The sequence below is a fragment of the Tachysurus fulvidraco genome, chromosome 24 (assembly GCF_022655615.1).
Source record: "Tachysurus fulvidraco isolate hzauxx_2018 chromosome 24, HZAU_PFXX_2.0, whole genome shotgun sequence".
Lineage (NCBI taxonomy): Eukaryota > Metazoa > Chordata > Actinopteri > Siluriformes > Bagridae > Tachysurus > Tachysurus fulvidraco.
The window spans coordinates 18,053,831-18,125,919 of NC_062541.1; the positions used below are offsets into that span (position 1 = coordinate 18,053,831).

The following is a 72,089-nucleotide window of genomic DNA, read 5'->3' on the forward strand; positions in this document are numbered from 1 at the left end:
TCGTCTGTGGAGCGGTTTGGACGATACGCGAACTGTAGGGGGTCAAGTGAGGGTGGTAGCTGGGTCTTGATGTGCCTCATGACGAGCTTCTCGAAGCACTTCATAACTATGGGTGTGAGTGCAACGGGACGATAGTCATTGAGGCAAGACACTGTAGACTTCTTTGGGACAGGAACGACGGTGGTAGTTTTGAGGCACGTAGGAACAACGGCGCTGCTCAGGGAAATGTTGAAGATGTCCGTAAAGACATCCCCTAGCTGTTCCGCACATTCTCTGAGCACCCTGCCAGGAATGTTGTCTGGTCCAGCAGCCTTCCGTGGGTTAACTCTGCATAGAGATCTCCTCACGTCGGCCGTGGATAGACAGAGTACCTGGTCGTCGGGACGAAGGATGGTCTTCCTTGGCATAACGTTGTTCTGTACCTCGAACCGAGCGTAGAACTCGTTCAACGCGTCTGGGAGGGAGGCGTCGCTATCACAAGCAGGTGAAGCTGTCTTGTAGTTTGTGATCGCCTGTATGCCCTGCCACATGCGCCGGGTGTCTCCGCTGTCCTGGAAGTGGCTGTGGATTGTCTGGGCATGTGCACGCTTTGCCTCTCTGATGGCTCGGGACAGTTTGGCCCTTGCTGTTCTTAGGGCCACCCTGTCCCCTGTTCTGAAGTCTAGGTCCCTAGACCTCAGCAGAGCACGCACATTAGCAGTCATCCACGGCTTCTGGTTGGGGCGTGTAGTGATAGTCTTGGAGACGGTCACGTCATCAATGCACTTGCCGATGTAACTGGTCACTGCTGACGTGTACTCCTCCAAGTTGACGGAGTCGCCGTTGGTTGCAGCCTCCCTGAAGATATTCCAGTCAGTGCACTCAAAGCAGTCCTGAAGAGCAGAAGTAGCTCCTGCTGGCCAGGTTTTCACCTGCTTCAGAACCGGTTTTGAGCGTCTGACGAGTGGTCTGTATGCAGGAATTAGCATAACAGTGATGTGGTCTGAGTAGCCGAGGTGGGGGCGGGGCTCCGCACGGTACGCGCCGGGAATGTTTGTGTAAACAAGATCCAGCGTGTTTTCACCTCTCGTAGCAAAGTCCACATGCTGATGGAATTTAGGGAGCACTGACTTAAGATTTGCATGGTTGAAATCTCCGGCGATGATAAAAAGTCCGTCGGGGTGAACATTCTGTAGGTCGCTAATAGCTCCATATAGCTCACTAAGCGCCTCTTTAGCATTAGCGCTAGGAGGAATGTAAACTCCGACAATGTAAACAGTAGTAAATTCCCGTGGTAAATAAAATGGTCTGCATCTAACAGTCACAAACTCTACTGACGATGAGCAGTAAGTAGAAACAAGCACAGAGTTCTTGCACCATTCCGTGTTGATATAAACACACACACCACCACCGCGAGTCTTACCGCAATGAGCTGCATTTCTGTCGGCTCTAAATGAAGTTAGCCCGTCCAGCTGAATGGCGGCGTCCGGAACTCTGTCGCTGAGCCACGTCTCCGTGAAAACAAACACACAGCAGTTTCTAACCTCTCTCTGTGTAGAGCGTTCAAGTCGGATGTAGTCCAGTTTATTGTCCAGGGAGCAAACGTTGGATAGTAGAATGGATGGGAGAGCCGGCCGGCTAGGGTTTGTTTTTAGCCTAGCACAGACGCCCGCTCGCTTACCGCGCTTCCGCTTCCTCGCGAACCGCTTTCGGCGTCCCCTCCCCTGGTCTCTGGTATCAGGCGACACCGGGGACTGGAGGCCTGGTCTCCGCAGCAAGCCGAGGTCACGAAGCCTAACCAGTACATCATCGTGCAGGTTGGTTGTTACACGATTTCTGTACTTTATTAGGTCCTGGTGTTTGTATACATGTTTGTATACATGAACACCGCTGTCTCTGGCATCCATGTAGAAGCAATGGTCGGGCTCAAAACCGTAAATAAAAACTTAAAAACGTAATTAGCACCGTATTGAATCCGGAGAGGCCGCTGCGTGCTACTGCCGCGCCGCCATCTTGGATGTCTGCATAATGACTGCAGTATTGACATGAAATGCCCAAACCCTCAGTAGCCACTTTTTGCCAAAAGTATTGGCACCCCACCGGGTATTCTGGTGACGTCACTCGACACCACGTGACGTCACGTGTAGCTCCGCCCCCAAAACCAGCAAAATTAAAAATTTGCACAACATGGACATGTAACATATCAAAACACTCAGCACAATGAGCGGAACTGCCCCACGGGTATTCTGGTCATGTCACGTGACATTACGTGATGTCACGTGAAAATTAAAAATTTGCACAACATGGACATGTGACATATCAAAACACTCAGCACAATGAGGGGAACTGCCTCACGGGTATCCTGGTCACGTCATGTAGGGCAGTTCATGTGGGGTTACATCATGTGGGGCAGTCACGTGACATCACATGAAAATTAAAAATTATTTAACTATTATTAACTATTATTATTCTTAGCCAAAAATTTATTTTAAAAATGCGGCCTAGGGATTTTGAGAAACATGCACCAAATTCGGATATGTCATAGACCCTGGTCTTAAGTTTTATGCTATTACTTTTCTAAGCGATCGGAATTCCGGCATTCCCGGTACGGAAGCTCAAACTCGCCTTTTTTCCCCATAGACTTCCATTATAAACTTTGGAGGTTTATAACTCGGCAAGTTTTCGAGCGATTTGCACCAAACTCGGACAGGTTCTTAAGGACCTTACTCCGGATGAAGGGTTCTGATGGAACTTTCGGTTTTCCCGTAGTCGTTGATTGAACATCCCTTAGACTTGAATAGGGAATTCCGAAAATTCCTCTAAGCTCTCACACACGCAGCATGTGCAGAGCTCAGGCCGGCTTCTCTCTCTGTGTTCTATGCCGTATAATCATAAGTAGAATCCAATAATGACTGCAGTATTGACATGAAATGTCCAAAACCTCAGTAGCCACTTTTTGCCAAAAATATTGGCACCCCAACAGGTATTCTGGTGACATCACCTGACGTCACGTGTAGCCCCGCCCCCAAAATAAGCTAAATCAAAAATTAGCACAACATGTCATATATCAAAACACTCAGCACAATGAGGGGAACTGCTTCACGTTTATTCTGATCACGTCACGTGCAGAGCGTGACGTCACGTGAAATTCAAAAATTAGCACAACATAGACATGTGACATATCAAAACACTCAGCACAATGAGGGGAACACATGCTCATGTCCGCTCACCTCCAAAAGTATTGGAACCCTAGCAGTCCAGTAGCTTTCACAATCTTTCTCTCCTTTGGCTCCTCCCACTATGTGCTACCGGGTCATCTGAATGCTTCCTTCCATCTGCACTTGTTTACCAACCGGACCGAAAGGAGTTTTAAAAGCAGAGCAGAATGCTCAGTTGGTGAGAACCTTCTCCAAGAGCATGATCCATGTCCTGCCCTGTGCGGCGTATTGAATATCCTGTTGTGCTCACAATCAAATGTTATAATAATGAGTAAAATTGATTTTGTGTAACTTCGGGAACGGTAGGGGGGTTGGTGCAATTTTTATTTTGTAAATCTTTGTTTTCTCCTGTTTTGTATTAGCTAGGGACTGAGTTCTGATAATCTGTTATTTCTTTTATTTTTGTGTTGTAGTTTATCAAGATTTCAACTCCCCAGGCAGTGAACTTTTTGTTTGTTATTTAACGTTACCCCTCCTGAAGTCTTGTTTCCCTCCTATGTTGAAATCTCCTTACTTACACCTTGTTATACACTGATGTTTAAATAAACATCTAAGATTGATACGGAATGCTGTTATTGTGGTGCTGTGACAGGGTCTGGGTTATGCTCTTTCCTCTTTTAATGTGTTATGTCCTAAAACCCCTAGATACGTGAGGGACGTAACAAAACTTTTGTGTGTGTATTTTTTGTTTTGTTTAAAAATTATTGATTTGAAATGACATGAAATGTCAACACTAAAAATTGCTAAATAGTACTTTATCACACCATTTAGATGTTTTGTAAAAGCAGCACCATGCAGCGAGACAGTATTAACAGTGTACTGTAGATCAGGGGTGTTAAACTCATTTTGGTCTGGGGGCCGCATACAGCTTAATCTGATCTCAAGGGGGCCAGACAGTAAACTCATAGCAAAATTACATAGAACTAACAATAAGTCCATTTTTTATATTAAATGAATTGTCCTTTTACAAAAATAATTTATGAACACCCTAAGTAGTCTGTGCAATTTCAACAACACTTTTACATAGTTTAACATTTACAGTTATTGTACAATGGTGCAAAACATTTAGTCACAGGTTTGTGGAACTTAAAAACACTGTCCTGCATGTTAACATAAATCAAACATCAAAATATAGAAACTGTCTAAAATCCAATTTCCAATTCCGGGAAGCAATTCTGAATACATGAATTGACTCCACACACTTAAAATCTTAAGTAGCAGCTGTTTTAAAAAGAAAATGTATGTTTTTTAAAGTAAACAAATTTATTTTATCAATTTGCCCCTGAAACTTGCCATCTTTTAGCCTGCACAAGTGCATCAATATCAGGCATAATATCCTGAGTAGCAGCCAATTTTAGAATCTCATTAGAGGTGGGGTCTTCGATTTTTGAGAAATGCTTCAGAAAACTGCGTTGGGATGACAGACTAAACAAAAATCAAAACAAACGTGTAGCCAATGAGCAGAAAGCGGCGTGTCTTGTCAATATGGGCAGAGAGAGTGTTCAGTGCGCATGTGTGACATTAGCAGAAAGTGGTTTTAACGTTGTCATGGTGGATAAAAACGAAGAAAGAAAGCGAAGAAAGGCTTACGATAAGGCAAGAAGTAGGATGTGGCGCTAGAGAGAACTGAAGAAGCAGGAAGCTAAATGCTGTTACTACACAAAATGCGGTTGTAGCTGTCTCTCTACATTACTACGATAGAAAAGAGGTGTTATTGTGTAGTAATTATTTGCGTTCAGCTCAGGAGTTACTGACTAAAATGCTACTCAGACCCTGAAGCTCAGTACTACCATCTGCTGGTAGTTCTGCCGAAAATGAAAATGATTTTTTTTCATAGTGCATATTTTTCCCCCAGGCCAGACTGAACTCCCTGGGGCCGTATGTTTGACACCCATGGTGTAGATATTTCTTCATAAACTTAGTGTAATCAAATTTAATTATTAGATTAGATTAGATTAGCACGGTGGCTTGGTGGGTAGCACGTTCGCCTCACACCTCCAGGGTCAGGGTTCGATTCCCGCCTCCGCCTTGTGTGTGTGGAGTTTGCATGTTCTCCCTGTGCCTCGGGGGTTTCCTCTGGGTACTCTGGTTTCCTCCACCGGTCCAAAGACATGCATGGTAGGTTGATTGGCATCTCTGGAAAATTGTCCATAGTGTGTGAGTGAATGAGAGTGTGTATGTGCCCTGCGATGGGTTGGCACTCCGTCCAGGGTATATCCTGCCTTGATGCCCGACGACGCCTGAGATAGGCACAGGCTCCCCGTAGTTCGGATAAAACGGTAGAAAATGAGTAAGTAAGTGGTAATGTGGAGTGATTTACAGTTGTGTGCATACTATGAACAATATACAGATTTACAGAAGGATATGTGCTGTAATAAAATATATGGCTATGAATTCATATATATGTTCCATGAATTATGATCATTTGAGCTCTAGTACACATGTCTGTAGATATCTATCTGTTTGTGCATGTATATCCAATCGGCTATATATGGCTGCTTCGGCTAAGTTTTGATTTCTGTTTTTTAATGCAATACATGAGTACAAGTAATGTAACAGTGTATTCATGTAACACACTGAACACTAGCGAAACACAAAAATCGTTAAATCTTTATCATCCAGTTCAATAGTTCTTTGTTCTTTGTATAGCTGAAGTGCTCTGAAACAAATTGGACTTTACGCAACAAAGTACAGAACAGGGGCCTCATTTATAAGACTTTATATATTCATCCTAAATTCATCCTAATTCATCCTAAAAGTGCACGTACGCACGAAAGCTAGATTCTGCGTAAGAAAGCTGAGTTGCCTAAATCACTGGTCCCCAACCTTTTTTGTCGTCACAATGTTTAATAATTTTACCGCGGCCCGCTGGGAGTGGGGGGTGGCGGCTATACAATTAAATTAAAATAAATAATTTTTATTTAATTGTATTTAAACATGCATTTTAACTCACTACAACGCTAAATCAATGAGAACCCTGAGTTTGTTTCTTTACAACGAGATGGTTCTATCTGGGGTAATAGGAGACAATGACACCCGAAGTGTGTTGCTTATGTCCAGTTTATTCCGTTGTTTTGTTTTGGTTCCCACTAGAGATATACCAATCCTTTAACTCTGGTAACAAATACCCTTCTCAGTGGGACTGTGATGTAATGCTGCTTTTCACAATTAGTAAAAGTCTTTGTTTCTTTCCGTTTCTTTATTGTAGATATTGAGTGAAATAACTTTAATACCAGCACAGTCATATCTAGTCACAGCAGCTGATGGAAAAACACAAAATCTATCATGGAGACAAATTGCTATATTAGGCTCTGTGTGCCATGGGAATAGATTAATGATTTGTGACTGTGTCTTTAAAGCTGGATGTGGCAGTCAAAATAAAGTTAAAGTTCTTGAACAAGTAGTGGGAGGCTCTCAGCCTCACACCTGAGCAGCATGAAGCCACAATGTAAAAAAATGGAATAATAGTATGGTCAGATTTTAAAAAAACATTAGGTTTCTCATCAATACATCTCTTATAGTGGAATGTATTGTATAATACTAAATGTAATACAATAAATGAGTAGATTGACATGAGCTCTTTTGTTTTATAAAGACAGATTGTTGGCTCTAGACCAGGTTGTTTCATCTCCTCTCTATATGCTGTCTTATCATTCTTGCTGATGAGATGTGGGATGTGGAAGCTCAGTGGTTATGGTGTTGGACTACTGATCAAATAGGTTTGAATCCCATGTCCACCATGCTGCCACTGCTGGGCCCCTGAGGCCCTTAACCCTCAATTGCTCAGTTCTATAAACTACAATACAAATGTAAGTCATTCTGGATAAGGGTGTCTGCTAAATGCCATAAATGAGATCATCAGTGTTTCAAAGTCATCAGTCAGAAAAGTGAACAGCAATAGACTGATTATACAGCCCAGAATAATGGAATCATTCTCAAGTCTGTGGCATCAGTATGATCATTTTAGTGTTTCTGATGGAGTTGTAGCCTCCCTGATCTTGAATCATAAATATCAATCATGTTTATGATTCCTGATCATCAAGACTCCATCAGAATACCCACAATAGCCAATGAGAGCAAGCAGTTTGGAACTTAAAATTCAGAGATTGTACAATTTAAGTATCATGCTTATACTGCACAATGAAAAATGTACTGATTATACATGCTTATTTAACACACCCAAAAAGAAAAAATAAATGCCAAATAACCAATGCTTTAATCTAATTCCAAAAAACTGAAAATGATAAATATTCTAATTAGCATACTAAAATCAGTTTTAATTTGCATCTAAGCTAGCCCCTCGCTCTCTCCTTCACACAAACCCCTACAAAATAATGGTATAAATAAAGTAAGGACAAGAAAGTAAACAGCGCCCTCTACTGGACCTGCTGTAACATCACTGATCAGTAAATACACAGCTCAACACTCACACACACACACACACACACACACACACACACACACACACACACACGCTCGCACGCACACACACACACACACACACACACACACACACACACACACACACACACACACACACACACTCGCACGCACGCACGCACGCACGCGCACACACACACACACACACACACACACACACACACACACACACACACACACACACACACACACACACACGCACGCACGCACACACACACACACACACACACACACACACACACACACACACACACACACACACACACACACACACACACCCCATTTATTATCACTCATTCCAGCAGAAGAAACACAGTGAAAAACTTAAAAAGAAGACCACAAAATGTTAACACGACGTACTTACACACAATATGAAATATACGAAACGTTAAAAAAAAAAAGTAGAAGCTATTGGTCTTCAAGCCGAATTTCTTAAAAGCTCTTTCATTAAAAGAATTTTCTCCCACGTAGGTGCGAGACTAAACATGGAAACCAAACCTGTCCGAATCAGAAATAAACTTTATCCCAAAGGTAAATAAAAGCAATCCAAGAGAAGAAAACACTGAGAAATTGACCATAATACCGGATAATAAAATCATATTGCTCTTTCTCATCACTAGATGTCATCCCGTCCTTTTAGATCACACATTTGCCTTTTGGTCATTTATCACGGTCGCTAAGACTGCATTAGATCAGACTTTCATACAAGTATGTGGCGTAAATGCTTCCTACTGTGAGCACGGTAAAAAAAAAATTGTTTCTCATAAAAAAAAATCACAATTCTTTTACAGTAAAGACCAGGGCTTTATTCAGAAAGATTCTAAAATTGATCTCAGAGAGCTCCTAACGTAGCTTAAAAATTCCTATATATTCCTATATCATATATATTCCTATATCATATCTCTAATATGATTGGTCACACACAAAAATAATCCCTACACGATCTAATCTGTATCAGCAACTATCATTATTAAATATTGTATCATTTCTTCTCCTTCTTCACTTCCTTACTACTCCTAAAACCTTACTCTTTTTAGGGTTAAGATGCTTTATGAAGAACTTTTATCTTTATTTAGCTAAAGAGAAAGATAAGTTCAATTATTTCTTTAATTTAAAGGAGAAACACCCACATTTCTAAGAATCTTCTTAGAATTACATCACTATTTGCGAGTATTTACACAATTAAATATAACTATAATCAATCAAGTTATTAGATATGTAATACTTTTGCTTATACTTGCTTCATTTATGATTATGCTTCAACAAATCTAATGTTGTTCACTGATATTTTTAGTTGTTTTCTGATACTTGCATAAGTCAAATGAAGTGCCTTTATTTTGGAGTGCTTTAATATACTTTACAGTTTGATCTATTTGCAGTGTGATATTTATCAACACGAGTGACACTGTATCTGCACGGATTCCCCAAAAAAGTTTGTTTCATCAAAATTATACTTGTGTGAGAATGCTTTGTTTTCCTAATTGCCATTTCTTTCTTACCATTTATTACATATATTTATGAAGTAACTTATGCCTAAGGGTTATTTCAAAGTTGATGAGGTTGACGATAGCTTGCTTAATATTTCTGCTGCCATAAGTTCAACATTATCTGATATCACTGTTGTATTATGGTCAAGTCCTTACCTAGTAATCTATTGATACTCACATAAATGTGCCAAGAACTGGCCAGTGTTCATAATAAACAATGTTAGGCCTTTTACTTGGCCTAACAGAGGCATCAGGGCTCACCTGCAGGCAATACAGTATCAGTATCTCTGTTTATTAATAAAGAATTATACTCCAGGTATTAGGGTTGCAAGCCAGTAACTTCTGTGCTTGTCCCACCCTCGGATAAATAGAGAGGGTTGCATCAGGAAGGGCATATGGAGTAAAACATTCCAAACCTAAACATGGAAATTGTCAGTGGGAATTCCATACCGAGTTAACAACGACCGCCACCGGCACTGTCAACCTACAGGGTGCTGTATTGGGCTACTGTTGGTTCAAGGAAGGGGAGGAGGGAGAAGAGTTCATAGACAGAGAGAGAAGAGGAAAGGCAGGAGTATGGGTCTCAGAATAATGTTGGTACAATGACAGGGAAACGTAGAGAGCTGGTGGACATGACGTAGAGAAGGAAGGTAGCTAAACTGTTTGTACAGGAGACCAGGTGGAAGGGGAGCAAAGTATGTTGTACTGGAGGGGGAACTGTTTTATTATGGTGTGGATAGGAAGAGAAATGGGGTAGGAGTGATCCTGAAGGATGAGTGTGTAAGGAATCTTTTAGAGTTTAAAGAGTGTCAGACAAGGTCATCAGTTAGAAATTAAAGGGGTGATATTGAATGTGGTCAGTGGTTATGATCCACAAGTAGGCTGTGAGTTAGAAGAGAAGGGAAAGATGAGGTGATGGAGAGTATTACCAGATGGGAGAGAGTAGTGATTGGAGCAGACTTCTACAGACATGTTGGTGAGGGAACAGGGGTGATGAGGAGGTGATAGACAGGTTTGGTGTTAAGGAAAGGAACCCAGAGAGACAGATGGTGGTGGACTTTGCTAAGCAGATGGAATAGCTTTAGTTAACACTTATCTCCTGAAGAGAGAGGAACATAGAGTTACATATAAGAGTGGAGGTAGGAGTACACAGGTAGACTATATAGACGAGGCAATCTGAGAGAGATTAGTGACTGCAAAGTGGTGGTCGGAGAGAGTGTAGCCAGCATCGGGTGGTGATGTGTAGGATGTCTCTGGTGGTCAAGAAGAAGAGAAGAGTAAAGATAGGAAAGAAGAACAAGGGGTGGAAGTTAAAAAAGGAAGAATGTCATGAGGGATTCAGACAGAAGCTGAGACAGGCTTTGGGTGGTCGGAAGGGCTTCCAGATGACTGGGAAACTACAGCAGAAATGATCAGGGAGACAGGTAGGATGGTGCAAGGTGTGTCATCTGGAAGGAGAAAAGAAGATAAGGGAGCATGGTGGTGGAATGAAGAAGTACAGGACAGCATTCAGAGGAAGAGGCTAACCAAAAAGAAGTGAGACGTAGAAAGGACCAAACAGAAGCCTACGATGAGTTGCATGACAGGTTAGAGACAAGGGAAAGGCGAGAAGGACTTGTACAGAGAGATGGGAACGAAGTGCAACAAACAAGGGTGATTAAAGATAGAGATGGAAAGGTGCTAACAGGTGAGGAGAGTGTGCAGAGAAGATGGAAGGAGTATTTTGAGGAGTTGATAAATGAGGAAAATGAGAGGGGGACAGGAGGAAGAGGTGGAGGATAGGAGGAAGAGGTGAATATTGTAGAGCAGGAATTAGCAAAGACTGGAAAGGATAAGTTGAGGAAGGATCTGAGGAGAATCAAGAGTGGAAGGTTGTTGGACCAGATGACATACCTGCAGAGGTATGGGAGTGTCTGGAAGAGACAGCAGTGGAGTTTCTATCTAGATCTTTCACCAGAATTTTAGAGAGTGAGAAGATGCCTGAGGAATGGAGGAGAAATGTTCCAGTGCCGACCTTTAAGAACAAGGGTGATGTGCAGAGTTGTAGCAACTAAAGAGGCATAAAGTTGATGAGCCACACAATGAAGCTATGGAGAAGTACAATGAAGGAGCTGCACTGTGTCTGTGTGGATTAGGAGCTATGGTACTGTATGAGGAGTGTCAGGAGTGGCAGAGAAGTACATCAGAGTAGTTCAGGATATGTATGAGAGGAGTATGACAGCAGCGAGATGTGCTGTAGGTCAGACAGAGGAGTTCAAGGTGGAGGTGGGTATACATCAAGGATTGGCTTTGAGTCCCTTCTTGCTTTCTATGTTGATGGACAGGTGACAGATGAAGAATCTCTGTGGATAATGATGTTTGTGGATGACATTGCGATCTGTAGTCAGAGCAGAGAGCAATTGGATGAACACCTGGAAAGGTGGAGTTCTGCTCTCTAAAGAAGAGTCTGAGAGAATACATGTATGTTTATGAAAGAGAGGGAGGGACATAGAACAGGGGGCTGAGGTCAATATGGTGCAAGAATTTAAGTATTTGGGGTGAACCATCCAGTGTGACAGGGAGTGTGGAAAAGAGTATAAGAGGAGAGTGCAGGCAGGTTGGAAAGGGTCAAGAAAAGCATCAGGAGTGTTGTGTGACAGAAGGAAGGTGTACAAGACAGTAGTGATACCAGCTTAGAGATAGATTGAACATTAATGATCCCATGTGGTATAGCCAATTATGCATAATATCCAAATATGGTGATGAACCCTGCTGAAAAATCCAGCATAAACCAGCATGAATTCCATGCTGGTCCAGGCTGGTTTTTACTGGTTCATGCTGGTATAATGCTGGTCAGTGCTGGTATAGTGCTGGTATGGTGCTGGTATAGTGCTGGTATAGTGCTGGTCAGTGCTGGTATAGTGCTGGTATAGTGCTGGTATAATGCTGGTATAATGCTGGTCAGTGCTGGTATAGTGCTGGTATAGTGCTGGTATAATGCTGGTCAGTGCTGGTATAATGCTGGTATAATGCTGGTCAGTGCTGTTATAGTGCTGGTATAGTGCTGGTATAGTGCTGGTATAGTGCTGGTATAGCTGGGTGGCCAGCATAGTCATGGTGTTATCAAGCACAACGGGGCTGGTGTAGCTGGTTAACCAGTATGATCTTTCTGGAATGAGCTTTATGGGAACAACCTTTATTTTTGCGTGTCTATGTTTCTATGTAACACATTAATATAAGATTAAAACACAATATATTGGAATATATTTAATTATAATTGTGTTATTTCTTTTGCTCCCATTTTGAATAAAGAACTGAAATAACAAAGCTCAAAAAGCTTTGAATAACAAAGAATAAAAACATTTAAAAATCGTTCGTTAGGGATTAAATTGTCTCCACAAATTAAATATATTAATACCAACAAATGTTGACTTCCCTGGCTCCATGAGGGAAGCAGCATATAAATCATACAGAATGATTGTTTTTGAAAGATTTATATATATAATCCATTTGTCTCAGTTAAGAAGTAGTTAAGTTGTTTATTTGTCTTTTTAGTAAAGTGGTAATGTGAAGAGATTTTACCCAGCATCAGTGTTGCTATGCAACCTTTAAAGCAACTATGTTCACGAAGGTAAATGTAGTTCCTACACTTTCCTAAAATAAATCTCGCAATGTTTTCGACTACATTATATACCTTACAGTGTTTATCGAAATTAGTAGTGCACGTGTTCCAGATCATCATGTTTTTGCCACCGTAATTAGGATTTTTTTTTGGGGTAAATAAAAAGCTTCCGCTTCTACACGACAAATCTGCTGATCACTGGGAATCAGAATGTTTGCATACATGAGGTACCTGGATGACGGATGCACGGCAGTTGTTTTAACTAGCGAAATTAAGGACCAGCACACCAGCATCCCAGGCTGTTTGGCCAGCACACCAGCAACCAGCACCTAATGCTGGACCAACATACCACCATCCCAGGCTGATTGGCCAGTAACCAGCACCTAATGCTGGACCAGCATACCGCCATCCCAAGCTGGTCCCAGCATGCAAAACATACCTTATGCTGGACCAGCAATGCTGTTTTTTTAGCAGGGAAAGCAGTCATCTATTCATGAAATTTCATTAAATTATGGGTGACACTCATTTGTTCAAGAACTGCAGGAACTAGATGACAGAGTTTAATCCTCAGTACTCAATATAGGCACAATACTTTAGTTTGTTAATCCTCAATCACCCTTTCCTTTAAGACAGAATGAGGATAGGCTCTGCATAATGGGACATCTAGACCATGCTAGGAGGTGGACAACTTTGGCTTTGGCTCAGTTAAATACTTCAGCCAAGTCAGGAAAGGGTTCTGGGATTTCAGGCTTTCTATCTGGGTAAAATGACAGTAAAGAGATCTACAGTACATTTTTAACAGACTGTGGGCACCACAAAGCCATGGGCAGTTAACCAGGGTGAGCCTAGAATGATGGGAGTATAGGGAGAGTTGGGTATAATGAATGACAGGGTTTCTGCATGTAAACGGCTACTTAACATTTCAATCTGGGTGTGGTACGTAACGTTTGCCCTCCTAAGTACAATTGTTACAATGAGGCCAGTGAAGGCTTGAAGTTGTTCCTTGCTTGTTGTTCCTTGCTTTAATGCTTCCTTGCTCAAATTTCCTGTTGTATTTTATTATCATCTATTCATGTATTCATGGGTTTGTGAGTGGGAGTCTGAGAGGCTTATGCTTCTAAATATAGAAAATATGTTCATTATATAAAATGATGAATTAAAGGCTTCTTAAAAGTCAAAAGCATCTCTCTCTCTCTCTCTCTCTCTCTCTCTCTCTCTCTCTCTCTCTCTCTCTCTCTCTCTCTCTCTCTCTCAAAAGTATCCTCATACCATCCTTCATGTTTTTTTTGTTGCCATTGTTGTCCCATATTGTTTTTCCACATATTGTTTTAGCAATTTTTTCATGCTTAATATTTTTTTGATTGTTATTTTTTATCTATTTTATTGTTATTTTTCAAAGTTTCGCTTCATCTTGCCTCACCTCGCTTGCTCTTTCTCTCTCTCTCTCTCTCTCTCTCTCTCTCTCTCTCTCTCTCTCTCTCTCTCTCTCTCTCTCTCCTGATTTGAGAATGTCTGAGGATCGATGAGTGGCCTTAAGTTTTATCTGATTTTTCGATAGCCCGACGGAGGCTAGGTCGATGGGATGCTTGCCCGTGTCAAGTTGACCTTTTCAGGGCATCGTCAGCCTGCTGTCCCCTGGGCTCCCAGCCTCTCCACTGTCACCGCGTGAGCGACACCGGTCTGTTCTGCACAAACACAAAGTCTGGCTGGACGTCTATATTGCACTGTCGCCTACTGACAGAGACTGGACACAGTATTTGTAAGCTGTCCTTAGGCCATGACACTTCGCCAATGAGCTGCAGCTAATTTATTCAGCAAAATCTCCTCTGTTCAAAAACAAAAGTTAATTGAGTCATTTCCCACTAATTCAGGCCACAGTGGTTTATATTTATTGGCTTAGGCCTGCTTTGTACTGCTGCATTAAAACGCTTCATTCAGTGTCTAAAATGTGCAGCTGTAAACATGCAAAATGAACATGATCTCATGCATTTTTGTGCTACTTTTTTCCAAGTCATACAATTTTAAAACCAGTTGTTATTAGGAGAATTTACACATGAAATTTGCTATTCGTGAAAATCAGATTATTAAAAAGAATAATATAATAAAAATACAGTGGTGTGAATAAGTGTTGGCCCCCTTCCTGATTTTTAATTTTTTTGCACATTTGTCACACTTCAATGTTTCAGATCATCAAACAATTGTAAATATTAGTCAGAGATAACACAAGTAAACACAACATGCAGGTTTTAAATGAAGGATTTTATTATTAAGGGAAAACAAACCCACATGGCCCTGTGTGAAAAAGTGTTTGCCCCCCTGTTAAAACATAACTGTGGTTTATCGCACCTTAGTTTAATGTCTCTAGCCACACCCAGGCCTGATTACTGCCCAACCTGTTCACTATCATTAAATCACTTAAATAAGACCTGACTGACAAAGTGAAGTAGACCAAAAGATCCTCAAAAGTTACACATCATGCTGAGATCCAAAGACATTCAGGAACAACTGAGAAAGAAAATACTTGAAATCTATCCGTCTGGAAAAGGTTATAAAGCCATTTCTAAAGCTTTGGGACTCCAGTGAACCACAGTGAGAGCCGTTATACACACATGGGGGAAACATGGAACAGTGGTGAACCTTCCCAGGAGTCACCAGCAGACCAAAATTCAAGACCGCAGCGACAACTCATCCAAGATGTCACAAAAGACCCCACAACAACATCCAAAGAACTGCAGGCTTCACTTGCTTCAGTTAAGGTCAGAGTTCATGACTCCACCATAAGAAGGAGCCTGGCATAAAGAACAATAAGGATTGTCTCTGACTTGCCAAAAAACATCTTGATGATCCCCAAAACTTTTGGGAAAATACTCTGTGGACTGACGAGACAAAAGCTGAACTTTTTGGAAGGTTTGTGTCCCATTACATCTGGTGTAAAAGTAACACTGCATTTCAGAAAAAGAACATCATACCAACAGTAAAACATGGTGGTGGTAGTGTGATGGTCTGGGGCTGTTTTACTGCTTCAGGACCTAGAAGACTTGCTGTGATAAATGGAACCATGAATTCTGCTGTCTACCAAAAAATCCTGAAGGACAAAGTCCAGCTATCTGTTTGTGACCTCAAGCTGAAGTGAACTTGGGTTCTGCAGCAGGACAATGATCCAAAACACACAGCAAGTCCACCTCTGAGTGGCTGAAGGCTTTGGAGTGGCCGAGTCAAAGTCCTGACCTGAATCCTATTGAGATGCTGTGGCAGGACCTTAAAATGCTGGTTAATTTTAATTTGTATAATAAATACAAATTCTATGAATGTTAACCAATGAAAGTCAGACATTGCTTTTCAAGCATGCTTCAACGGAATTATTTAAAAAAATAAACTCATGGAACAGGCCTAGACAAAAATGATCTTGGGGTCTCGTTTACGAGTGAGGGAAGGATGGAGCGGGAGATCGACAGGCGGATCGGTGTATCTTCTGCAGTGATGCGGTCGATATACCGATCTGTTGTGGTGAAGAAAGAGCTGAGCCACAAGGCGAAGCTCTCTATTTACCAGTCGATCTACGTGCCTACCCTCACCTATGGTCATGAGCTTTGGGTCATGACCGAAAGGACGAGATCCCGGATACAGGCGGCTGAAATGAGTTTCCTCCACAGGGTGGCTGGGTGCTCCCTTAGAGATAGGGTGAGGAGCTCAGTCACTCGGGAGGAGCTCAGAGTAGAGCCGCTGCTCCTCCACATCGAGAGGAGTCAGCTGAGGTGGCTTGGGCATCTGTTTCGGATGCTTCCTGGACGCCTCCCTGGGGAGGTGTTCCGGGAATGTCCAACCGGGAGGAGGCCCCGGGGAAGACCTAGGACACGCTGGAGGGACTATGTCTCTCGGCTGGCCTGGGAACGCCTCGGTATTCCCCCGGAAGAGCTGGAGGAAGTGTCAGGGGAGAGGGAAGTCTGGGCATCCCTGCTTAGACTGCTGCCCCCATGACCCGGCCCCGGATAAGCGGTAGAAGATGGAGGGATGGATGGAATAATAATTTTATTGGTAGTAGGAGGATCATTTTCACATACAAATAAAATATCTTTGTTAAATTGTTTACTGTTTCTAGGCTAGAGAATCTTTATTTACACCAGTATTCATAACTGTACAGTGGGTCAGCACTAGTGAACTGGTTCAGCAGATATATCAGCACTGGTACGATACATTTCAAGTGAACAGAACTTAAATGGAAATTATTTATTCTTAGTTAAATTATCTAATTTTTTGTAGCAACGTAAAGTGATAATCGGATTATTGTCATTTGCTGAAGCAATGAATGAGCAAATATTGACATTATTTTATTTGTCCATCTGTTATGCAATATAGTGAAATTGATTTATTGCATAGACCTATTGTATTCATTTATTCTGTTACATTCTCATCCTGCCTAAAATAATTTCTCACAATCTATCTAAAACCTGCACTAATCATTAATTTAGTGTTTACTACCTTTTTGCCAATAATGTCTAGTCCTGTGTAATTCAACAAATTCTTACTTATTTCAAATTCTGTAAATTATTTTTTAACTTTTATTAATCTATTAAATTTTGAATGTTAAAATGCACGTACAGAGTAGTGTAATGTGGTGTAAATGTGTGTGATGGGGTCTGGATCCCTCTGACCCCACCTGGATTAAATTTTTGCTGAAGGTGAATGAATGAGCTAATCAAATAATTAGAGTCCCTGGGTTTAATTAGGACAAAACTCACACATGTAAGTACACATAATATCCAGTCTGCAGTGTAGTCTAAAAGCTCACAGATGTAGTAGATAGCTTTTACAGACTTTATAAATGTAACAGTTTAAAGAAAGAGTATCTCTTCTGTTTCATTCTTTGCTACATTGTGATTTTATCTGGTTTCAGAGATAATGCCCTATTCATGTGGTAGACTAAAAAATGATTGATACTTTGATTATTTGAGACATTTGTTGGTGTAAGACGATGGCTTTGATTGGAATTGCAAATTAGATAAGGGCTCATGGACTAGATAGCAAAAAATCTATAAACTAATCAGTGGTTTGGTATCTATTTCTTGTGATTTAAGTATTTTTGTTAATCAAATCTGTTTTTATATTTAATATCCCTGCATTTTGGTCTGCTTTTATCCCTCCATCTGTAATCATACACACTCAAGAGTTATGATATATGAGCTATGTCAGAATCAGTGGCCCCATGATGCATCTACACTCAGACATAGATACACACAAATACATGCAGGTGATCTGTCTCTTTATATAACTTACGTCGCTCATTCTCTCATTTCTCCTTCAACACACTTCCACTGACTGGTATAAAAGTCATTTTTGTCATTTTCTTAGCTGCCAGTTCATCACTATAAGTGTTGCTATTTTACTATTAAGAGTGGATGTTAGGAAGAGCTAAGGTTAGCTTGCAAGATAGCCAGATTCACAGATAAATAAAAGAACAAGCAGCTGTTGAAAAAACATAATCCTTGTCTGCAGACTTTTAGGGACACTGATGGAGTTTTAAACAACTAGATCATTACATATCATTTATTATTATTATTATTATTATTATTATTATTATTATTATTATTAGTAGTAGTAGTAGTAGTAGTAGTAGTAGTAGTAGTAGTAGTAGTAGTATTTAATTCTCAGAGGAATCCCCAGCCAATGAAAAGGAGCTGTCAACATGAACATAGTTTTACCCGCTTAAGGCTCACTGGGAGTTCAAAGTGCTGAATAAGGATCCATAAATATCAAAAGCAGCACTGGGATCTAACAAGAGCTGCTGAGCTTTGAAATCAGAAAATGTCTTTTTTAAATCAGGTGAGCCCACAGTTATGAAAAAAGTTGTCCAGTACTTTAGAAAAGAAGTAATTGAGAGAATAGGACAAAGGTGGTTTAAATGATCTCATTTAAATGATCTGAATCTTGAGATATAAGAAATAACAATTTCCAGTTTAATGACATGCAACACATGTTGATGGTAGCCACTTGCTTATGGTAGCTAGAACAGTCTGCAATGCTGATTAATGACCTAACAGAAGAAGCAAACTGTAGTGTCAGTCACCAATAATCAACAATACAGAATACACTAATGAGTTAATACTGCACTGAAAATATTCCAGTTAATATTAGAGTGAAATTTACCCAATAATACTACATTTATCTAAGAAGATTTTTAAATGTGCATGTTAACTAAGATTATTTGACTAAAATATTTGTATGAATGATAAGATACCGAAAATGAAGATATTAAATGATCCTTGAGTTTAGACCCATAATGTATGATATTGCTTTGAACATGAACTCTGACTTGCAGATAATAAAAACACACATGTGGAATATTCAATTAATTCGATTTATTTGTATAGCACATTTACACATCGCAGCACCTCTGTGATCACATTTATCTTGTCGTTTTGCACATGAGGTGAATGTCTCATCTAATATAAATCTCCAGTACAACACAATCCTTATGTCAGCCAGAGTATCAGACACCTTGCTCAAGATCTGAGAATGCTTTAATATTAAATGATCACTGATCACAACACCAGCAGGACTTTTATGAGTAGATGGAATTAACAAATCCAGCGATGTAGTAAATTGTGTGTTCTATACATTAACAATGTTGCATGAGAAACTCCAGGGAATTAAAATTTCTGTTTGAATTACATCCAGAAAAACAAATAAAAAAACTATGAAAACATTCATAACTCATTGTATTACAACCTATTATAGGGTTTACTTATGTAGCCCCTTGAGAGATTAAGCATGGATTAAATAGGAGTTTGCTTCACCTAGCTAACAAGCAAGCATTTCACTAATCCCACTAAGCGGCTGTTTATGTAAAAGCTTGAGTGCAGAATTCCTGATGAGGGCTCTATTGACCTATGGCTCAGACACACAAACATGCACACCACTATGCATCCAGATTACCTCACAGACCCATTACTGTGTCAATGGAGGGATGGACAGATGGTCCCAGAGGGAGCGGCAACAGCACACACACATAGGCATATGCATGCTATCTGTGGACTTGCATATAGAGGAAACGAAGCAAAGCACAGACAAACAGAAAGTGTAAGGACAAGGACAGGTAATGCATACAGTAAACAAAAACATAAAGTCCATCTCTATGTATAGCTCAAACTTATGTAATTAGTTAGTCAAGTAGAAGACAAGTCCTTTCTTCAAGTCTTGTCAATTCTTTAGTCCAGTTCATATAATTATTTGTACCTTTATATGTATTCCAACTTATAACCAAAGCATGGTTATATATAAAATCAAGTTAAATACTTTATTTAAAACAAAAACTTCAATCATTGCTTAATAAATTATAAAATTGGCAGTATTAGGCAGGCACTCAGTCATTCTGTCAAATATACACAACATTTAATTCACAACAATAAATTTTTTTAAATAATTCTCTGCATAAACGGTGACTGTATGCACGCTAACTGTGCGCTGTCAGAATATTGGATGGCTGCATTAAGTTCCTGTCAGGATATTGGTGTCCAGGCATTTAGCATGTACAAGGGCTCCAACACCTGAGTGGCCAAAATGCCAGTCTATAGATTTGAAGGGGACTAAAGATCGTGTCACAGTCATCAGGATACACAGGTGATGTGTCACGTTCAGTGGTGGGATAAATTCTGACAGCGTATAACAGTGACAGCTCCGGTAACGACAGCTCTGTCATTACACATGTACTCCCTTTGGGTTACCAATCCTCTGTGCTGCTGCACAAATTAGGTGTGTGTGTGTGTGTGTGTGTGTGTGTGTGTGTGTGTGTGTGTGTGTGTGTGTGTGTGTGTGTGTGTGTGTGTGTGTGTGTGTGTGTGTGTGTGTGTGTGTTTGTGTGCGCATGTGTGTTTTACCTACAGAACAGGTCGTTTTTTACTCTTCGGTCATTAATGTTTGTATACATATGATATTTGTCAAAAACCTAAACTGATGTAATTATTTCTGAAAATAACTAAAATAAGATCAAATTAAATAATTACAGGTATCTTCAGGTTAGTGGAAAGCTCCTGCCTCAAGTGGGGTCTTGATCTTGGGGTCTTGTTCACAAGTGAGGGAAGGATGGAGCGGGAGATCGACAGGCGGATCGGTGTATCTTCTGCACTGATGCGGTCGATATACCGGTCTGTTGTGGAGAAGAATAAGCTGAGCCGCAAGCCCAGTCGATCTACATACCTACCCTCACCTATGGTCATGAGCTTTGGGTCATGACCGAAAGGACAAGATCCTGGATACAGGCGGCTGAAATGAGTTAGGGTGGCTGGGCGCTCCCTCAGAGATAGGGTGAGGAGCTCAGTCACTCGGGAGGAGCTCAGAGTAGAGCCTCTGCTCCTCCACATCAAGAGGTGTCAGCTGAGGTGGCTCGGGCATCTGTTCCGGATGCCTCCTGGATGCTTCCCTGGGGAGGTGTTCCGGGCATGTCCAACCGGGAGGAGGCCCCGGGGAAGACCTAGGACACGCTGGAGGGGCTATGTCTCTCGGCTGGCCTGGGAACACCTTGGTATTCCCCCAGAAGTGCTGGAGGAAGTGTCAGGGGAGAGGGAAGTCTGGGCGTCCCTGCTTAGTCTACTGCACCCGCGACCCAGCCCCGGATAAGCGGTAGAAGATGGATGGATGGATGGATGGATGGATGGATGGATGGATGGATGGATAAATAATTACAATAAATTTGATGTCTTCATGGACATTAAACATCACTCTGAGGCCATATACACCTATGGTGTAAGATGAGGTGGTATCCTGCTCTTCGTCATACTGTTCGATTCCAATCGTTCTTGTACAACATGATGTTTGTCTCCTCTCTCCATAGGATACTGTTTTTATTGCTGGTTAACAATGCTAAACAATTGTGGACATCTGTGAACTTTCACAGAGAATATAAAGAATTTAAATAGGTTTATTGGCATAGATGACTTTTTGGTTAACTTCAATTTATATAATATGTTCATCTTTTTTATTCAGTCAAACAGCAACAAAAAAGTAACTAGTTTTTAATGATTCTGTGAAGATAAGAATCTCATTCCACCCCATGTCATGTCTAAATATCTCTAATAACATCATATCAGTCATCAGACTATGAATTTCCATAATTTTGAAACTGATAAAGTCTAACCAATATATTTCATGTCATGTTTTGACATTAGTGAATGAACTATTAAATGAATATAAACATAATATTAACTGAATGTTTTATGTCTGGGTTCTTTCATTAATAGTCAATAAGCTATAAGTGCACTCACATAAATCTCAACTATCTGATAATTTATAAAGAACAATAAACAAACTGTATTAGAACACAGTTTCATGATGATAGAACAACTGCCTGCAGTAACCTGATTGGCTGATTGTGACCTGCTTTTAAGTAATTTGGTCATTATCAACAAATATTTTACAATATAGTACATAGAGGCAACATACCAAATGTTAACTCAATCATATGCAAGCTGTAACACCGCCTGCCACAGTTCCCCCTCCAGCCCACCAGAGGGAGCTTTCAAGAGCACTCATGAGTTACAGTAATTTATGCAAAGTAAGTGGCACCTGTTTAAAATTGGTTATCATGCCATTATGTTTACAAATGTCAACATATTATTTCTAATTATTCAGTTTGTCATTCTTGTGATTAGATTTAGACCCCAGCACTAGTTTATATAGTAGTTAAATACATTTTGCATGTGTTATGGTTCAGCCAAGACATGGTCCTCACAAAACTGCTACCCATGTGCTGAAAAGACAGCACCATTTCAGCACCCCCTGTGTTGTGGACAGCAAAATGCCACAAGGCAGCTGCAAGGCAGGGTGGCAGAAACACACATGGCTGGCAACCAATACAAAAAAAAGTCAAATGTTTCATAAATTAGCAAGCCTGTGACAACAGTGGCAAGGTCAGAAGTTCACACTGAGGACTCAGAACACTGGGAGTACAGCAGTAGAAAGTGTAGCTTGAGTAAGAGAGAGATAGAATTGTGCTTGTGTTCCTGTGGTTTAAGATTCTATAGGGACTCTGGCAATACTAACTATTACATCATAACTAAAGGTAACACCAGAAGGTGTTACAGACATGAGGGCTTCCTGGGTTGCAAATTACAAGAAACATTTGTGTGTTGCACTAAATGTTTCTAAAAACTATAAACTATATTGTTGGTAGAATTCACAGATTAGGGGAGGTACTACAGTATAGCACCAGCATGGACTAATTGAATTTATCTCACGAAGAAGTGAGCATTACTTAGTGACCATGTTTAAATGCTCTATGACATACGGTTTGATCTGCGTGATTCTTTTGGAACAAAATTGAGAATGTGAAATGTCCAGTGGTGGCATTTTTGAGCTGATTTGAAAGCAGTCTCTGCCTGCTTAAAAGCAAATAGTCAGAATTCAATCACTTTCTGTGTCACAGATAAGGGAAAATTTAAATGCAAACATTTATAGAGATTTATTAACATTTATTGCTATATGGCAGATTTATTCATGTGGCTCCTTTCTCACCATAATGTCATCAATATCACCACTAAGTCCTGTAATTCCCACTGTATAGAAATACATTAGGAAATGTTGGGAAATGCAAATAGGTGGTCAAATATAAATTCATTTGTGCATACGCGTGCAAGGATATGTGTTATAAAATGCCAAACACAATGCCTGATTTAAACAGGTTATATAAAAAATCTTATATTTCTGCATGTAATATCAGGGTGTATTAACACCAATAACATTCAGTTGACGATAGGTGTCCAATATGGCCTCTCTTTCCCTGCCTGTCTGTCTGTATTTGTCTGTCTCTGTCAAATTAAGACGTCACAGTAATGCCAATATTCTTCCACTGGGACAAGATCCCACTTGAGCTGGAGAGCACGTTCCTCTTAGTGATGACAATATTGACAAGCTAATCGATACAAAAAAAAATTAAAGGTGCCATGAAAACTGAGACTATCACCAAATTCCTGAGAAACTGGGAACGAGGAATATAGGAACAACATCTGAATGTCACTTTTGTTGATGTGTTCATATGCTGCTGAATGTTATCTAAATTAGGTATTGTTTATTAACATCGATCTAATAGACTGGTTGTAAGAATGGTAGAAAGATGCTATAATACAATAAAATAAAATATGTTTATTTCGTATATATTGACCCGTAGTAATGACAGAATATAATTATCGTTCTTCAGTAAATATAACATAAAGCCACTATTCTCGACTGATAAAACTCAGCTCGACTGGTCAAGTAGACTGCAGGGACACCGAAAACAGGGCTGATGAGGGTTTCAGGATTGCAAATTGCAACTGCTAACATAATAATAATAATAACAATAATAATAATAATAATAATAATAATAATAATAATAATAATAATAATAATAAGAAGAAGAAGAAGAAGAAGAAGAAGAAGAAGAAGAAGAAGAAGACAATTGCTAAATATATAGACACATTTTACAGCTGAGTATTTTAAGCAGTTTCTAGTTTTGTTTTTTCTTTGTCCGATCATTTTCATTTATACGACATTGATTTGCACCATTTTTAATGTATTAATGAACAATACATCCGTGAGACTTCAGGACACAGAAGTTTGAGCTTTCCGACTTCCCAGTAGAAAATAGTGATAGTGGAAACTCCTTGTCGGGAAACTTACTGAATCTTGATGTCTCTGCAACTCTGCGATTCCTTCCGTAAAAGGTAAATAAATGTCTCCTTATAGACAGCTTCACCATAACGTTTCATAATTTTCTTTGTTAGACAGCACATTTTTAATCTGTTTATAATCACACTTCTCCTGTGTAAGTTAATTGTTACTATATATTAGCTGTTACACGTTACAACGCGCGTATCATTATAAAGATATAATTTATGTTACATTTGTAACAGCTATGGTACATAGTTGTGCTGTTATAGAAATTCTGATACTACTGTTTAACCGTGTGTGACGTCATAATGCACACCTGCACGAAATTCCAGTACCCCCTTTAAAAAAAAAGGCTTTCCTGCGACCCTGACTACATAACAGCCATGAAGGACTCACACTACACTGCACAACCATGACACCACAAACATCCCGGGTAACAGAGGCTGATGAGATGATGAGGTAGAATAATGCAAGCTCTCCGACAGCACCAATCTCTTTCTCTCTATCTAGACTAGCAATTACACTTTCAGATCGCTGATACTATTCTAGGTAAAACGAGGTAGGCGAGCTGTAATCTAGACCCAGCTAAGATATTTGCATTAACATGGCAACTGTAATTATTGTCTTTGAAAATACAATAGCCACTTAATTAATTTGATTATTTAACTTGATTGCCCTCTACTTTACAATAACATACTCTTGAATTGAATTGAAATGTCAACTTCCAAAAGTGACAAAATGCCTGGTGGTCAGATCCAGGTTCAGAGGTCCACCACAATTATGGATCTACGGTTCTGTACTTCTAATTTAGTTAGCATAAATAGCACAGGCAGTTAGCCCGACGAGTAAGGATCAGTCGCAGAGGAGCCAGGAGATGGCGTTGACGGTGCAGAGAAAGAAAGCTCGGATGAAACTTCAGCTTTTTCTCCGCTGTCCCCTGGTGCCGACTCAGTTTTGGGCAGCATACCCTCTTTTTCGCGCTTCTTCTGTTTCATGCGACGATTCTGAAACCAAATCTTCACCTGAGTCTCATTCAGTTGTAGGGAAGCAGCTATCTCTACACGCCTGGCACGTGTCAGATACTTGTTGAAGTGAAACTCCTTCTCTAGCTCTGTCAGCTGTTTGGTGGTAAAATTGGTTCGAACAGTGTTGGGCTGGCCGCCATAGCCATACTCTCCTACTTTTCCTGAGGAAAAAAAATAAAAACATCAATTCAAGAATATTCAACATTTTAAATATTACCAAACAGGCTTACATTAAGCTTAAGCTATGCACGTTGTCTACTCCAAAGGACTCCATCCAGTCACCTGTTTTTGGTGGGTTCCTCTTAACTTTCATCCAGTCAAATGTCTGCGCCGCTGGCACACCATCTGATAGAGATGAACAGCACGCGTTGTGGTGTGACGCATGGAAAGAAGAGAGAGGGTTCGCACAACCTGCTAGCAACGCCAAATTTGCCTGATCCTGACCGTGACCATACGTAGCAGTTGCAAACTGAAGTTGCCCAGGTAAGCGAACGCTGCTGCCGTTGTAACCATGCTGTAAATGATGATGACGATGATGGGGTTCGACAGTATTTCCAGAGTAAACTAGCGGACCGCACTGACTTAAACCTGCAATGGAGTCAGCATCCTGGTTGACGGTGTAGTGATTGTAACTTGTGCAAAAGGTTTGAGCCCCGTAAGTTGGATGGGCGCTATAGGAAATTGGCAGTGTACCGGAGGATTGATAACATCCGGCTTTATGTGAATGATTTGATACAGAGTCCGGTGACGCTCTGCTAGTCAAGAACCGCTCGCTCCCGTTGCAATTATTTACCGTGACGGAACACGACTGGAAAGTTCCGTGATCTGCATGGAATGCACTGACAGAGCACGAACCCCCGCCACTGCTGTCGCCGCCGCTCATCACTGAGTAATCTAAGAATGTATTCATTCTGGCATTGCCTCGAGGGTCTCTCCTACTGTCACGTTGAGAGTGTATACCTGTGTCCAACCGCCAGCCTTCCGCCGCCTTCAATCAGTGGAGTTATGTGGGAGGCTGCGCAGAAGCGATATGAATGAGCAGTGACAGTCACGTGGTCAACCAGGTTAACCAGTTGGCTTTGCTGGGTGTTAAGATCCACTCGCCTCGCCGTGACAGGTAGTCGTTAAAGAGAAAGGCTATGCAAATTACGCCTTCAAAATGACGTAAGCACGCCCACTGGATTCCACTCACTGACTGGTCAAACAATAGTGTTAGAACTCTGAGATATTGTACTGCACGGATCGGTGGAAGCCCGGATCCGTATTCACATATATGGGAGCTCTATATCTATGCTAGTGCCAGGTAAGACAATTTACATGCAAATAAATCAGTTACTGGAGCATGTTTACAGTTTAATTCGATTGTGTGAGTGACGGGTACTGAGTCTTAATGTCTACAAAAGACACAAAAACAACCTCGAATATTGACGTCTCGTAACAAATCATTTTTGTTGTTTAATAATTTCTGTTAACACAATTAAATAATATAGTATGCTATATAGCATGAAAACAACTATCATATCTACTACGAGTGTCACATTTTCAATACGCTACATGAATTATTGAAACATAAGAGGCTTAACTTAACAATCCTCTGACGTCGAGCAAGTATTTAATCATAGTTTGACTAAGTCGAACTGTGTTCCAGTTTATTGTGAAACCTCCGAAGAACACACTTGTTTAATTTCGTAAAATTAGTGCACATACACGAATTGATACACGTATTGCGCCCCCTCTGGTAGTAACAATGAACAGGTGGTCGATAATATGCAAACAGAATGGCGTTGCGTGTTGGGCAGGGAGATATTTAACGGAGCGAGCTAATACAGGGCTGATATCAGCGAAGTGGAGAGACCCTTTTTCAGTGCAATGAACAAGGTACAATTATGCTGTGAGTGTAAAAGAGTTATTACCAAGAAAAACAACTTCGGCGATTAACTAAGATCGAAATGCAGTCTGATACAAAAGAGGCAATAAATACAATTCAAGTTCATTAATTAACTTTCTTAATACACAGTCGATCTCTTAAGAGAAAAGTACAAATAATAGTCTATTACAACCTCCGATCTTTTTTGGAACTTAAAAATGTATTCCCCTTTTTACTTTCTGTGCTGTATTGTGCTCAGATAACTGTAATGAAATGCTATTTACGTTAAACTGGCTATGAAATCCTTCATTGATACCAGATAGGCTGGTCTCTCTCTCTCTCTCTCTCTCTCTCTCTCTCTCTCTCTCTCTCTCTCTCTCTCTCTCTCACTCACACACACACACACACACACACACACACACACACACACACACCTCAATAGAGTCATGTTGCCAGACTGGGAAAACCGCGCCATAAACACAACTAAAGTGTTTTCACACTCATTTTAATTCATATCAGTCTTCCGTATCTCATTTGCAGCATAGGGTACTCTACGAAGAACCTGGCAACCGTGGTACTGAACAAAATCGAAGTTCATTCTACGCATATAATATCGCATTTCTACTATATTTCTTCATTTTTAATATGTTTCAGATTGTTCCAGCATGGCTTGCTCAGATTAAGCGCTGTGCACAAGGTTACATAGTTATGTGGTTAGTTATTTTAGAATAAGTGATGACTCTGATAGTTACCTTCTCAAAATTTCTATATAGTATAGTTTCATGTTACAGAATTAACCAAGCCAGTTGATGTTTCATCATCCCGCAGCAATAGCTACTCGCTATTGTCCAATGTTGCTAAGCTACCGCTGTTGCTGTACTGTGAGTTCAATCCAAAATGTTGCATGAATCGTAAGTTCACTAGAGTAGAACATAATCAGGAGACACCCAGGACAGTAACTTTACAAGTGGTGGTAAAATCGCTTTTTATGAGCTTCACGTGCTCTTACAGAACAAACAAAACACACGTCCATGTGTCCATGGAGGTGTCCATGTTGTTTCCGCTTCGTGCATAGAAAGTCCATAGGTAGGAAATGACGTCATTACAACTTGCAAAGGACCACTTACAAGATAATTGGAACGCAACGTCCTTTCCGCCAATACAAACCGGAGTTTGCCTGTATCTTCAAATAAGAGAGCCGTTTCTGCACTAAATCTTAAATTCGGATTTAAGTATAATGTTTAAATTAGACGATTGTAACAAAAATATTATTGCAAAGAAAATAAAAAAATAACATAAAAGAAATGTAACAGAATTCTAACTTGATCTCAAGTAAAAAAGTATAAATAGTAGACGATGCCAGACTCCAACAAAACAGGGGAGGTTGTTTTTTTAACTAGAGTTATAAGATCAGATTTTTGCTTACACTGTACCCTGTGTTCATATAAACCTAGAGACTGATACTGATGTACTGCATTTTTATAATGTTTTAATTTTTCATTTTAATACCGTCTATGCTTTGTTAGTATTGTTCCGACGGCTCTAAGCACAAGGCTAAGGAACAGACTTGCCCTTACCGAGGTTCCAAGATTCGGTCGATTCACAATAATAATAATAATAATAATAATAATAATAATAATAATAATAATAATAATAATAATAAACTCTTGTACACTGTTTTATATATGGATACGATAGCATTCAATGAATCGTGCTCTAGCTCACTCAAAATTAGAGAAGAAAATGTGGAGTGGCTTTTATTTGTTCAGTGGTCCCTGCTATTGTCTCGTGCTGTCATGTTGCGTGAAAGAGGTTGATTTATGAGTTTGGCAGGAAATGAAACATCTCAGGCATTTCCCCCACGCAGCTCCTCAGACAAAGACTGTACAGAAAGAAGCTTCCATGCAGAGTTTTACAACTTAAAATGCCACATTTTGATCAACAGCTCTAATTCAAATATTCTATTGTTTTGTTTTATTAAATCAGACGTATATGCACGCATATAGTATTATATCAATTCAATTAAATTTTTTTGCATAGTTTTTTTAACATTTGACATTGTCCTAAAGCAACTTCACAGAAGCATCGTAACAGAATAAAAATTGAAAAGTTTAAAATGAAATTATTATTTATCTCTAACATCTTTCCCTATGTATTACACATATGCATATGTTGGAGGGAAAAATAAACAGAATCCATCCGTGGATGGCTTTTTAGGCTGCCCATACTAAGCAAGAAAAAAATCCGCTGAACAAAGTCTCCAAAAGCCAATCCACCTTTTGTGCCCGATTCTTAACACATTTACATTTACGGCATTTGGCAAACGCCCATATCCATAGCGACGTACATCGGAAACTGTATTTCTTGGGTTTGCTTGGATTCGATGTATGGAATGAAGCTCCCGTCTTGCTTCATACGGCACTTCACCTTCAGTTCAGTTAGGTTCAGTACCCCCGCCATTCCCTAGCTTCGAGGACAACATAAAAACGTGCAACTCCTTCTCCAGCTCCAGAAGCTGTGTTGGTGTTGTCGATCCTCAGACGGCGTGAACCTCTCCCGAAGATGACGACGGCCTATGCGCTCGGGAGAGTTTGGAACAGAGGCCGTGTGTCCACCTGGCCACATTGAAAATTGTAGGTATAGATAAAGATCAGCAAATGACTCATGCGCTTATCTTCACATTCAAAGGGAAAGATATTGCACCATAATGTACCTAATGATAATGAGCTAGGCTATGGATACACTGCTCTCTGCTCTCCTGAAACAAGATTAAGAACATATTTTAAACTGAGATTGACAATAAAGGTACGGAAAGAGTAACCCCATACAGTAATTCGTATTTCTTCAATTATAAATATTAAAATGCTCATATGTTCGGTACGAAAAAAGCGTTGTTAGATAAAGTCAATAAATAATGCTGTAACAAAGCCTGTAAATTATCATAGGTTTAAATGGTTTTGCGTTGTTTTAAAATTACAGAACATGGTAGAATAGCTTTGAAGTCTTCAGACTCGTTCAATGCCATTCTTTAACGCATAATAATTTTTCAAGTAGTGCGAATTGTCTTTTCTCTATATGGTTCCGTCACTCGGTTTCTTTGGTCTTGCGCATGAAGATTGGACTTTTTCGTCCATGCCCCTTTTCCTGTATGCCCGGCTATTACGGCGGTAACAGAGTCGGCCACGTTGATGCGCGTTCACGAAACTCAGGCTATAGGAAATGTGTTCACGAAGTGATAAGCGCCAGAGAACGCGCAAATTCCATAAATGATGACCTCTAAAAGCCTCATCAATAAGAGTTAAAGACGTCAGACACGCATCTCGCAAGGCAAGCCCGGGTTCATTTCATGGATTGCTGTTACAAGGGGAGGACGTTTCTCTCGCTTGAGGGTGCTTTATACACTATTGCCATGAGATAATAAGTGTCCTATCAGATAAATACCGTTAATATGGGTCAATAAAAGTATTTACATTAGTTCATGGAAACATATTTGATATTGACAAATGATAAAAATAAAAAATTCACCCCCTGACAATTTTGGGTTTTATTAATATATATATATTAAAATTTAGATACCTTGATGTATTTTTGCAGTGGAATGAGGCAACGGCATTGTGGTTTTTAGATCGCAACATAATATACTAATACATAATGTTGTAATAGTAGTATTTCCTTTGCAATAGTATTCTGGTAAATTAATAATTGGGACAATAAACCATTATTACATTATAACACTAGGCTAGAACATTTTACATTTGAACCCATGAGCACCTTATCTAAAAAAAATAAAGAACCTATATGATCAGCTCGCAAAATTACCTGCAATAATAATAGCATATATTATAAGCCAAATAACTACTGAGTTCTAGACATAAATACTTGTGTACTTGTGTGGTAGAGATAAAAATGTGAACAATTATGTTAATGTGTCTGTTTGAGGTCCACAAAAAGAGCATTATCTGTTCTTTTACTTTAAGTCTAACATATTACGCAGACAACGTTGTGTGACTCTGCGTGTCTTATATTATAAAACCAAAAAATCTATCAGGATTGGGGTATATGAGAAGCATTATATAATTTATTAATACAACACAATATAGCTAAGGTTATTTATATGCGGGGTCGTTTTTAAACATCCTGTTTCTGTTGCTTATTTTAAAACGTGAACCGAAAGACCATGCCGGCCGCTCGCTGTTTTAGAGCTTGTATACTAAACAAAGAGTCATGGAAGCCTGCGCGTGATCAATCTTACTCACCAAAAGGTCTGACAACAGCGCACTCCCACAACATATTTCAGCTCTCTTACTCTGACCAAGATCCAATACCGCCAGAAAGGGACCAAGAAGACACTACAAACATTATCTCCTGTTTTATTCGGTTTTACACTCGAACTCAAACAAATTCTCTTTGGATATAACAATATTAATGGAAATATATAAGTGGTGAGTACTTTAAATACAACTGCATTATTCAGTTTTCTGTTACAATCTCTCGAAATATTCTGTTCAGTGAAATTTACTTAAATGTTTGTTTGTTTGTTTGTTTTTTCGTTTTCGTCTTAAACATTTTGAGTCATCATTCTGTGACAGGACAATTTACGCTGCCTTTTGCAGTAGGAGGCTAGTAGAAGAGCTATTGATTTTTTTGGCCATTGAAAGCACGACACAAGTATGACCTCCGTTATTCAACAATACATCTACTAAGATGTTTCTTTTTAAATAAAAATATTTGTTTATTTCTTATAATGTATGCTACTCATGTATGCGCGCCTGTATTTGTGCTTCTGAAATATATGTTCTTGCTCTGGCTTGCTCTACTAATCTGCTATAAAAATACTGGTGAATGCTCTTTAGTACACTTGCAAATTATCTTTTCGTTCAGTGGAAATTGTACAAAAAGTAAGCAAAAATATGCTAAACACAGAGAAGCTTAGAGTATGCAAGCTTAAGCAGGTTATGCATAAATATGTAAACAGACTGAACTGTAAATGGAAAATTAAGCTTAAAAATAACTCTTTTTGGTCATGTAAATCATTTATTATACTTACAGAAAATTTGTGAATATAATAAACATTTGCCAAAAAAGCTGCAATTATTTAGGAGATAAATGACATCCATTTAATGTTGTGGTATAACATTACACTGTGCAGCACAGTCTAACACTTTGCCAAATGTTTGTGTTGATTATGACATACGTTTGCAGGGCGTTAACTTTTTTCTGGAATAGTGTAAAAACATTAGAAGAACTTTTCATCTTAAATTCTTCTCCACTCACAGGCACAAACGGGGACCATGGAAGCTGTCAACATGTAATGGATTAGTCTGCTCGGAGGATCGAGGTCTCTAATGTTGGACCTCAATACAGCTGCGAGATGCGAGAAATGACTGAACATCACGCTATACATGCGCGGCAACAGCCATTTTTGTTTTATTGCATACTTTGTAAAATTTTGATCCAAAGATAATTATATCTTAATATATTTCTGAAATGCACAAAATAAAAATATTTTTTCATAGTTTTATATTCATTGAATATACCTTTTAAATGTGGATATTCAAATTATTAGCCTCACAAACAGTATATGGTTCTGAATATTTACTTATTTTCCATGTCATTTCAAGTGAGCAAAACTTCTATTGAAACATGCCGAGTTGGGTGATTCCGTTGTCTATTTGGTGCATCTATGTCTTTCATATTTTAATGATGCATCCCGATGTGCCATTTGTTGTAATAAATGTTTTGAAAATGTTTTGAGCGTTAAGTACGTGAGAAATGTAAGACAATTGAAACAAAGCACCACATTTTGCAGGAAACTTTATATGCTCATAGAACTTAAATAATTTGTTTTTATTGTGACTTACACTTGGTGTATTCTTTATTTTATTTATTTTAAAAGTGTTTGTCCCTTTGGTCCTAGTTCTCTGTAAACTGTGTACACTGATTAAGAAAGGTATAATGTACTTTTCTTTTCATTTGCTATTTCACGAATAAAACAAGAATATCAATGTATTGGTTATTTCTTTCACTTATTGTTTTTTATAGAAGAGAGAAAACAAAATGTTAATCTCTAATAATTTTTCTCTAATTACACCAAAAAGCAAAGAAAAATAAATAAATAAAACATTATGTTAACCTTAAATTGTGTATAAAGTTGTTTTTGTTAACCACTTAGCAGAATTAATGCTACAATTCAATGGCAGCTAAGACTAGGAATGGATGATAAGAACTAAAGCTTATCCATCCAAAGGAAACCAAGCTTCTGACCTGGTAGAACTTTGTCTATGAACTATGTAGATTATTTCATAACAACACTCCAGGTCTTAGGGCCAGTATGGAAATCAATGTCCAGAAATAAACCCAGATATAACACAGTTACAATATAATATATGACTCTATTCAGTTCAACTTTGTTATTAAACATATGCAGAGGTACCAGAAACATATTAACTTATGTGTAGGAACCATATGTTCCACCTCTGGTCAGCATTCTCAAGAGCCCAATTGGTTCGAGTAAACATTACATCATTTCTGTAGTTTTCAGCTCACTGGAAACAAACAGCTGTAAATTCTATCCAGTAAATAGAGTTTCTGAAACCCTGCAGGTTTCTGAAACAGTAGAATGGGGAAACATTATCTCTGTAATTTATGACTGATTATTTGTGCTAGCTCGAGCATTTCAGTAGCTGTGATTCACCTATGATGTTCTTACAGAATAAATCTACAGAGTGTACAAAAAATGGTGCAAGTGTAAACCCATTCAGTGAACAATGAGGGAGATTGCATTAAAACAGCCAGATTGGTATCAATGACAGGAAATCCATGGTAACTCACTTAACCACTCTTTACAACCATGGTGAGTGAAAAAGTATCTCAGATCCCATAACATGGCAAACCTTGAGGGGGATGGGCTACAACAGATAAAGATCACTTCAGACTTCATTCCTAAATGCCTATAACAGGAAACTGAGGCTACCTTTGGTTCATCTCTTTTTTTGTAATGTTCCAACCCTGGTCACAAAACAAATACTTCATTATTATGTTCATTAAAATGATGCATGAGAGAATTAACACATCCAAGCACTTCTTTATATGTCAATAATCTAAGCTTTATAGCTTGCTTGCTGTTAGTATCTAACAAACCTGCAATCTGAAGTAAATAATACATAATATTGTAGGTTTGGGAATGATGTTACTGCTTTAAAATAGTTAGCTTGCTCACATTAGAAAGGAGAAAGCTTTCTAGAAAGATCTACATTTCTCAAACGCTATTTAAAGCAATCTGACAATTATTAAAAAGGCCTATTTCTTATGATAAATTGTGAAGGAAAATGTCTGCTTCCCAAAAACCTGTTTTCCACTGTGTTGGTGGCATAGTGATAGGGTTGATCTTCCGATATAGATCTCACACTATTGTGATTAAGTCCATAAAGTAGTAGGGAACAATGCCATCTTTGCCTAGTATAATATACTGGAAGACTTTGTAGAATAATAGAAATTCATAGTGTATTCATAGAGTATTGAAGTATATAGAAATTTGCATTTCTGTACAGCCTGATTTTGATATGTAAGCCAGTTGAAATAGACATCTAAGTTGTTGGCTACTTCTCTTTAAGTACAACATAAAATGTCAATTAAAAAATGAAAACCTTTGATTGTAGAACAGCAGTCTATCAGAATTATCCTTCACATTTGGAACTTCCAACTTGTTCTTGACTCTACCCTGTTTACCCTTACCCTACCCTGTGTCTAATCATCTAAAATCAATGTGAAAATATAACAGTATATTTAAAAACAGAGCAATTTAAAAACAAGAAGATTCAACAAGAAATCATGAGATGTGTGCAATTGATAAATAACATAAAATGCTTAGTCATGTTATGAATGTGTCAATTTAGATGCTTCTTGTATTTTTCCCTGAGAGTAGTGTTGTGTAAAGTCTGAGTATGAGTACTGATCTGGCTCCAGTGCTCCAGCATAATGGCTGTTTCCCATGTTGATGGCACTATTGTAGTCTATATTGTCATGAGTATCTTGAGGGAGCTGTGGCAGGTTGTAAATTGAGCTTTCACTGCTTCCAATGCTATCCACATAGGTTCCATTAGCACCTACATATTCATTAATGCCCTGCATTTGCACACCAATATGATTGTTATCTTGGAAATGCTGCATGTCACACTCAGGTCTGACTGAACGGGTTCCAAGGTATGTCTTTTGAGAAGATGGGCAGTTTTTAAACATACTGCTTAAGGCTTGTGGATGTGATGTAGACAGGCTGTAGGTGTTCCTCTGAGCATTGCTATAAGCTGTTGGGGATAATGCATTGTATGGCATTCTGTTTACCATAGAATGTATTGAGCTTATGTATCCTCCTCCATCAGCCATACTGCCAGATGTCGGCACAATTGGACTATTTGGAGACTGTCCCTTCTGATCCTTTTTGTACTTCATTCGGCGGTTCTGAAACCAGATCTTTATTTGGCGCTCAGACAAGTTGAGCAGATTTGCCATCTCCACTCGCCTTGGACGGCAAAGGTAGCAATTAAAATGAAATTCTTTCTCAAGCTCAACTAGCTGTGCACTAGTGTAGGCAGTGCGTGAACGCTTAGGGGCGTGGGAGTTGCTTGAACTATTGTCTCCTGAACAGCTCTCTAAACACAAGGAAAGTCCAATTAGTACAGACAAAATTAGTAATGGAATATGATTATAAGATCTCTCATTGAATAAAATATACAGACCAACACAGAAGGAACCTTGGCAATGGCAATGATGCACCCATAATTGAATAATAAAAGACATTAAGCATATGCTTAGCTAAAAGTCTATTTATGTATACACTCCCCTCCAAAAAAATTTCAGTTCTTTTGTTTTTGCTATACCATAAAGGATTTTGGCTTCATTTCCTGATACTTATATCTAGATGTTACAATTTAGAATATGGCACTTTTGTGCACTTTCGAATATTTGACTGAGAGGTGTTTCTTTTTGCCTAGCTGTTCCCTGTTTATACAATTAAAAACATATTTCCTGCTCTGGGAAAAATCAAGCCATTCTGAAGCACAGAAAAGAGCATAAGCATTGTTCATAACATATGCAACAAACTGGAATGTCCTGAAAAATAAAAAACACTGATGTACTAACAAACATACGTGGAACAGGTCACCCGAGGAAAACAAAAGTAGTTGATGACATTGAAAGTGCAGTAAAAAAAGACCCAAAAACAACAGTCAGTGCCACCAAAAACAGTCTGCACAGGTCAGGTATGAGGTATCATATTCCAACATCTAAAGAAGACTTTGAGAACTGAAATATTGTGGCCATACCACAGGTTGCAAACCTCTTGTCGGTAGTAAAAAGAAAGCTAGATTGGAATTTGCAAAGAAATACTGAGATGAGCTACAAAAGTTCTGGAACCAAACCAATATGTGCAGGAAGAAAGGACCTGTTTATGAAAATAGAAGCTCATGGGGTCAAGAAGGTGGTAGTGTCATGGCTTGGGCTTGCATGGCTGACACTTTGTTGATGATGGAACTCGTGATGCTCACAGAAGGAATTCAGAAGTATTTAAAACATCCTGTCTACCAATTTACAGAGAAATGCATCTGATGTAATTTGGAAGGAACTTCAGCACACAAACAAACTGCCAACTGAACAAAGGACTTTATCAGGGGAAAAAAGTGGAAAGTTTCACACTGGCCAAGTTGCTCACCAGACCTTGACCAAACTGAGTAGCTGCTGAAGAGGAGACTAAAACACCCCCAAAACAAACAACAACTGAAAGAAACCTGAGAAGGCATGGCAAAGGAAGAATTGTTGGTGATATCATTGGATTGCTGGCTTGATGCAGTTATTGCAAGCAGGTGACATGCAAACAAGTATTATGTCTTATTTATTTCAATTTAAGTCTTTAAGACTACCTGTTTAAATACTCACCTAATATTAAATTGTCTGACAGCAAAAGCACAATGTTCTATAAGTTTAACACATCTAGGGGTACACATCTATTTCCCTACCATAAACCAAGCTCTTCTCACTCACATCAAATATTGACACAAGGGAAGAAGCCATTAGCCATACATGGCAATTTGGCTTCACAATAAGGTGTATGATAATCTGTTTTGCCATCAGTAATTCTTTAGCACCAGACATATCTGATCACCTTTGCTGATCAAAACACTTGAGTTTTGTGAAATTTGTCTACAATAGTCTGCTAAAAATTATATGACTTTCCGTTATTGTCAAACTTATTTATGTACATAGTGAACAGTGCATACTTTTCTCTAGTATTTCTGCACTGCGATTTCAGTACAGAATGTTCAGTAAGTGTAAAGTAGCAGTTAAAGTTTATTTTTAAGAGCTTTACCTGCTCTGATGCAAATAAAAATACACTATGTAACATTAATGAAGAGATTTCCACCGAAATGTCACAAACAGCTACCTAATAATAAATAAACATGAATAAATAGAGACACACACACACACACACACACACACACACACACACACACACACACACACACACACACACACACACACACACACACACACACACACACACACACACAGGCCTCCTAGTGGAGTCTGTAAGAAGAAGAAGCAGAAAAAGACAGTTGCTTCACACGTTTTTCTGAAACTCTCTCTCTCTCTCTCTCTCTCTCTCTCTCTCTCTCTCTCTCTCCGTTTATTTAAATATCGATTAAGCCCGATTGCAATTGACTGTGTGCTAATTAAAAAACAAGCTGATAAATAAATTGACAAACCAAATTAACCATTTGGGTGAAAAAATTATATTTGAGGGTTTTTTTCCCCATTATTCCACATTTAGAGACCTCGTGGAGGACAATAATACCTACAAAATGCATTTATATTAGAGAAAAAAGTGAATAGAGTGAATAGAAATGGTATGATAATACCATATAATTCTCGTTGGATTTGACAGGAAACTGTGATCCACGTATTATTATTATTATTATTATTATTATTATTGTTATTGTTGCTGTTGTTGTTATTATTATTATTATTTTAGCAATTAGATTAGTATAATTTATAGTTTGCAGCTTCACCATGCTTTGCTAAATCCACGCCAACGTTCTAGTGACCAGAACAGAACATTAAGCTCGTCACATCTCGCTCTGTCACAGCAGGTTACATTCGCTTCGATCCGTTTAGCTTATTTTTTCTTCTGTTTCTGCGGTTTGCTTGTATTTATTTGTCGGGCCATAAGTGAATGCAGATTTATTTAGAGGGATTGTTGTAATCACCTGAACCTGTGACAGGTCTACTTGATTTTTGCTTGGTGTTCTGACGCGACTCTTTCATCCAGGGGTAGATTTGCTTGCGAGTTGCTGATGTAAGGGTACTGTGTCCTGCGTTCCTTACATTTTGCCCATTGCTTGATTGCCCCTTTTGCCCATTGCAATTTGCTCTGGTCTTAGGGCACAGTCGATCATTTGCTCCTACTGTAACTTGGGTTCCTTTGTTCTGTGAGCCTTCCAGATTGTGAAGCGTGCCGGAGATTGTGGGGCACTGCATGGAACAGGCCGGTCGTTGGTCGTCACTTTCCACATGAAGGGTTGAGAAATAGTTCTGCTGATTGGCCTCGTAAGCCAATCCATTCGCACCATGCTTGGAGTAGCCACTGTTAATTGCCAAACCGTCGCAGTAGGTCGCGTTCTGCATTTTGCCGTTTCCAAATGCTTATTTCAATAGCTGACAGGGTCCTGACACCGTCGTAGAAGAACATTTGCACGATGTTGTCACGTGACGCCTCTCCTCCAATAGGCTCCTGGGGTGCACCTAAAGTAGAAGAGATACGATAGGCGAGTGAAATGGACCCTATCCATCTTACTTTTCAAAGCCTAGCTGACAGCAAAGAGAGATTTAAAAGCGTGGCTCGCCACTTACCTTATGGCAAAAGGTAACAATAGCGAATACTGACGACTGATGACATAAACATATGGAACTTCTCTATACACCTCGAAACAACTGGATTTTAGGTGAAGGAATACAAATAAATTGGTAATTTGTTGCATTACTTGATTCCTACTTTACTTTTCTTGATATTGTGCTTAACAATATGCAATATACGAGGAATTTCCGGGTGTCCACATATGGATTTGTTTTTGATATTCGGAATAATTCTCTCCTTTTCCACACTAAACCCGATTGGCCGCTCACACAGTTGCCCATGACACCATAACGACCGCATTCCCCTTCATTCGCAAAAGCCCAACAAAGATGGATAGAGGTCCTCTGGGAAACCTGAAAAACCGGGCGGCCGTGCGTGTTTATGACCACGCCGTGAACCTTTCCTCAGCAGCTCATAATAATGGCTGCTGTCGCCGCATACACCACCGGTTGATGTATGAGGGTTACCAGGTTAGAGAGAGAGAGAAAGAGAAAGAGAAAAAGAAAGAGAGAGAGAGAGCCTCAGTTACCAATGGCAGGCAGCTAAATGTATGTTAGAGTCAGAGCCAAGCCATGACGGACACTGCAAATAATAATAATAATAATAATAATAATAATAATAATAATAATAATAATAATAATATTGGTTATTATTGTTATTATTATTATTATTATTAAATACATATTCAAAACAATATAGTACAATTTATATATAGGATTTCTGTACAAACAGATTATATATTTAATATAATCTGTACAGAATAAAATTTTTAGGGCAATTTTGCAGGCAAGAAATGAAATTAAAAATCGATATAAATTGCAAATTATAACATTTATATAATACAACAAAAATAAAAATATAAAAATGTCTGCTAATTATTATTATTATTATTATTATTATTATTATTATTATTATTATTATTATTATTATTATTATTATTATTAGCAGCATTAGTATTAGTATTTTTATAGTATTAGTATTTTGGAAATATCTTGAGGTTAACATTCTATTTCAATAAGTGAATTGCTAAATATTAAAAAAAATAAATTGCAGTCGACAGCATTAAGTAAAAATTATTATTATTACTAGTAGTAGTAGTAGTAGTAGTAGTAGTAGTAGTAGTAGTAGTAGTAGTAATAATAATAATAATAATATTATTATTATTAATAATAATAATAATAATAATAATAATAATAATAATAAGAAGAAGAAGAAGAAGAAGAAGAAGAAGAAGAAGAAGAATAGGCTTGCTCATTCGGGATAAATACAAATACATTTAAATATGTCTAATATTAATCTTTACATTTACTTTGTTTGATACAATGTCAATTGTTAAATGCGCTATACAAATACATTTAAATTTGAATATTATACAATGACTTGTATGAGAAAGCGGATAAAAGGCGTCTAATACGGCCAAAGTTTTACAAGTGAAATTTTAATCCTTCCTTTGTTACTCTGTCGCAAAAATGGAACAAGCCCATGCCGCAAAATATGAAGACCGCCGCTGCCGCTGCCGCTTCTAGAGATATCTAGCTTGTCTGCGAGTGAGCGAGTGTGTGTATGTTAGTGTGTGAACTCTTTCTGAACCGAGATTTATGTCGCGCAGTCATAAATCACAAAGCCCGCTATAAAACATCCACGCGATAGCCTCCGCTTCTCGCTTTCTTACCTTCGCTTGTGACGATGAGCGCACAGTACGATGCGAACTGCTCTCATTCAGCGGCTCCTTAGAAATATTCAGTCGGAAAAACAGCAGGAATGCGCACTTTCAGGAGCCCTGGGAGCTGAAACTAAAACAAACCGCCGAGTGACGAGCTGATGGGGGGTCTTTTTTATAGGTTAACGTAACCGGTACAAAAGTGAGGTTACAATCCCGTGCGCCCAGGCCTGGAGCATGCACTTATAGACACATCAACACGCGTGCACATAGATACTCTCAGAAATTTTAACAAACGCACTAGAAACAGAACGCCAACACATTCATGCTAATGCAATGAGCTTTATGCAGAAATACATGATCGCCTTTTAAAACTTATGGATAACAGATGATATTTTCGTACACATTAAAAAAACAGCGTACATTATAATGAGTATTTTTTTTAATATATATTCCCATATTAATGACACAATAAGCGGACAGTTCTGGCCTGTAGGTTTATTAAATGTGTTACCATTGCTCTATAAAATAGACTAAAACCCTGACACTGTCGAGTCGACGAAAAAGGTTGGGTACAATCTATAAGTAAACAAAAATACATTTTTAATTTAAAAATTGACAAAAAAGATATTGCCTGGATATCTTCACGTGAAAGTAATACAAAAACAACAACGATTTTTTAACAGTATTTTTAAATCAATAACACTAAATTCCTCACGCCGACAGATAGCAGAGCTCGGCGTGGGTTGCTGTATAGGATCCTAAAAATCCAAGAGTGTGCATTTTTTTTTTCAAAGACTCAGCACTTGTGAAAGATTTGGTTAATTATTTATTCCATTGTTTTTATTATAGTGGTTGTTCGGGGATTTTGCATCTCTACACTATAGTTCGGGTTTGTATAATTGAAATTTAGCTTTTTAAAAGCTATGTAACTGTAGTATTTGAAAAAAAATCAGGTCACAAAGAAACGGTGAGGGTCTTTGTGGTACATATCTTCATTTTCACTTACCGTACAAGATACGAAGTCTCCCGTTGGTTAGTTCCATTTAAGCCTAGAAAGAAAATAAAAACAAAAAAATAATTTATTCAATATATTCATTTATTCAATACCACAGCAAGCCATAATATCTAATGTTTCATAATTTAACATAAATATACTCAATATACTATATATTGATAGATAGATAGATAGATAGATAGATAGATAGATAGATAGATAGATAGATAGATAGATAGATAGATAGATAGATAGATAGATAGATAGATAGAATTTTATTTTATTCCGTGCTTCTTTTCTTCCATCCTTCCTTCCTTCCTTCCTTCCTTCCTTCCTTCCTTCTTGTTTTCCTTCTTTCTTTGGATCGAATAGTCATTAGCTCGTAACCAGCAGCTGCCCTTAGTCCCCCGGCCCATAAATCAAGACTCGAGTGCCGTGACCTCGGTGCATTTGCGCGCTCCGGAATACTATTCTGCTTTATACCGTGGTTTTCCTTGCGGATTTCCACATGAAACAACCCGCCGATGTTCCTTTGAGTTTTATTATCTGTTCTTCTTATTTGGTCTTTTGGGAAAAACATTATTTATACACTCTAGTGCAACATGCAACATTGTTTCTATCTAAATGTTGACAATTAGTCAAAATATTAGATTCTAAAAAGATTCTGAAAAGTTCGGTTGAAGGAATATTTTAAAGGATTTATATAATCAAAAATTCCATACAAGTTTGGAATAATCATTAATGTAAATGCATTGCGAGAGTTTTCTTCCAGATGGGTTATAAACAACAATAAATTTTTTATTAATTGATTTTTAAGAATATTTAAATAGTCCAGTCAGTTGTTTATTGGGAAAAAAGCAAACACTTTTATTTCTAGTTTGGGTTTTTTGGCTTAGAAACGTGATAAGACGTTGTTAATGCAGACTTCTAGACGGCAATATATGGATGCTTTTTTAAGTAGATGCATGATGCTACTGTCAGTTTTGTAAAACATGTAAATGAGTACACTGTAGTCATTACTAATTGAATATTCTCATGTTTGACGTTCATTCAACGCGAGCTTACTGGCATTGAACTTTTCCCACAACTGCAGTAACTCTAGAGTAATGAACAATCAACGGAAATACCTTAAAATTAAATCCATCCTCCGCAAGGATCCTCTTTTTATGACGGAAACACTGGTCAAGAAGTGTAATACCATAAGAAATCTATCTATCTATCTATCTATCTATCTATCTATCTATCTATCTATCTATCTATCTATCTATCTATCTATCTATCTATCTATCTATCTCTGGCTCTCTGTCTGTCTATCTATCTTCACCATAGTCACAATGGACCGACTCGCCCCGTTGAATGGAGTGGGATCCCACCAAACCAGACTAAAGCTTGAACTCACACCACCGCCTCCACCTCATAGGATCTTAGCATTATTCTCCGTCCTTATTTTGCGCCCTGATCACGTGATTCACCAACAAACTTTAAAACGTTTATTTTTAATATGTGAAACACAACGCGAACAGATCACTGAGTAGATTCATTTACAAGTAGACTCGATGACCTGTTACTTTTCGAAAATTCCATTTTTGCATACTTTTTACGTCCTTGTTGATGTCCTTTAACCACAATACATCCGATGAGCGTTGACTGTATTACCAGATTAAGTGGCGGTGCGCGCGCGCTCGAGTTTTATTTAAAGTTTCGAGTGTTGAATCTAGCTGAATGGGTGTAAAGCCATCAAGAGGAGGGGCCTGACTGGAGCTTTCTGAACGAGGAAATCCGTGTCTATGGTTGACATGCTAATCATATAATACTGGACTTTCTTTCTATTATGGGGATCTAAGTGCTTCCACCTTTTGTATTGTTCTCATTCTCGTGATAAAATAATAATAATAAAATCCATGTGCTCTTTGTGGGCAATGGCCTATGTAGCTATCAAATGAATTTGAGCATCAAAAGAGTATAGGAGTCATTGGGAAATGTGGCCTTCTTTCGGCGATTACGGTGTATTTTTGTTTGTTTGTTCGTTTGTTTGTTTGTTTGTTTGCCACCGATATTAACTTATAATCTTCAGTCTTATATATGAACATAACCTTCTTACCACAATCTCGGATATAAGCATAAATGTAATACGTTTGCATTTAGGTCATGTAATAATAATACTAAGAAGTCATCTGTCTCAAGAGATATCTGTGATGTGGCACGTTTGGTGCCCATTTTCGACAGCACATTGTTTAACCCACATGGCTCGTATAACGGATGTTGTAGACATGAAGTCCATTAATCAACTCAATCGGACATAAAGCCTCCGCCATCCACCGCCTTCATGTTGCCTAAGGACTTTTTTTTTATTTAAGGAAGTGATTTTTTTTTTAAATTAGTCAAATTCAGTCCTCTTTCACTAGGATTTGCTGAAACCCATGCTACGCTTATAAATTTTTGTTAACACTTTTGCATGTAATTACCATAATTTAACAAAAAGCATCTGCTTGCATTTACGTTGTTGATCTCTTCTCAAATATGACCTAATTTGAGCTATAGAGGTGAAGCAGAAACTGTCTGATAACTAAAACTTGCGTGGATGTTAAATATGAATATGGATTTTGGATATAAAGCTGTGTGAAATATCTCTGATATTTTCACACCAGTAAGAAATTTTGCCAGGTTGGATTACTAATCTTGTGAATGTAAATGTTCAAACTGGCACAAAAGTGCATACATGAATATTTCTTCATCAACAAAGTTCTAACATCATTTTGATAAGTGCTTTTTTGTAACTTACGTTTATTTTGAAGAGGGCTGTGACAAGCTAATAGATTAAATTCTGAGGATAAAGACACCTCCTTTAAAATTTGTGCAGAAAATATATGTAGTTGAACATTTTGTTAAAAATGTTATTTAATTTTTAAATCAATCAGGATTTATAAAGTTAATAAAAGATTTTGCTTTCACTAATCATGAGACGGTAGACAGTAGATTTGTGACTGTCACACGTCCACAGGTTATGTATTTATAAACTAAAACAATGAATGAGAAGAAAAATAATAATACTATATATTTTTTACTACTGATCATATTGTAGACACAGCCCATTGTAGGCACTTTTGGTGGTGAACAGGGGTCAGCACACTGAACAGTCTGTGGCTAAACAGCCATACAGTATATGCAACAAGCTGCAGTGCATTGTATTCTGATACTTATATATACATATGCCCATTACCCTGGCCCCAGTTAAAACAGTTGCCCATTGATAGCTACTATGGATTCACACTCGGAACACAAAATGGGAACCAGGAATAACATTCAACAAGTGAACATTTTGTCCTCAAAGTTGATGCATAAAAAAACAGGAAAAATGGGCAAACATAAGGATTTGAGTGAATTTGAGAAGGACCAAATTGTAATGGCTGGATGACCGGGGCAGAGCATCTCCAAAACTGCAGCTTTTTGGGGTCTTCTTGGGATGTAGTGGTCATAATTTATCAACAGTGATTCAAGGAAGGAACAGTGGTAAACCAGTGACAGGAGCATGGGTGGCCAAGGCTCATTGATACACATGAGGAGCAAAGGTTGGCCTGTGTGGTTCACTATAAAAGATAGCCACAGTCCAGTCAGGGTGACCAAATTGTGGAGTCCATGCCCTAACGGGTCAGGGCTGTTTTGGTAGCAAAATGAGGACAACACAATATAAGGAAAATGGTCAAGTTGTTATGCCTGAGTGCTGTATGTATTTTTGCTGCCAAAACAACCCTGAACCATTGAGGCATGAACTGCACTAGACCCCTGAAGGTGTGCTGTGGTATCTGGCACAAAGTTGTTAGTGGCAGATGCTTTAAGTGCTGTAAGTTGTGAGGTGGGGTTTCCATGAATCTGACTTGTTTGTTCAGCACATCCCACAGATGCTTGATTGGATTGAGATCTGGGGAATTTAGAGGTGAAATCAACACCTCAAGCTCAAGGTTGTGCTCCTCAAGAAATTCCGGAAGCATTTTTGCTTTGTGGCAGGGCGCATTGTCCTTCTGAAATTGTACACAGCCCTTGTCAAACTTGAACAAATCCTTACGCTTACCTATTTTTTGTGCTTTTAACACATTAACTTTAAGGACAAAATATTCACTTGCTGCATAATATATCCCACCCACTGACAGGTGCTGAGTCATAAACAGTGTTAATCACTTCACCTGTCAGTGGTCATAATGTTATGCCTGATTAGTGTATATACTGATTAACTGCAACTGGGTAAGTGAAAGAAAGAAAGAAAGAAAGAAAGAAAGAAAGAAAGAAAGAAAGAAAGAAAGAAAGAAAGAAAGAAAGAAAGAAAGAAAGAAAGAAAGAAAGAGTAAACATTACCTGGTCTTTTTCCAGTGTCTTCAGCTGTCCAGTTTGGGTGAATCTGTTCCCACTTTAGCCTGGGATTCTTGTGTGAGAGAAGTAAAAGCTAATGTGGCCTTTGGTTGTTGTAGCTCAACCATAATTGTAAAGTGTGTGTCATATAAGTTAATATACACTTCCTGGCAGCTCAGACATATCTGGTCTATGTTACAGTCTGTTCCTGATTTCTTTCATCGGCAAGGTGTTTCAGCCTGCAGACATTCTGTTCACAGGATTTTTCTTATTTTTCACATCCTGCATATGTCAGCAGATTAAACCCAGTTAATACCAACAACCCTGCCACTGTCAAACCCTCACAGATCAGACTTTTACTTCATTCTTGTCTTGTATGTGAACAAAAATTGACACTCTTGACCTGCATCCAGTTTTGTTTTCCATTATTTCTGCTGCAGTTAAATTCCTAATAAAGTGAAATGTGTGTGTGTGTGTGTGTGTGTGTGTGTGTGTGTGTGTGTGTGTGTGTGTGTGTGTGTGTGTGTGTGTGTGTGTGTGTGTGTGTGTGTGTATAAATACATATCTATATATTCAAGTATTATGTGTATTTATATATATATAAAAAGTAATATTGCAATAGTCTTTGGCACCCAAATTTTTGTACAAACTCTTTAGTTTATGATGTCTACAATTTTATAGAAAAGTGTTTATATTTATCACAGCATGTTATTTTACTGAAAAATGGGAGAGCTATATTAGCACCCATGGACACTCCCTACATACGTTTTACATAAAAGTCTCCTAACAGAAATTGTCCCAAGTTGTGTGTTATCTCTTGCATGTTGTGTGTCTCAATCTAAAAAGCACGTAAAGAAACTGAGTTCACAAAAGAAGTTAAATGTGCTATCTGACTGTTTCAGTATAAAATAAGGTAAACATCCGTGTTTCTTTTTGCCCTTCAGTGGAACATTACTTTTTCGATACAGGTTACTGAAAGTACTTTCCTCTTTCAGTAATTCACAAGACTTTGCAGTATTTCTGTATAATATTCTTTTACAAAAACTATATAATTTTTGATTTGCTGACTACATTGTTTGTTTGTTTGTTTGTTTGTTTGTTTTGCTTTGCCTCTTTTTTTTTTTTTTACCCATTTACCTAATTTAGGATACGCTCGAGATTCACTGCTGCCCCACGCGTTCAAACAAAAGACTGCATGTGAAAGGCCCATGGAAAGTAAGGTCAGGTGTCAGGGGTCATTTATAGTGTTGCGCTTCGACGATTGGACAGCTAATCGCTGTCCTTTGCGTGAACTCAGAACTATTTGGCAGGTACCGCCTGACACTGAGTCATTATTTAGAAGCGATTCTTTGGAGTCCCGTTTTACAATAAAGAGTGATTTTCAAGGTAAGAACAATTAATTCTCATAGGCGATGGACTCCGACCATGCACGTTGTCATCTCCCGAATGGAAAAAACTTGTTTATTCAGGAAACGTGTGTATTTGTTGCTGTTAATAATAATAATAATAATAATAATAATAATAATAATAATAATAATAATAATAACAAGAAGAAGAAGAAGAAGAAGAAGAAGAAGAAGAAGAAGAAGAATGAGTGCAGAAATATATCCTATACTTCTGCAAGGTGGTTACTTGGAAGCATTTTAATCTCTTCCATGTAAGTGAACTGAGTTACAATAAAATAATTAGTTTTCTTACATCCAAGATAATTAGATCATATGTTTAAAAGCTCTGAGTAAAAACTCGCCCTGCGCTCTCACCGGAACCTGAATCTAGTAATTTGAAAATTCGTTAAGTATAAGCAATGAAATTATTTTTTAAAATTATGTTTTGGCGTTCTTTACTCAGATACTACCTCATGTTTACGAGAAACACGATGGCTCCTGTACATTTAAATAGCGCAATAAAAAAGCAGGAAAGAGAATTTCTAAAGAGAAATTAACTTAACTGATTCCACAATGCTATTTATGATCGTACACAAGTCCAGTTATTTCAATTGGACATAATAAAGATCGGAGGATTACAATTAATGAAAGAGTATAAAAAAGGTGAAGACTTTACATAGACGTCTTTTTTCACATTTACAAACTGGATTCGGAGTCTGTACAATTCAGATTAACAGAAATTTCTTATAATTCAGGATTGAATAAATTAACCTAAATTATCGTCAGAATTATTGATGTCTCAAACCTACTTCATTAAAGGCTCAATTGTGTTGGAATTTATTTAAGTAAACTCAGTATACCTCAGTATACCTCAGAATGCAACTGAAATAACAAGTGAATAAAGTGACATTTGCTAGGTGTATCAACACTCAATAAAACGGAGTTTTAGAGATGACGCAAAATGACTTATACGTTGCCTGTGATTTATGGCTATTAAACAAACATTGCCCTATAAGTTTGTATGATGGACTCTTGAATATGACATTAAGGTCAAATGTTTTCATACATGTCGCATTTTGGACAAAAAGAGCAAGACATTCTTGTAGCAGCCTTGGATTATTGATTCTGTCTAATCTATAAATACCAGTTACTGACAATAAACGCATTTATTATTTCTCACCGATACAGTTCATTCAAATGCTACAGCATTTCACTGATGTACAAATATCTAGGAACACGATTATTCACAGCTTGAATAACATTAAACACAACACACATATACATGGAACTAACAAAGATTACGTTTACGAATTCATTTTAGAATTTTTTGTTTCTGTATTCCTACATTTGTGCTTTAATTCATTTTCTACGCGCATTACAACCATATCTCAATGAACATAACTCTGATCCAAATGTAAGATTCACGTTTCCTAATGTAATGGCGGACATTTTAATCAACAGCAATAATGTCATGTTAAACCCTTCCATTATTCCAGAAAAGAAAAAAGAAAGAATGTGATCTACCCGTTACATGGGTGGATTCTCCAGGTCAAAACGTCCAAGTAAAGGGAGGTGATAATTGGATCGATCTGAATGGAGAGGCAGACTGAAACGCACCCTATCCATTCCAATATTAAATAATAAAAAAAAAACACTGTGGAGTTAGTCCAAATGCTGCACTGTATTCCCTCACCTTGCTCATTTCTAATGTTCTTCCTCTATTATAGACTTAATGAACATGGAGTGGGAAGTAACGTCTGCTGCTGCTGGACGGCGTCCGTTTTCACTTGTTGGCTGGAGGAGGAAGAGGTGTTAGAACGGATCTTCGTATTAGGCAGTTTGTGGTCTTTCTTCCACTTCATGCGTCGGTTCTGGAACCAGATTTTTACCTGTCGCTCTGACAGACACATTGTATGTGCGATCTCCACGCGCCGACGGCGGGTCAGGTAGCGGTTAAAGTGAAACTCCTTCTCAAGCTCAAGAGCTTGCTGACGAGTGTAGGCGGTGCGAGACCTCTTAGGCACTCCTCCAGTGTAGTTCGCGGTCACTAAACAAACAAACAAACAAACAAAAAGGTATTGTTGATACACGTGGTCTTCATGTATGACCAGGAACACCAAGCAGCCACTACAATTTTGAATAGTATTGATTGACTTAAGTGGTAAAATTCCGTTACGTGTTAGTTATAATGTGTTTTATTTTAAACAATCCTGATTTCTCTGGTTTGCGACTGCTATACGGGAGCCAACATTCACAAATGTATGATCATTATTAACGAAAAACACGCATAAACAAAGGGGAGTCATTGAGACAGCACGAAACAGAAGAAGACGGCAGAGAAGAAACAAAAGAGATCAAATTTACGAGGGCTCCTAATTACCGAAACAACGCGTCCGACGTAGTAAATCACCCAGATAAGTGCCAAACATGCTACATATCAGGTTCATTTCATGTGTTCCGCTGAACGCCTTCAAACTGATGTTTTATTTTCCGTCACATATACTTACTCGAATTAACGTGCACTTTTTTCATCCAAGGATACACTACCGGCTCCTTTCCCTTCTGCGGGTCAGAGTGAGCTTCAGTGGCAAGGCTGCAATCCTTCTCTGTCGTTGTGCAGCCTTCAGTACCCAAGTGGGGCCCATGATTTTGTGCAGCAGAGCGAGGTTGTATGTGAAGCCGATCGTTGAAATCGACGAGGCCGTTGTTTGAGACGTTACCATAATCGTAGCTCGAGTCTTGGTAGTTTGCCCGCGGGAATGTTGCCCCTTCGTGATGGGTGAAGCCTGATTCTTTCGGTCGCTCGTAGTAGTCGGAAGAGACGGAGATGTAGCCGTTGTCTTCGTATTCTTCGCAGGGCGGGAAAGATGGCTCGATGTAATTCGAATTGATCAAATATGAACTCATGGTCATTAATTTGTGAAGTGCAATAATTCTATTTTTATCTCACTGTCTTTTCCCGATCTCGTCAAAAACCCACCTACTCCCTCTGTCAAATGTATGAAGTTGTCCAGTCACGTGAAAATAAACGACCAATCAAAATCTCCGGTGAGTGCCATGTAAACAAGCACCAATAGCAAGCTAAGAATGAGCACAAACGATCATTTGACTGATCGAGCAAGCATTTGTATTTCTTAATAAATATACACATAAAAAATCTCAAAATTTCACAGTAAATAGATTAAGAATTCGTTTAAATAAATATGAATCCCAACACTGAGAAGGCCAATCTACGATGGGAAATATAGTAGATAAGAGTTCATAGTAGATTTCTGTCCACGCGCTCATTCAGTTATTAATAGGAACATTATTCTGGAATCGGGAATAATCTAATGAACTGTAATATCTGAGAAAATATTGGCAGCAGTAAACAAAAATAAAACTGAAGAAAATATTTATCAGAATACATCTGTCGTTAAAGTTGCCTCACGTTTATTAACGTTGCATTAAATCATTAATAAGAGCTCCTCTGGTCTGTACTTGAACACTTTCTGATAGGGAAAACATTGGCTCTACATAAAACATTTAACATTAAATAATCCAAAATGGAAACAATCAAAAATTCTTTTAGGGCTCTATTTTCTTCTAATTTACGCAAAACGTTAGCTGAATATATTTGCATCAGTTATTAGAATTTAGATCCGTGTTCTGGGCCTTTAATGCAGTAGAGTCTGAAGTTACAAGTCATAACTAGCAGCACCAAAGCTTAAATGAACAAAGGCAAAGATCACCTATTTAATCATTGAAACAGCCATTTAGTTTTAAAATGTGTTACATTTGATAAAATATGTATAAATCTTGACTATATTCTTATGTATAATTCAAACTTTGCACACAATTCACCGAGATCGTCTTATTGTCTCATTACGGCTGCCAGAATAAAAAATAGAGCCTACTTATGAGACACAGTAACATGTTAAATGTAAAGCTTACTTTCTCATAACATAATATTTCACACTAGATACGCTATAGAAAACACGTTATTTATTCGTCATTATTTTATTAAAACATTAAACTAAATACGTTTGATTTATAGTTTTCTTTGCTTGTGTTTCTGTTACAAAAATTTTGTTTATTTTATATCTTTCTTGGTGTTATTGTTGATCAGTGATCGGTATCTTGCCATATTTCTCAGTGAATTTTAAGGCAGTCTTTTCCTGAGCTGACCTGAGTTTACCATGACAAAGTATTGCAAAATTAAGTTTATCTTAACTTATTTAGAGAAATTTAACGATAATCTTTCTACGTCAGAACCCTGATATTCTGATACAGTCTGTTTTAATAATGCTCATGCAATCAATTTTTTGCTAAAGCTTAGAGTGGGCTATCGCTTGACCTCACTGTGTGCAGCACTCAGAAGTCAGAAGTGTTAGGCTAATGACCACCAACTTTAGCCTGACCCCTCAATGACCCAGTTTCCATTTCTTCTCTGATTAATCTTTCTCGCTGACAGTCTTTGTTAAATAACATGGCGTGCTCTCTGAAATAACGGCATTTTCATATTAGTTAGACGCAGTGAACTAGCTTTCAACCCGTCCATGTACTAGCTTCTCCCGACTCAGAACACAGTAGGATTATTTCAGGAGGTATTTGATACCAGAACTCATCAAACTGATATAAAAAATTGAATAAACATTTATAGTTCTAAAACCCAATTACATATAAACATTTTCGTAATATTTCTCTTTATACAGAGATTTTCTATATATACATTGACAATTAAAGACAATTTTTGCGCTAATTGTTTTTAGAAATACAAAATAATAACTTTAATACCATTAAAGGAGAGTGTAAAAAATGTATTATTTTTATAAAAAATAATTTGATGAACATTTTCACAAAAATGAATAACTATATGATGAATAATGAATAAATAATGTTTGTTATACACATATTTAGAAATTTAAAAAGCTAAAAGCTTCCTGGTCTGGGTCACGGGATCCCTGCAAGAGATAAACAATTAATTCCAGCTAATTTACCTGGGCTAACTAGTTAGCTAATAAACCTTGACTAATATTAACTCTATTCTTTTCAGCAGGCAATGAAAGTTTTCTTTCGGTTAACGAAGAGTTTCAGTTATTGTGGACAGCCATGGGTCAGATTGCGCCGAGAAGTGTATCCAGCGCCCGCATTACAGTCTGGGTTTGTTTTAAAACACAGTCAAGTATTTAAGTATTTAAAAAGAGATCAAAGAGATAGGAGTGCACTAAAAATCTTGTTTCAGTTTCAATTTAAATTTTTTTGCAGGTCTTGTACACTGTGTCAATGAAAATGACATTTTAAGTAAATATTCTGCAATTACATTATTCACTAACACAGAACAAGGAATTAAACAAGTATTACGTTAACCTTTTTCCCCCTTAACAATCCCAACAAAATCATTTCGTTGTAGTTCATCTTAAGATATTATTTACAAAAACAAAGTTGTCATTTGCATAAATACTTGATAAAGCAGCGCATTAATGGTAAGAGCTCTACTCTAAGGTACATATTATTTTGAAGTCATTTTGAAATCCTCGTAACTATAGACAAATCCTCGGAATCGTCACCGGTGACCTGACGTCATATTAACAATATAGAACAACTCTCAGGATCTCGCTCCCATTCCTTAAAAAATTGTGGACACGCATTACTTTTATTTTTATTTGTTTCATTTGCTACGATTTATGCAAGATTCTGATATTTCAAAGATGTTATCATTTTTTTAAATTGATGTTTGCCTTTTCTTTTTTAGTTTTTGTGGACAATTAGTCGTGCACCTTTTATACATGAAAGGTGCATAATTTTATTCAAATGAATGCTATTTGTTTAATTTCTCGAACCGATGATGGGCTTTGATAATGTTAAGCTGATTGAAATTAGTGAAATGAACTACGCTCCTTTTAACTCTCTTTTATGATTTACAAATTACATTCACTGTGATTGTCTCATTTTCTTTGATTGTTTTTCTTTTGTTTAATGGCAAAAAAAATAAATAAATAAAAACAAACAAATACTTACCTTTTTTGGTAATTTAATTATTCAATCATGATTTGTGTTCGCTAAATCAAAACCTAAAAGTTAGTATGAAGATATAAGCGCTATAGTTTTCTGCAAATTTCCTGTGCCAGAATAATTAAAAGGTAAAAAATAAAGGCCTTTATCTTTTATCTCACGTCATATGAACACAGGTTCCTCTGCTGATTCTAATTATTATCATCTTTATTATTTATATTTTTGTTTAACTTAAGAGATCAATATATGAGCAGAATTAATTGACTATAATAACATAATACTGGCATACTTAGTTTTGTGACTTGTGTTTTTTTAAACATTTAATTAAATCGCAGAACAAGAAGTATGAAGCAATTGTGTTCAGTACAGAACAGAATAAATACAGAAGTGCAAACGAAAAAAATAGCGCGGGTATTTATTATTATTTTTTCTTTCTTTCTTTTTTGTTTTCCTCTTTCAAATTCAAAATCTATTTAACACAATAAGTTTAACGCAGATAATGAGTTTTAAATGCTATTAGAGGAGGGAGACTCTGAGGTTACTAACCCTGGCGTCGTCATCGTGGTTTTATGCAGTAAACTTTTGACCTCAAATCAACTCTCACCTTTCACTGCTCTCTTTCACACAAAGGAGTGTCACTCATTCACTCATTGCTGCTCATTTACTCGAGTCTCTGAGTTTTGCATTCAAAAAAAGCAGATGGAAGATTCTCCAAAATGCTAGAGACGTGTTAAATATATATAATGTGGAAACGAAGCTTCTTGTATAAATGCTATTGTGGTTCTAAGCCCTTTCCATATTGGAACGTATTTATTTGGATGGTTTGTTATTTACTAAATACTAAGACAGAGCGATTGTAAACCTATAAAATGCAACTTGCTCATATGCAAAATCGCAAAAAGTTTGCAAAAGTATAGCCTGCGTGCAAATACACGTCCTAAATAATAACATTTTTAATTATAACTCTTAAAACTGACAGAGCTGGTTGAGAGATTTTGAAAGACAAGTAGCAAAACACTGTGTATAGATACGGTTAATTTGTTTAACGCACTGTTCCATTATTTCATACATTGTGAATATTATTATATATTTACAGTCAAATTCTTGCTTTGTATTCTAAGACATGCGCCACTTGTCTTGTAGGGATGTGCTAGCCTAGTGGTTAAGGTGTTGAACTACCAATCGGAAGGTTGTGAGTTTGATTCCCACTTGCCACAGCTGGCCCCCTGAGCAAGGCCCATAAAACTCAATTGCTCGGTTGTATAAAATTAAAATGTGTGCCGTTCCGGATAAGGGTATCTGCTAAATGCTGGAAATCAATGGACGTTTTTTTTTGTAGATGAGACTTCAACAACAACAACAACAACAACAACAACAACAACAAAAAAAAAAAAACATTTGTCTTCCCGTAAGTATTATAATTAAAATTTTATGTGCTGTCGGAGGCATTAGGACTAAAGAAGAACAAAATGACTTGATCATTCATTCACCATTCTTCTTCAAATCTGGTACATGCTTTCACATTTTGTGAAGAGATGAAGCAGACAAATTTCAGCGATAACCAATAGAGGTACAGAGCACATTAAAGTACTGTCAAAGGAGTGCAAAGTTAACATCGAGTAGACTTCGTGCTTCATTATTTTACATTCTGGGACATTTTGGATTTGAAAATTCTAACACACATGCAAACACACACGTAAACCCAAAATGTAGGGCAGGCATCACTGTGTATGTGTCACCAAACTAACCAATGATCAAATATATTTTAGAATAATTTTGCTCCATTTTTCACTCTTTTCGGGGACTTGTAGGATCTGGACACTTTTGTTGGCCCTACACCTTTCTAAGACGCTTGACTTTAAAAGGGTCAGTTACTTTGTTATTCCATGTTACCAGAGTAAGTTGGGATTTTTTCTGTCCGTAGGGGGCACACAATGAGAGTGACACTGAACTTGGCCAAAAGCTCTGCTGGTAGTTTAAGGCCTGTGTACATTTATCTTCCTGTCACTGGTGACCTCATGTTGAACCAAGAACAAGTGAGAGGACATTTTCGCCTTCAAGCTCTCTTCTGTCTAGTTCTATGTTATATTGTCCCTTAATTTTCCCAACATCTCTACCTAAACCCCACACCTCCACCCACATCCCCAAAGATAGAACCTTGTTCTATGGAGTAGATGAGAGCCTCAAATTAGATATATTCATTTGTCGCTCCCTAGTATCTCCCTTGTATGTATTTCAATATTTGCAAATAAATACAAAGCACCTACTAAATATTAGTAACTTAATTATGTTTTTATTACTGACATTAATCTGTCATTCCTATAACACTTTGAGATCTTTAATAAGCACACAATTTCTGAACAAAAGCATTTAAAAAATGTAAGTATTTAAATCACAGAGTCAGCTGAAAAGACTAAGAATAAAACGGAATAAACAAAGACAAAATCAACACAAAGGATTAGTGTGAGTGCACCATGTGCATCATTCCTGTACGGAGAGCTAAATTTATACAATTCAATCTAAACGGTATAGCGAACAAGTCAAACCGGAACAGGAAACCTGTGTTAACGATGCAGTAATTTCACGTTTTAAACCAGTTCTTTCAGCAGAAAACATGGGCAGTAAAAAACGTCAATGAGCACGGCTCTAACGAGTGATTAACCGCTGACTTTTTACATTTTAATGTTACATACAGAGGGTAAAAGTCCGCTTCCGTGACCGCCTTCTTTATTTTGTTCTTTATAAATCCCAAGGTGGAAAAAAATATTATTATTATTATTATTATTGTTATTATTATTATTGATGTATAATAATAATAATAACAATAATAATACTACTAATACTAATAATAATACTAATAATAATAATACTAATACTACTACTACTACTACTAATAATAATAATAATAATAATAATAATAATAATAATAATAATTCTGCATGCACACTTGAACTGAGTTATACTGTATAGAACTGTATAGACGTATGGTGTCCAAACTGGTCGAAATTACTATATAATTTCGTAATATGCTAAAACGCACTAGGCCAGCATGGAGCTCAAAGCAATGAATTTCAATCAAATTCGTGAGAAAGTTTTATTACTGATTGCAAAATCGAAATATTATTATTTGACGGAAAAGAAAGGCTGTATGGTTGCTTTAAACAAGGAAACAATTAAAGTTAGCAAACTATTATTATACTAAGGATCATGTACGCATCCAAATCTAATTCACTATCATATTACTAAACAAATATCAAACATTAAAAAATACTCACCACAGTTTCCTGCCGAGCAAATCCTGTCGGCGAACATAATGTTTCTCCTTGGATAAAGCTGGCAGCACTGAACTCCTCTTACCCTCACCAAGAAGAGTTGAAAGAAATCCCTTCAGCGCAGTTAAACGCTATATTCTGTCAACTCCCCAAAACCATAAACCCACTTTAATGGCTACCACGTGACTCTTTTATGGGCAGTGAATTTGTGCGCCCTGCATCTTATAGGAACTAATTTATGGGGTATGGCCTCTAATTCATTTCTTGGACAAGTGCCACGAAAGAGTGCGATAGAAACAATAATTTCTTGTTTGTACGTAAAATCATGCCATTGAGAGCCTATTGGTTGGAATTCGGAGTCTCAGATAGAGTGTAGGGCTCTAACCTGTTGAATTTAATGTGTTTGTTATTTTAAATGTTTTGAAGGAAAAGGTGTGTCAAATATTTTAGACAAAATGCAAATATTTTATAACCTAATCATTGTTACTATTATTTATTAATAACTATGATTATGATTACTGTTAATGTGAAGCATGCAGAACTTAGAACGGTATACAGCCTTAAACCACCGCACTACTGCCTCGTGGAACAGTGGATCAACTGGGATCGCACCGACTGGGAGACGATGCGATGAGAGATGAGACCGTAGAGAGTTAGGGGGAGATGACTCTCCGGGGAGCATCTCTGAATGTAGCTTTGTTCTGCATTTTATATTTGTGTCTCTTGGTGGCTTTTGGGTGAATGATATCCTTTCACAGTTTATGAAGAATTATGGAAAAAACTGAGACGTAGCCTTAATGGTCTCTTGTGTAGGCTCTCAAATAAGGGGAATATGTCAAAAAACATGTGCACCGAGTCGTAAATCTGGGTAAATTGGTGAAACTAGCACGCAAGCAAAATCTGGCTGGACCAACAGTTTAGTCCACTCATTGTGGTTTATGTCAGTTGAAAACTGTAATTGTGCGCCACCCTTTGATCACACGAAGAAATTGCAGCGTCAACGGTCCGGCCGGGTCAAGCCAAGGTTAATGACATTGAAAGTGATTGCTTCTGAAATACTGAACAATTTAATAATCTCAGACAAAATGAGAAAATTACATATGTAGATTATCTACAAGTAACCCGGTGCAACTTTATTATATTTAATATGTCTAACTGAATAGTGTCTGGTCAATAATATTTCACTTACCTTTAAACCGTCTATTAACATATATTCAAAATGTACATAAAATACCAATTACTAGAGAAATGTAATTTGTTCATTATATAATATAACATATAATATGATACTAATAATAATATAATATCATTTCAGTTCTATGCTTTTGCTGTTAATGAGCTCCACACTTCGGGAAAGACTTTCTGCTAGATTTTGGAGCATGACTGGAAATTTGTGTTTATTCAGCTACAGGAGCATAAGTGAGGTCAGCCTACCTTCTTGACCACCTTACTTTCACGTGAAAGAAGGCAGACATGCACTAAGAGGATTTGTTCAGTGTAATGTACACTGTCAAGCTCCACTGTGTCTTTGGCTATGCAATAACATTTAAGCACAATCTAAGAAAACAGTCATCATTGATATTTTCATTACATCTTTCATGTTTAGTTGTTTTTCCTTTACCACTTTCCACATCCATAGGGGACTCACCATTAAAAAAACGAATCTTGATATTTCTGATATACAGCGGTGATAACTTTACCAAATGATTTATATACAGTATATAGTAGGGCAGGTTATAAAAGACTTCATTTACTAGTTTCCACCTACACGTGGTTGCCATAATAACAATGTTTGTAAAAAAAAAAAAAAAAAATCACACCAAAATTCAAACAACTTTGAAAGACATTGAAGGCAAATTATTTTATCACAGCCTAAGTAAAATTTCACACACAGGTCAATTTTCAGCTCTGTGTTTAGTGTTAATTTGAAACGTTCTATATGCTTATATAGCCTGCAGAATTGAATTGTCAGGCCTGAATTTCCACTCAAGGTTTCTTTCTCATTCTTCCCTTGTCACGGTTGCATCTTCATTGCTCATAAGAGATGAATATAAATTAAAATGTTAAACGTTGTCATTTTTATTCTGAATTTGTATTCCTGTAAAGCTGCTATGTGAACCAGTCCATTGATTAAATTTCATTTCATTTCATTTTATCGTATGTATCGCTACTTGTCTTCAAAATTCAACATGTTTGTCAGAAAATTGTTTAATCAAAAAAAATTAACCAAATTTATTTCACTCTCTCCATTTCATTTTCCAGGCTGTTTATTATTAAGAACAGCCTGAAGACATCCAGTGAAGATACTAGACATGAAGACCAGACTGTCCACTCAGTATGATCTACAGTGCTAATAAACTTTGATGACTTGATTAAGCATTTTGCCTAAAAACACAGAGGGCCTACTATAACATATAGAATATTATTTACAATCTGATTTTTTTTTTTTGAACATTTAAGGCAATTAGGACAACATTTTTAGACAGTGACTCATTTTGATGAAAAGGTTCAAGTGTAAATGTTAAAAAAATGAAATAACTGAAATGTTTCCATTCATACACTAATTGCCCCAACCACTTGGGATGCACATCAGGGGGAAACACACCAATGGCAAGGTTGTCAGATTTACTCTATAATGTTCAATTTTAGAAACAACGAGTAAGACAGTGAGACTGAAACACCTGGTTTTAAACTATAATTTTTATACACCATCATTTTTATTGTGGTGTAGGGTCTCATTGTGCACCCAATACAACATCAATTTATCTTGTGAATGACAGATTCAAGTCCTGCACTGTGGCCAGAGGGATTTTGAGCCTTTATTTTGCAGAACATTGGCCACTGTGTGATGGAAATTCCTGACTCCTGAAATAATCTATTAGGTTGCATGGCATCCACATGCAGCTTTGTCATCAATACATCATTGTAATACTGTATATTTATAATGACACCCTCCAGTTTCACCCAAATGAGGATGAGTCTGCTTCCTCTCAAGGTTTCTTCCTCTTCCATCTTTTCTCCCTGTATACTCACTTTCTTGGTGAAGTTATTTCATCACATGGGTTCTCTTACCACTGCTATGCTGATGATACACAACTTATCTTCTCTTTCCCACCCTCAGATGCCACAGCTTTTGACCGGATCTCAGCATGTCTGGCAAAAAATTCATCATAAGTGACGTGACATACGGCTAAGTACGGTGACCCATACTCAGAATTCGTTCTCTGCATTTGACCCATCCAAAGTGCACACACAGCAGTGAACACACATACCGTGAACACACACCCAGAGTGGGCAGCCATTTATGCTGCGGCACCCGGGGAGCAAGGGCACCTCAGTCGTGTCCGGCCCAAGACTCGGACCCACAACCTTAGGATTACGAGTCAGACTCTCTAACCATTAGGCCACGACTTGCCCATGGATGACTGCTCATCAGTTAAAGCTCAATCCTAGCAAAACTGGACTGCTGTTCATCCCAGGTGATTCATCCCCAGGTCATAATCTTGCTATATCCTTGCACAACGATCTGATCTCCCCTTCAGCCACAGCTCGCAACCTTGGGGTAACCATGGACAATCAACTGTCCTTTTCCTCTCATGTTGCTGATGTGACTCACTCATGTCGGTTTCTTCTCTACAACATTAGAAGGATTCGGCCATTTTTGCCCACACAGACTGCTCAGGTACTTGTTCAGTCTCTTGTCATTTCTAGACTGGATTACTGCAGCACACTGCTGGCAGGTCTACATATGAACGCAATCCGTCCTCTACAAATGATCCAAAATGCAGCTGCCCGGCTTGTTTTCAACCTGCCAAAGTTCTCGCATACCACCTCGCTGCTGCGATCCTTCCACTGGCTTCCGGTAGCTGCACGCATCCGATTCAAAACACTGATGCTGGCCTACAAAGCCAAAAATGGCTCCCTCTTACCTCAAAGCACTCCTCGCACTGCACCCCGCAACCTCCTCGACTGGTTCCACCATCTCTCAGGGTAAGAGGCAAGTTTACTACAAGACTCTTCTCTGTTCTGGCACCAAGGTGGTGGAATGAACTTCCCCTAGAGGTCCGGACAGCTGAGTCACTGGCTATTTTCAAGCGGCGGTTGAAGACCTACTTATTCAGGAAACACTTCAACTAACACTTCTTTCCTTATCTTTTGCATTTAATAAATAAATAAATAAATAAATAAATAAATAAATAAATAAATAAATAAATAAATAAATAAAATACAACCTTTGACACTTTTTCATTGTAACTTTGAACAAATGTTTTAAACTCATGGTTTTAAACTCATCTTAAGTATGTAACCTAGTGAACCAGCGTTAATGTATTCAATGTTAGAGATTTAAGCACTTATGTACGTCGCTCTGGATAAGGGCGTCTGGCAAATGCTGTAAATGTAAATGTAAATGTAAATGTAAATCTAAGGGAGTTTTTCCTCACCACAATCACCTCAGTCACCTCAGACATGCTCATTGGGGATAAAAAAACACATTTAAATATAAGTCTAACATTGATCTCCAACTTTTCATTCATTCAAATGAATGAATGAATCTCAGGTGTCATCTGGCATTGTGGCAGGATATCTCCTTTTATATAACTTTTATATAATAATAAACTTTTTGTATTATGTTTTTTATGTTCTGTAAAGCTGCTTTGAGACAACGTCCATTGTTAAAAGTGCTATACAATTAAAATTGAATGGAATTGAATCAATGATATAAAACTTCCCTAATGAGCTCAAGCATTCATTCCAAAAAGCTTTATTATAAAATGCATTTAATACAAAACAAACCTTTGAAACAAGCCTATAAAATGACACAATTCCACATTTATTTGGAGCAGAAAAACCTTGGGATTGAATGAAAATAAATATATACAAACTGTAACATAAACATAAGCTGCATGGCTTAACATGATGCACAGAAAGCTGTCCAAAATAAATATAGTTTGTGCCGACGTAAAGACAATTTCTGTGCTAATACAGCTCTGTTTTCTTTTAAGGTTTGCTATGCAGATGTTAATTGACTGACTAAGAAAAAAAAAGATTATGTGAGACTGATTAACATCTTACTATGTGACAATTATTTTTGTGGGTACCCAATACACATCCCCTCCTCCAAACCAAAGGACTGAAGCTCACCTACTGTGAATACAAATGCACAATTGAAAATAGGTACGGTCCCTTTGGAAGAGCTGGCACTCTCTTTCCATACAATATCCCATCAGGCAAACAGCCCACTATAGTCTGATCCACTACTTCATCACCACTAGGTACAGCAAGTTCACATGACAAACTAATGTGGACAATCCTAGCCACCACAAAGCAGCACAGTGAAACTAACAAACTAAAGACAGAGCTCTGAGAATTAGTCCACCAATGTACAGTAAAAGATACATGCCAAGAAGAATCCCTCAGCCTTCGAATGCATTTTCACTACATCATATTTGCAAAGAACAATTATGCAAGATACTGCATTCTTCCTAAAACCTCAAAACAATTTGACCATTTCCACTAATTTCTTTTATCAACAAGGTGTTTCCACCCACAGGCCTGACACTCACTCAATGTTTTTTGTACAATTATTTGTAAACTCTAAAGGCTGCTGTGTGTGAAATTCCCAAGAAATTTTCTGAAATTTTCAGTTTCTGAAAAGCTTAGACCAGTCCATTAGATATCACAGAGCTCACACTACATCCGTGCTTCATTGCAATGTTTGATGTGAACATTGACTGAAGCTCTCAACCTGTGTATAAATCATTTGTGCATAGATAATTGCATGAATGTGCATGTGCACATCCCTAATCCCTAATAAAGTGGACAGTGAGTGTATGTTCCAAACATGGCAGTCAGTTTGACCCTCTAGGAGCATGACTCTCACCACAAGTGGCAAGATAGCTTGTGGCACAAGTGTGTGTGAAAGAGCACCAATGGGATGACCCAATCCTCTAATGCAGCTTCTAATTTTTGCAGTATTTTGGAGTGAAATTGCAGTACAGCAACAACAGAGGACAATAAGGGAAGATTTCAAAATTTTAAAAATCACTATCTAAAGTTTTCTAATGCACTATGTAGGTGATAGCACACCAAATTAAAATTAAGAAACTTTCATAAACACCTCTCTACTGATAAATATATGTAAAATATTATGACACTAATCAATGATAGACATAAAAAACACAAAAGTGTTCTTCTTTCTTAAGGACTGTGTTTTGTTCACCTTTGAAGCACATGCTTTACAGAGCATATCTGCATAGTGAGGCCAAAACCTCCCTTCAGCATATTCGGTGACAGGAGAGTATCTGTGTAAAAACTTTCACGCAATACTCAGTGTTAAAATTGAAACTCTAATCAATTATATCGATTAAATGCCTGCTAGGAATCTAAAGTAAGTTAGGTACTAAAGTTTTTTCAGCAGCTTTACCAGAAGGCCACTGAATGTCATAGCAAAAATTAGTAAAATATATTCAAATAAGAGTCTAGTTGTGTTATAGTCAGTAATAATTGTTACAAATAAGACTAATATATTATTATTATTATTATTATATTATGATTACATTATTATTCATTGTGAATGTAATTAATACTGTCATACTTATGTCATTTATTGTATCGGTAGGAGACATATATATATATATATATATATATATATATATATATATATATATATATATATATATATATATATATATATATATATATAATTTTAATTATATAATTTGCTGAAACGTTATATTCGTCCCAGTACTCTACAGCACATGACCAAAGAAATATATTTGTCTTAACACCCTTTCAAACTGAGCGCGACTGATCCACGTATTCTTCAACGAATATGTCGTCTTGTTATCTTAATTAATCGCTCTATTCCGAATCCTTAACATAGACCGAGCCTGGCCACAGACATGCATTACTCGGCTTGTGGCTGTTTTATTACGCCAAATTAATTGCTGAGACAGAAATTCCTGAAACCCAAGTGTCGTTTTTACGAGACAGCAATTGGTCTGTGACAGCCACATGACCAGGCTTCAATGTCTGATACAGTCAACTAACTCAGTGGGACTCCGGTTGTATTACTGTTAAGGTGCAGGCTTAGTCTTACTTTAAGCTGTTTCGTTTAAAAACAGTATGAAATGAGTTTTCTTTTGGTATTTTTAACAAATGTGAAATAAAAATGTCAAATATAGTTATAATGTCAGGGATTATAGCTACAGCAACGATTTATTAAAACCATAGCGACATTTTAGCTACATGTAAACTCACACTCGTGTGTGTGTGTGTGTGTGTGTGTGTGTGTGTGTGTGTGTGTGTGTGTGTGTGTGTGTGTGTGTGTGTGTGTGTGTGTGTAACTGATCAAACATAAAATATCTAGACATCCTTAAGTGATCTCACATGATGCAATAACAAATATTATTGAATTAATCATAAAAGAAAAAGATTATAATTCAGATGTTAGACGTAACCGGCTAAAGGTAGGCTGTCATCTGTGCTATGCTGGCTATCTGTCCTCTTGTTAAAAATGCTGTACATAGTTTTTTTCTGACAGCTCCTTGTTACGGTGTTTGTCTAACAATTCACAAGATATTATTCTATAAAATAAGTCAAGCTTGCTTGTCTCTCGAAGTTTCCAGGATATGTTGTTATTTAATATTCCCCCGCCTTCCACAAATGTAACTGGAATTTTAGATGCGAAAACGAGGCGTTCTTTAGTCTGCATGATTGCTGTAATCTATGACATAACTGTGAACACTTTCTCGTGTAGGTCGTATGCTTCCTCTAGTTATATTTCTTAGTCAACAACGTTTTACACTAAAGGGCCAGTTCTAGCCAATAAAACTAAATTATATCCTGCGCTTTTGTGTACGTCGCACAGAAAAAAGAAGGGGGAGATAAGAAAGGAAAGTAGAACTAGCCTAAATGAGACTCTAAAACAGGTCTGATTGTGTCTCGACCGCCATAAAGCAATTAAAAGCGGAATGCAGTCGAGTCTTCTTCATCAGCTCTTTGAAATCTGCGTAGATGTGTTCCTTCAGCATCTCATATGCAATCTTTTATATATATGAAATATCATTTACTCATATTTTAGTTGTATACATATTAGTTAATAATCTAGCTATAAGTAATTAAGGCTCCGCCAAACTGCCACTGTTGGGCCCTTGAGCCTTTCTGCTCCAGGGGCGCTTGCATCAGAACTGACCTTGCGCTCTTACCTCAACCTCCGAATCTGCGATATTCAAAGAAAGAATCTCATTGTGCTGTAATTCATATGTGAAATAATAACGGTTTACTATTCTAAATAGTACCTAGTAAGACTGTATAGTACTGCATTAGTCAATCCATGTCTATTTTGCATGTATAATTATATAATCATAATTATATGATTATATAATTATAACGATATATAAACGAAAAAGATCTTATGTATGTAGAAAGAAATATTTAATTATTAAATCAATTATGTAGGCTATAAATAGCATTTTAATAATTAAGTAAAAGTATATAAAGCAATCAAGGGACCATGATGTAATTCTTTTGCTGACTACAGTGGTATTTAATATCTATTTAATATCTATTTCTTATTTATTGTCTAATAAAATGTTTAATAATTTTAGAATTACTCGGATTTTAGCAGTGATATTAGTTACATTTAAATGTAGTTAGTGAAGGCAATAAACTAAGATACTTATGAACAATACAAACTTGAGAGCGCCTATGGCTTTCCACCCTCTACCCTTATAACGTGAACCTTTCTCTTATGTAGCATTACAAAACCATGATCACAAATCACAGGCGTCTAATCGAAAAGACAGAAAATATAATCTACAAAGAACAGTAAGACAAATGTATTTGCATGTATTATCTGGATGTACATTATTTTGTGAAATAGAACAGAAAACATACATGTAGCTTAACACAGCAAGGCTAAATAGCGCCACATAATAGAACTGTTAATAAACAATGTATCTGAACATGTAAATGTGCTTTTTTTTATTCGTCTTTCCCTCTGTGGTTTTCCCTCTGTTTTTTCACCTTCATCCTGCGGTTTTGTAACCAGATCTTAACCTGCCTCACAGTGAGATTCTCAGTTCCCGTGTGAGGTACGTATTAAACAGGAAATCTTTCTTCAATTCGACAAACTCGTGCTTACTGTCCCGGCAGCGCATTTTGCGCGTTGAACTCGCACGAAGCCAGATGGACACGGGGATGTCTAAGGAAACGTAGAAGAAGCAAGAATAAGAGAAAAGGGCAGTTCGAAGACTGGCCCCATCCTAACACAAAGCCTAACAACTCTCCAGCTAAACACACGGCATCGGAATCAGTGCCACTAATCAAATGGGCTAAGATGAGATGTATATATACATACAAAATAACTCTGACTGTCACGCTGTCTAACAAAATATAACTACGCGCCAGTTTATGACCTCTCATTTACTAAACGCTTCATCTTACTTGGGTCGATTCCTCTCTTCTCTTCGTCCCTGCGTCATTTATATGTCCGGATGAAAAGAGTATATGTATCCGTGCTCAAATTCTTGCCCCAATGTATTATAAGAGCTAGGCAAAAAAAAAAAAAAAAAAAAAACGCAAAAACTTCATTTATCTCCACTTTTCCGGGAATTGGTGATGGACCGTCGATAGTTCGGTGTGCAGACTTCACTGTGCGTAGGCTGGGGTTCGGTGTGTACACCGCTGGCCCGCTCCGAGTATCTCCCCCCCATTCTGCATCTCCGTACACAGGTTGTTTGATGGTAATATGCACGGTGGACCCCACAGACGGCTGAGAAAGATGATCACTATGGTTGCTGAAGAAACCCCGATCCTAAGGAGAAATAGAATTCCTCGCTCTCCGGTGCAGTGATGAAAAGCATCCAGCTAGGGCTCCTGATCTCGACATGGCGATTGGCCACATTCGCGTTTACATTCACACAAGACACAAACAATCATCCTCGCAAAAATAATCAACGGAAAAAAACAAATTCCCCCTTCGATGGTTAATACTAAGAGGCATTGCTGCCACTCGATTGGGTTATGTGCGCACGTGATCGTAGGGACCGTAACAAAAATCAAAATCAATAAATCAAGCGTTCTCGCTATGGAATACTCTCTCTCTCTCTCTCTCTCTCTCTCTCTCTCTCTCTCTCTCTCTCTCTCACACACACACACACACACACACACACACACACACACACACACACACACACACACACACACACACACACACACATACATCTATATACATCAGTATAAGTTTCAGTATGGGGGCACGGTGCCTTAGTGGTTAGCACCTCCAGGGTTGGGGGTTCGATTCCTGCCTCCGCCTTGTGTGTGTGGAGTTTGCATGTTCTCCTCGTGCCTCGGGGGTTTCCTCCGGGTACTCCGGTTTCCTCCCCCGGTCCAAAGACATGCATGGTAGGTTGATTGGCATTTCTGGAAAATTGTCCGTAGTGTGTGAGTGAATGAGAGTGTGTGTTGTTACTATTATTATTATTATTATTATTATTATTATTATTATTATTATTATTATTATTATTAGCACATTGAAATAAAAGACACATTGATGGATGAACAAAAAAAGACTTTAGAGAGCGACTGTTCTATGCAGAAAATAAAGCTTTCTTGAAAGTGAAAAGGAAAAGAACGGAAGCATGGTACTTCGAAGCTGTAAAAGCCGCGGACCGTTTGTTAACACCAATGAAGTTTTTTTTTTTAAACCTCAATCTCTTTCATATCGTAAAATGGTATGGAGCTCCACTTACAGGTCTGGCTTTAGTGATCGTAACCGAGGTCCTGTTTACTGATTGTTTCATCTAGTTTAGGTTCCAAATGCATGAGTAAAATTATTAACCCATACAGTACAGAAGTTAACAAAACGATAGTGATTAATAAATGTTCATTTGCCTGTGTTCAATTAATTCGGACCATTGAAAAGAAATTTACCCGCAAATCTAACTGCAATTACGTTTCTTGTTGCCGAGATAGAAAGGCAAGGCCAACAATATTAAACTACCTAAAATACTCAACAGTCTAATATATGAAAAGTGCAGTCACTTAGACCCCAAAAGTAGGACTAAATAAGATTTTTTTCTTTTCTTTTAAATTATATTATTTTGTATAGTTTCACACAAGTTAACATATAAAATATCAACTTACCTGTCCATTCTAATATATTTATAATCATAATAATTCCTGCAGCCAAATTTGATAGTCTAGGAAGTAGCACTGTCTCACGCAGACTGTTTGTCACTTCAGTAAGTTTAGACTCTCAACAAAGTGACCAGCTTCATAGAACAGCAAGCCATAAAATGTCACAAAAAAAGCGGAATAAACTGTACTGCTCTGTGAAGTCAGGACACAAGGGTCCTTCACATCAGGACACAAGGGGCTTCACATGCTCGGGTTTATTCATCTCAGAGACCAAGAAGCATCTGAACGTCTTACCGACAGCACTGAAGTGCAGCACTAGAAAAAAGACTAAACAATTTATTGAACTTTCATTAATACAAGATTAATAGATGAAAAGAATCCAGAAGTAATAAATAATGATTCATTCAGAATATAAAAATTTACTTTTTTTTTAAATGTGGATGTAAACACTTAACTAGGAAAGAGCAAATGTTAATCTTCTTTATACTGGATTAATAAATGTTCATATGCAGTTAACCATGAGTTTATACATTATTATTGGATTATTTATTATTGCAAATGAAATTAATTCCAACTTTGAAAAGTAGGTTATTGTAGTTGTTCATGAATGAACATACGTGTATGAAGCGATTTTGCAGACGATAAAAAGGAATGACAAATTATATTTGCAATTTGCGTTTTCTACTTGGCGTAAAACGCGTGACATCATACATCATTCAAACCCAAACCGTTTACGTTAACACACAATGAGTAACAAATTTCAAATGGAAAAACAAAGTCCATGTCTTTCGAGTTTACGAATCTGCCATGTTTTAGTCTCAATATCAATTCCCCATTTCCTATTTCACTTCCTATTTCTCTTCCTATTTCACTTCCTCTGTCGCGTACGGATCCTAACAAAACTCAAATGTAATCACAAATCATTTTACATTTGTGTTTCCATCTAAACTAAAACGTCTGCACCTAAATCTGCCAATCATTGTTGGGGGTGGGATTGTATTGTGGGGCGTGTCTGTATCTGGAAGTGACGTCATTCACAGTCGACCGTCGGCACCAACAGAATATGTGCAATGGCGCCGGTTTTTATTTACTGTTTAACACAGTATGTTTTATTAGAGATGTTATATAATGAGATCTATAGCTCTAGGCCATGGAACCTGTCCAAGATTTTTGTGTAAATGAGGAATTCGTCAAGGATGCATTAGCTCACCACTAATACCATTATAATATTGAAGGGCTAAATGTGTTAGATAGACAAATAATAACAACAACTACAGTTTGCAGATGACAACTTTATTTGTAAAAAAAAAACAAAAAACAAACCAAAAAAAAAAAAAAAACATTAAATACCATTAGCCCTGCATTCCGTTAAACAATCAGGTTCCTTCTGTCTAAGATGAATTGTTGATCCTGGTTCATTTACCCAGCCTTCTCCTTACCCAAATCAACACGTATGATGAAATAAATAAATATAGTACATTTTAAATTCATATGGTAGAATACATTCGAAAAGAGCATTGAATTAAAAAATATGAAGAAGGGGAATATAAATATAACTGATTTTGATATTATATATGGTGTTTTAAAATTTAAATGGATAAAGTCCTCTATCCAAATAGTCATTCTGTTTGGTATATTGTCATCAGCAGGTATTTATTTTCTGGAAAATGTTGTTTAAGCATAACTTTATGCCTCATAACACTCTAGTGTTTAACATTTGGAATAATAGATATATAAAGTTTGGTAGAAAGTCTGTTTATTGGGAAAAATTGAATGCCCCTTTTTTTTTGGATGATAATGGGAACCCGTTACTGCATGAGGAGTTTTGTGAAAAAAATTCTTCAGTGTACGGATAATATGTATAACAGAATGGTAAGAGCAGTACCTATTGTTTTGGGACTAATGGTTACAGAAGAAACCTTGTGCTCCAAGGCCTTCCCAGTATTTAGACAGCTCTCCATAGAAGGTATTGATTTTTGTGATAAAAATGTACAAATAGAGTTGAAAGAAATCTTCTATTGCAAAAAAAATCCACATATCCTCTATTAAAAGAGGATATGTGTTGAAATATTTTGATATATTAGAAATGGAAAAAAAAGGAAATGATACAAACACGTTTGATACAATCCCTGCTACTGTCATTGAAAGGTGCATGCAGTCCCATGAGGCTCTGATCCATGTACATGTTACTGTTTGAGTGTCTGCTTAAACTTGAAATCAAATAACTATGAACATAATTATACTTAGATTCAATCTCTACAAAAATATTGGCCAATGGAAAAGAAATAGAAGTTGTAATGTCTAGTTGTTAAAATGCCATGAAGCTAAATGTCAATATTTATAGTGCAATAGGATTAAAAGTAGAATTCCTCAAGACACCTGTCCTCTCATATATCTTTAGTTCTCACATCCTCATGTATGTTCTCATTACTACAGATTTTTTACCCAATTTTATTATAGTTTTATTTTATTTAGTAAATTGTTACTGTGTTAAAGTAAATCTTTTTTTAAATTAACATATTTTATCAATTAATACCAAATATCCATTAGAATTAGAAGGCTAAGAGCAAAAAGAAACTATTTAAGGATATGCACCAGTGCCAGTTTTTTAAGTGTTTATTTAAATGAATGTATCCTTTTTTAAATGTCTTCCAGTTGCTAAGGTTAACTGTCCTACTGTAATGTGCTCGGAATGCTCTCTTACCCGTTTATTATGTTTAATATAAGAAGGGAAAGGCTATTAAAAATAGTTGCTTTCCTGTTTAGGAAATCACAAATTTGTAACATAGATAACAGTTGCCACCTTCAGTGAAATCAGAGGAACAACTGAATGGTTCAAAAGTTATGATTCCTTTTACAAATGTGTGAGCGCCACCTAAAGTTGAATTTAAATGATTTCTTTGAGTTCTTTAGGTTGAGGTCCTTCAATTACGTCCGTTGTTTCCTGAGATACGCATTCACTTCCTGTTTGGTGACTTCAACATGACATCATATATCAATAATACAGAGAAACTGTATTTCCTCTGTTATGTGGAAGTATAGTAACAATACCTGGACAAAATGTGTAGAAGTTTTTCTAGCCTAGCAAGGTTTGATCTGATCATATGTACAGTATTGTTTACTGTGAAATGCTGCTCATTTCACAGAAGTTCTCATTTATGCCTAATCTGCAAGACCGAATTTTTGAGATTTAAGAACATCATCTCTGTTCCATCCGTAGTCCATGTTCATGTAAAGAACACAAAAGAACTCCTGGAAGTGGTATGCTCCATAATGGATGGACTTTAGACTAAACATAAACATGTAACCCACAAGTAAAGGTGAATATAAAAACAACATACTGAAAAAGTCTACTTTGCCTTTTCACCCAGATAGAACACTGCCAAAACAAAAAGGTACAGACGAGGGCCAGTTTAATTTAATAATGACCTTAGACTAACCTCTTGATCAAAATCATACACTTTATATAGATTAAAAGTGTAGCATTCAGGCACATGTACAATATCTAGGTTCAAGGGGAACAGTATTATTGACAGACAATTTAACACAGACCAGGAAATCTGCTAGTGAAAATACACATTAAACTTAGCTTGAAACCTGACACTTTCTTGTGTGTTAACTTTAACTCTTTTACCTTTTACTTTTCACCTCTGTGCTCACGCTTCTGCTCAGTTTGAGACATAAACACTTCAACCTGAAATCTGATTTACTTAAAACAACATTAACAGAATCCCAGTTCAATGACATATTGTTCCCTGTGTCCATTCAAGTCCCACTGCAAACTGCATGATGAGTGTAACTGATAGCCAATAATGTTTAGTCCTACAAAAAATTTTGGAAAAAGACCATGTAAGAGTGAGTGTCCACGTGTTGGAGTAACCGCTGTCATTTTATTTCACAGTTCTTAAAGTTGCCAAAATCTAATTTTTTTTTTTTACCGTTTTTGACATTATATAGCTGTTGTTGTTTTGTTTTATTTTGTATTTGTTTTTTGTGGGTTTTTTACACTTGGGTGGAGCTAACATTCACCTGGTTTACTGAAGGTTGTAGGTTCAGGACCACCAAGCTGCCACTGCAAGGCCTTTGAGGACGGCCCTTAACCATCACTCACCCAGTTGTATAAAAAATAAAGG

The 72,089-nt window shown here is 37.5% G+C and overlaps 3 protein-coding genes and 1 long non-coding RNA gene across 4 annotated transcripts; 1 reads left to right on the top strand and 3 right to left on the bottom strand.

Annotated features, from left to right (window-relative positions):
- Positions 1–23,877: 23,877 nt before the first annotated feature.
- On the bottom strand, positions 23,878–26,435 carry hoxa1a (homeobox A1a). The gene is made up of 2 exons (XM_027144434.2): positions 25,673–26,435; positions 23,878–25,551 (listed from the first exon to the last, which is right to left on the bottom strand). The coding sequence occupies exons 1-2, from the start codon at positions 26,298–26,300 to the stop codon at positions 25,199–25,201; spliced, it is 981 nt and encodes a 326-aa protein (XP_027000235.1). The 5' UTR covers positions 26,301–26,435; the 3' UTR covers positions 23,878–25,198.
- A 45-nt stretch (positions 26,436–26,480) lies between these two features.
- Positions 26,481–33,266, top strand: LOC125140108. The gene is made up of 2 exons (XR_007139342.1): positions 26,481–26,693; positions 32,534–33,266. It is a non-coding gene; the product is annotated as an uncharacterized LOC125140108 (long non-coding RNA).
- A 123-nt stretch (positions 33,267–33,389) lies between these two features.
- On the bottom strand, positions 33,390–41,867 carry hoxa3a (homeobox A3a). Its single transcript, XM_027144473.2, has 3 exons — positions 41,832–41,867; positions 38,516–39,050; positions 33,390–35,905 (listed from the first exon to the last, which is right to left on the bottom strand). Exons 2-3 carry the CDS (start codon positions 38,931–38,933, stop codon positions 35,133–35,135), a joined length of 1,191 nt encoding a protein of 396 aa, XP_027000274.1. The 5' UTR covers positions 38,934–39,050; positions 41,832–41,867; the 3' UTR covers positions 33,390–35,132.
- Positions 41,868–48,699: 6,832 nt separating this feature from the next.
- hoxa4a (homeobox A4a) lies at positions 48,700–50,544 on the bottom strand. The gene is made up of 2 exons (XM_027144442.2): positions 50,056–50,544; positions 48,700–49,595 (listed from the first exon to the last, which is right to left on the bottom strand). The coding sequence occupies exons 1-2, from the start codon at positions 50,459–50,461 to the stop codon at positions 49,270–49,272; spliced, it is 732 nt and encodes a 243-aa protein (XP_027000243.1). The 5' UTR covers positions 50,462–50,544; the 3' UTR covers positions 48,700–49,269.
- Between the last annotated feature and the right edge of the window lie 21,545 nt (positions 50,545–72,089).

Coding starts and splice junctions, on each gene's coding strand:
- hoxa1a (XM_027144434.2), bottom strand. CDS start 26,300: ATGAATACATTCTTAGATTACTCAGTGATGAGCGGCGGCGACAGCAGT. Junction 25,552..25,672: donor GAGGAACCCACCAAAAACAG/GTGACTGGATGG, acceptor TTTTTTCCTCAG/GAAAAGTAGGAGAGTATGGC.
- hoxa3a (XM_027144473.2), bottom strand. CDS start 38,933: ATGCAGAACGCGACCTACTGCGACGGTTTGGCAATTAACAGTGGCTAC. Junction 35,906..38,515: donor TAGACCTGTCACAGGTTCAG/GTGATTACAACA, acceptor CCTTGTGTTTAG/AGAGCTGTTCAGGAGACAAT.
- hoxa4a (XM_027144442.2), bottom strand. CDS start 50,461: ATGACCATGAGTTCATATTTGATCAATTCGAATTACATCGAGCCATCT. Junction 49,596..50,055: donor AAAAGTGCACGTTAATTCGA/GTAAGTATATGT, acceptor TTGTTTGTTTAG/TGACCGCGAACTACACTGGA.